The following is a 60,948-nucleotide window of genomic DNA, read 5'->3' on the forward strand; positions in this document are numbered from 1 at the left end:
ACAGAACAACACCACACTGAACAGCACAACACCAGACTGAACAGCACAACACCAGACAGAACAGCACAACACCAGACAGAACAGAACAACACCAGACAGAACAGAACAACACCAGACTGAACAGCACAACACCAGACTGAACAGCACAACACCAGACAGAACAGAACAACACCAGACTGAACAGCACAACACCAGACAGAACAGCACAACACCAGACTGAACAGCACAACACCAGACTGAACAGAACAACACCACACTGAACAGCACAACACCAGACTGAACAGCACAACACCAGACAGAACAGAACAACACCACACTGAACAGCACAACACCAGACAGAACAGAACAACACCACACTGAACAGCACAACACCAGACTGAGCAGAACAACACCAGACTGAACAGCACAACACCAGACTGAACAGAACAACACCAGACTGAACAGCACAACACCAGACAGAGCAGAACAACACCAGACTGAACAGAACAACACCACACTGAACAGCACAACACCAGACTGAACAGCACAACACCAGACAGAACAGAACAACACCAGACTGAACAGCACAACACCAGACTGAACAGCACAACACCAGACAGAACAGAACAACACTACACTGAACAGAACAACACCACACTGAACAGCACAACACCAGACTGAACAGCACAACACCAGACTGAACAGAACAACACCACACTGAACAGAACAACACCACACTGAACAGCACAACACCAGACTGAACAGCACAACACCAGACTGAACAGCACAACACCAGACAGAACAGCACACCAGACTGAACAGAACAACACCAGACTGAACAGCACAACACCAGACAGAACAGCACAACACCAGACTGAACAGAACAACACCAGACTGAACAGAACAACACCAGACTGAACAGCACAACACCAGACTGAACAGCACAACACCACACTGAACAGCACAACACCACACTGAACAGAACAACACCACACTGAACAGCACAACACCACACTGAACAGCACAACACCAGACTGAACAGCACAACACCACTCTGAACAGCACAACACCACTCTGAACAGCACAACACCACACTGAACAGCACAACACCACACTGAACAGCACAACACCAGACTGAACAGAACAACACCACACTGAACAGCACAACACCACACTGAACAGAACAACACCACACTGAACAGCACAACACCACACTGAACAGAACAACACCACACTGAACAGCACAACACCACACTGAACAGCACAACACCAGACTGAACAGCACAACACCACTCTGAACAGCACAACACCACTCTGAACAGCACAACACCACACTGAACAGCACAACACCACACTGAACAGCACAACACCACACTGAACAGAACAACACCACACTGAACAGAACAACACCACACTGAACAGCACAACACCAGACTGAACAGCACAACACCAGACTGAACAGCACAACACCAGACTGAACAGAACAACACCACACTGAAAAGCACAACATCAGACTGAACAGCACAACACCAGACTGAACAGAACAACACCACACTGAACAGAACAACACCAGACTGAACAGCACAACACCAGACTGAACAGCACAACACCACACTGAACAGCACAACACCACACTGAACAGAACAACACCACACTGAACAGCACAACACCACACTGAACAGCACAACACCAGACTGAACAGCACAACACCACTCTGAACAGCACAACACCACTCTGAACAGCACAACACCACACTGAACAGCACAACACCACACTGAACAGCACAACACCAGACTGAACAGAACAACACCACACTGAACAGCACAACACCACACTGAACAGAACAACACCACACTGAACAGCACAACACCAGACTGAACAGCACAACACCAGACTGAACAGCACAACACCACACTGAACAGCACAACACCACACTGAACAGAACAACACCACACTGAACAGCACAACACCACACTGAACAGCACAACACCAGACTGAACAGCACAACACCACTCTGAACAGCACAACACCACTCTGAACAGCACAACACCACACTGAACAGCACAACACCACACTGAACAGCACAACACCACACTGAACAGCACAACACCAGACTGAACAGAACAACACCACACTGAACAGCACAACACCACACTGAACAGAACAACACCAGACTGAACAGCACAACACCAGACTGAACAGCACAACACCAGACTGAACAGCACAACACCAGACAATAGAGTTGTTAATGGAGTGTAAATGAGGGTCAATAGAGCAGGAGAGAGGAGAGAAACTTCTACTATGGATACAATACATTTTTTGTTGTGTTTTTTTGTTGTTTTTTTTGTCTTAGTTTATGTGTGTGAATGTGGTGTGTTTCTATACATTTCTGTGCTGGCGTTGGTTTATGTGCATGCGTGTGTATTTGTGTGATGATGTGTGACACACTCCAGATGAAAATTCTCAGAGCCTCTCAGATCCACACAACAGCCAATGAAGAATCAGTGACTTTTATTGGTGTAGAATAAAAGGATGGGATGAAAGAGTCAAAGCCTAAAAGAGAGAAAGAAGGGATTCAGAGGGAGGGGCAAAGGAGTGCAGGACAAGGGCTCTATCCATCACGGCCGTGGAGGAGAGGAGACGCATTCCACCTCTCAGAGCAGGAGGATACACTCACTCAAGCCACAATGGAGGGGGAGGCTGGGAGAGACTGGGAGGGGCGTCCATCAATACTCAACCTCACCCATGGACTCTCTGTCCACACAGTCTCAATTCAGCTCCCAGTCCAATTCACTGCCCTCTGTGGGCATGACAAATGTACATTTCTGATGCCAAAAGCATTCATACCCACAACTTAGCAAAAACAAAATCACACTGCACTAGCTCATGGTTTACACTCTAGGTTGTTGGTTTCAGTGTCACTCATGTCTTCTCCAGGTTTTACATGTTTTTTATGTCTTCAGTCTGTTCCTGTGTTGGTGTCATTATTTTGGAGGTCTCTCTCTCCCTCTCTCTCTCTCTTTCTCTCTCTCTCGGCTCTCTCTCATTCTCTCTCTTTTTCTCTCTCTCTTTCTCTCTCTCTCTCTTTTTCTCTCTCTCTCTCTCTTTTTCTCTCTCTCTCTCTCTCTCTCTTTTCTCTCTCTCTCTCTCTCTCTCTCTCTCTCTCTCTCTCTCTCTCTCTCTCTCTCTCTCTCTCTCTCTCTCTCTCTCTCTCTCTCCCTCTCTTTCTGTCTGTCTGTCTGTCTGTCTGTCTCTCTTTCTCTCTCTCTTTTTTTCTCTCTCTCTCTATCTCTTGCTCTCTTTCTCTCTCTCTTTCTCCCCACCCCAGTCAGTCAAAGTAGGCAGTGAGGAGCAGAGGGTGATAGGATGGTTCGGAGGTGGGGGGGGGGGGGGGGGGGGGGGGGGTTAGTGGGGATTGGAGGGCGGAGGGAGCAGGTGATGGCTTTCTGGAGTGCACCCTTTCACATCTCTCTCTTTCTCTGTCTGAGCAGCGTGAAGAGGTGGGAGAGATGAGGGGCCTCCTCCTCACGCCCCCAGGGGCTGCACCTGCCAGGGGTGAGGGCAGTGAGTGTGAACTCTGACATTGTACCCTCCGGGCTTGCTCATTTGATGCCCATACACAGGTAATATACGTATACAAACGCACACTGTTACACACACATGTTGCGTCCCTATCATCCAAACAAGCACATATTTTGTGTACACTTCACACACACACATTTCACACACAACTCAGCATGCTTACTGATGTGAAATTAATCATTTGAATTGTTTGGAAATGTATACATTTTCAGAATTGTATTTAGTGTTAAGGAATTAGGACTTGTTGAGCTCTTGTTTGTTATCTAGCGCTGTTTTGTGATTTACTTTTAGTTCTGTTTTGGGTTGGTTACATTCTGTACAGATGACCTGTCTCGTGGCTGTGTATAGTTCTAAATGTAGTGCTGAGAAGTCCCGTACCTGAGAGTTCTGCTCCATAATGTAGGGTTTGGCCCTGTACTGGTTTGTGTCATCTTGGAGTGGTTCTGTTTGGGTATCTTCCAATTCATCTTATTTGTCTGTGGTCCATCATGGGAGTGGCATCCCAAAGAGTAGGTCTCATTTATTAAAGTAATCTGTGCACAGGCTGTCATAACGGTTCTGGCAGCTCTTGTTATGTTTGACAAACTGGCAACAAATTAGTATTATTCAGTGTGCGGAGGTCCGTTTGGGTTCTGTCAGGACTCAGATCAGTGCGAAGGTCGGTGTCAGTGGACCCCTGGCCCGGGCTAGCTGAAAGCCAGTGTATTGGTTTCTATGGTAATGGAGGAGTAGTAACCCCCCACTCAGCAGCGTCCCGCCGCGTGTCGCCTCCTCAATAGAGCGCATCTGCAGAAAACTGGGGACCCTCTGAAATGGGCAGTGACCCGTCCCCAGCAGCCACAAAAAAAGCAACACATTTTATACCCCAGAACCACAGAGTTGGGCTTTTTCTCAGCGCTTACGTCATAACTCAGAGACAAAAAGCTGGGACAGAGCCCTGCACTGTCAAATGCAGAGAGAGGGAGAGAGAGGACTGGAGGAGGGGGGGGGGGTGGTCACCCCGATCATTAGGGTGGGGGGAGAAGTCAGATGCAGGAATGAATGAGAGAAAAAAAATCAAACGAAAACTTAAACAAAAGCTGGCTCCAAAACACAATGACGGCCATAGAGATTTGGTAAGAAAAGGGGATATTGGGTTATGAAAATGAATCAGGGGGCTATTCTTACTCACGTCCCCAAATGTCTTATTCATTACCCTGAAAGTGTCGATCTCGCCTTGGCAACAGCTCACTCATTTCAGGACTGGGTACAGTTTTACATTTTCATCAGAATTTACACTGAATTGAGCAACTCAACCTTCACCACAGCATTTCCACACAACATATGTTCTGCTATAGCACCACTTCAGAAATAAAATTGCCAACAAAAAATATGCTCCTGCCTCTAAAATAGTACTGTTTTTACCATTATAGTGCAAAGTAACAATGCAATTCACTAAACACAGCTCATCTATTCTAAAACACTGCTCCAAAATACTTGGAAAAGTACTGAATTTAAAACAATGCTAACATTAATATTGCATTTTCTCCATCACAATATTTTCTCTTAAACTAATAAAAAATTATACTAACTGTTAAAAGGAGAATGATGGGAGAGAGGGAAAACTTCAGGGGGTGGGAAATTAACAGGATATAAGAGATGATGGAGCCATCCAAGCAGCAATGCAATCCTGAGAGCTTAATTATACAATCCCATTATTGCAATTAAACCACTTTAGTTTGAGTAAGAAATGGAAATAAACAAGTCAATAGAAATACAATAGTAATGTTGACAGTTTGCAGGCAGTGTGGCAGCTTCCCACCCTCCCCAACCCCTCTTCTATTCTCCTCCTCCCTCCCATGGCTCAGTCGTCAATCCCAGGGGGGATCCAATTAATTAAATTAAGCGAATACACAAGTACTGTGGGACTCTATCAAATAGCCTATGGTTTACTTGTTCAAGTATATCTGAAACTAGTTAGCTAGTTCACTAAGAATACATGTTTCTTCAAAATATTTAGAATTTCAACCTGTATCCTCAACTTCCAGCTTTCATCATAGGACAATGCTGTGTGATTGGAAATTGATTTCAGATAGCATCGCAATCTTTGAAAAGTGCTTGAAGTTTAACCAAATTTCTCCCTCCTTCCTATACGGTCTATTCTTCTTTTCAAGCACATCTCCCCACCCCTCCCTCCCGCTTTCTCCCGCTTTCTCTCCAAGAGCCAATGTAGCCAGCTCACAGAGAGACATGAGAGGAGCTGAAAGAGGGACGATGAGAGAGCGAGATGGCTACAATGAAGGAGGGGAAGAAAAGAATGAAGGGAGGGAACTAGGGAGGAACAGAAAAGTAAAACGATTAAAAGGAGGGAGGAGTAGAGAGAGACAGGCAGCACTCGTTTGGGTCATAACTCTGTGCACATGACTAGTTTCTGTGGGTTTCTTATGACTTTTTCTAAGGAGAGGGAAGGAAAGTGGTGGAGAAAGTGGTTTGCCATTCTTTCACATATTGTTGTTAGGGAGTGTTTGGGTGTGATAAAAGGACAGAAACAGAGAGCGGAACAAAGGGGGGGTACCTTGGCTGAAGGCACTGTCACTGACGTCCCCAACACTTTGAACAACTTGTCAATGGAGATGCTGAAGTGGCCGCATTCTAAGCATTCTGTCACACATTTGTGTACAAACCGTTGAAAGAGCTTGCTGACCTGCCCATCGCCCTTTATTGCAGTTCAAATGGCAAGGCGCATGCATTGTGTCTGGGAGTTCATTAAATTCATTGGTTTGACCTGTTATTTTAAAGCCGAAAAGTCTACTGAATCGGAAAAATCTGAGTCAGCCATACAAAATGGCCTGATGACCTCCATAGGGAAAAAGACCCCTTTGAGCAGCATGTCAAGGCTTTCATATGGGAATGAAAGCCAAAGGGGACATTTTAAAACATATCTATACCATAACAAATGTATTCACATCAAACGGGTATTATGTACGCAGAGTGTCGTTATCAAACGTCCATTAGCTCTATACTTCAGTATAGTTTGATGGGCATTTCGTCAAAATGCCTTAAGGCCTAGTGCAGTCAAAAACTTGATTTTCCTGTGTTTTATACTGTATGCATTTCCACACTATGAGGTTGGAATAATACTGTGAACTCATGAAAATGATGATAATGCCCTTTTAGTGTAAGAGTTGTTTGAAAAGACCACCTGAAATTTCAGCCTGTTTTGGTGGGATGGAAATTTGGCCTGCTTGGTGAAATCACCAGGCCGTAAATGAGTAAATAGACCAATAAGCAAGAGCGTTCCAAACCTCTCTGCCAATAACAGTTAGTTTTCAGTTTTCCCCTCCCCACTCAGACCACTTCCAGACAGACCTAGCTAAATACTTGCTTGAGAAATTGCTCAAGTAACAAAAGTTTATTTCAAAAACAGGGGGCAGGCAAATGACAGGTCAAGGGCAGGCAGAGGTCAGTAATCCAGAGAAGAGTCCGAAAGGTACAGAACGGCAGGCAGGCTCAGGGTCAGGGCAGACAGAGGTCAGTAATCCAGGACAGTGTCACAAGGTACAGAACGGCAGGCAGGCTCAGGGTCAGGGCAGGCAGAGGTCAGTAATCCAGGACAGTGTCACAAGGTACAGAACGGCAGGCAGGCTCAGGGCAGGCAGAGGTCAGTAATCCAGGACAGTGTCACAAGGTACAGAACGGCAGGCAGGTTCAGGGTCAGGGCAGACAGAGGTCAGTAATCCAGGACAGTGTCACAAGGTACAGAACGGCAGGCAGGCTCAGGGTCAGTGCAGGCAGAGGTCAGTAATCCAGGACAGTGTCACAAGGTACAGAACGGCAGGCAGGCTCAGGGTCAGGGCAGACAGAGGTCAGTAATCCAGGACAGTGTCACAAGGTACAGAACGGCAGGCAGGCTCAGGGCAGGCAGAGGTCAGTAATCCAGGACAGTGTCACAAGGTACGGAACGGCAGGCAGGCTCAGGGTCAGGGCAAACAGAGGTCAGTAATCCAGGACAGTGTCACAAGGTACAGAACGGCAGGCAGGCTCAGGGTCAGGGCAGACAGAGGTCAGTAATCCAGGACAGTGTCACAAGGTACAGAACGGCAGGCAGGCTCAGGGCAAACAGAGGTCAGTAATCCAGGACAGTGTCACAAGGTACGGAACGGCAGGCAGGCTCAGGGTCAGGGCAGACAGAGGTCAGTAATCCAGGACAGTGTCACAAGGTACGGAACGGCAGGCAGGCTCAGGGTCAGGGCAGACAGAGGTCAGTAATCCAGGACAGTGTCACAAGGTACGGAACGGCAGGCAGGCTCAGGGTCAGGGCAAACAGAGGTCAGTAATCCAGGACAGTGTCACAAGGTACAGAACGGCAGGCAGGCTCAGGGTCAGGGCAGACAGAGGTCAGTAATCCAGGACAGTGTCACAAGGTACAGAACGGCAGGCAGGCTCAGGGTCAGTGCAGGCAGAGGTCAGTAATCCAGGACAGTGTCACAAGGTACAGAACGGCAGGCAGGCTCAGGGCAAACAGAGGTCAGTAATCCAGGACAGTGTCACAAGGTACGGAACGGCAGGCAGGCTCAGGGTCAGGGCAGACAGAGGTCAGTAATCCAGGACAGTGTCACAAGGTACAGAACGGCAGGCAGGCTCAGGGCAAACAGAGGTCAGTAATCCAGGACAGTGTCACAAGGTACAGAACGGCAGGCAGGCTCAGGGTCAGGGCAGACAGAGGTCAGTAATCCAGGACAGTGTCACAAGGTACAGAACGGCAGGCAGGCTCAGGGTCAGGGCAGACAGAGGTCAGTAATCCAGGACAGTGTCACAAGGTACAGAACGGCAGGCAGGCTCAGGGTCAGGGCAGACAGAGGTCAGTAATCCAGGACAGTGTCACAAGGTACAGAACGGCAGGCAGGCTCAGGGCAAACAGAGGTCAGTAATCCAGGACAGTGTCACAAGGTACAGAACGGCAGGCAGGCTCAGGGCAGACAGAGGTCAGTAATCCAGGACAGTGTCACAAGGTACAGAACGGCAGGCAGGCTCAGGGTCAGGGCAGACAGAGGTCAGTAATCCAGGACAGTGTCACAAGGTACAGAACGGCAGGCAGGCTCAGGGTCAGGGCAGGCAGAGGTCAGTAATCCAGGGCAGTGTCACAAGGTACAGAACGGCAGGCAGGCTCAGGGTCAGGGCAGAAAGAGGTCAGTAATCCAGGACAGTGTCACAAGGTACAGAACGGCAGGCAGGCTCAGGGTCAGGGCAGACAGAGGTCAGTAATCCAGGACAGTGTCACAAGGTACGGAACGGCAGGCAGGCTCAGGGCAGACAGAGGTCAGTAATCCAGGACAGTGTCACAAGGTACAGAACGGCAGGCAGGCTGAGGGTCAGGGCAGACAGAGGTCAGTAATCCAGGACAGTGTCACAAGGTACAGAACGGCAGGCAGGCTCAGGGTCAGGGCAGACAGAGGTCAGTAATCCAGGACAGTGTCACAAGGTACAGAACGGCAGGCAGGCTCAGGGTCAGGGCAGACAGAGGTCAGTAATCCAGGACAGTGTCACAAGGTACAGAACGGCAGGCAGGCTCAGGGTCAGGGCAGACAGAGGTCAGTAATCCAGGACAGTGTCACAAGGTACAGAACGGCAGGCAGGCTCAGGGTCAGGGCAGACAGAGGTCAGTAATCCAGGACAGTGTCACAAGGTACAGAACGGCAGGCAGGCTCAGGGTCAGGGCAGACAGAGGTCAGTAATCCAGGACAGTGTCACAAGGTACAGAACGGCAGGCAGGCTCAGGGCAGACAGAGGTCAGTAATCCAGGACAGTGTCACAAGGTACAGAACGGCAGGCAGGCTCAGGGTCAGGGCAGACAGAGGTCAGTAATCCAGGACAGTGTCACAAGGTACAGAACGGCAGGCAGGCTCAGGGTCAGGGCAGGCAGAGGTCAGTAATCCAGGGCAGTGTCACAAGGTACAGAACGGCAGGCAGGCTCAGGGTCAGGGCAGAAAGAGGTCAGTAATCCAGGACAGTGTCACAAGGTACAGAACGGCAGGCAGGCTCAGGGTCAGGGCAGACAGAGGTCAGTAATCCAGGACAGTGTCACAAGGTACGGAACGGCAGGCAGGCTCAGGGCAGACAGAGGTCAGTAATCCAGGACAGTGTCACAAGGTACAGAACGGCAGGCAGGCTGAGGGTCAGGGCAGACAGAGGTCAGTAATCCAGGACAGTGTCACAAGGTACAGAACGGCAGGCAGGCTCAGGGTCAGGGCAGACAGAGGTCAGTAATCCAGGACAGTGTCACAAGGTACAGAACGGCAGGCAGGCTCAGGGTCAGGGCAGACAGAGGTCAGTAATCCAGGACAGTGTCACAAGGTACAGAACGGCAGGCAGGCTCAGGGTCAGGGCAGACAGAGGTCAGTAATCCAGGACAGTGTCACAAGGTACAGAACGGCAGGCAGGCTCAGGGTCAGGGCAGACAGAGGTCAGTAATCCAGGACAGTGTCACAAGGTACAGAACGGCAGGCAGGCTCAGGGTCAGGGCAGACAGAGGTCAGTAATCCAGGACAGTGTCACAAGGTACAGAACGGCAGGCAGGCTCAGGGTCAGGGCAGACAGAGGTCAGTAATCCAGGACAGTGTCACAAGGTACAGAACGGCAGGCAGGCTCAGGGTCAGGGCAGACAGAGGTCAGTAATCCAGGACAGTGTCACAAGGTACAGAACGGCAGGCAGGCTCAGGGTCAGGGCAGACAGAGGTCAGTAATCCAGGACAGTGTCACAAGGTACAGAACGGCAGGCAGGCTCAGGGCAGGCAGAACGGTCAAAACAGGGACTAGAGCAAAAACAGGAGTACAGGAAAAATGCTGGTAGGCTTGACAAGACAAACTGGCAACAGATGTACAGAGAACACAGGTATAAATACACAGGGGATAATGGGGCAAATGGGCGACACCTGGATGGGGGGGGGGAGACAAGCACAAAGACAGGTGAAAGAGATCAGGGTGTGACAGTATTAAAAAGGGTCTGACCTCAGCAAGGACAAGATGCTGAATTTGTTCAATCTTCTGTGTACTAATTGGTTCCTACAGTGCACAAATTAGTTCTCTGCTATTTGACCATAGGAAAAACAGCTACTCTGTAGATACTGCAATACGGGTTTGATTTAATTGAGCACTGTTGACTATTGTTGAATACTATTATTCTCTTATATTGGTTTATGAATGCATGTAAAGCAATTTATTGATATATTCATTGATTGGGCATTATGAAATGGTATAGGGCTGTTATGATTAGTCATAATGATATCACATGATTTTAAAAGTATTCAGTTCACCTGACTTTAGGGACATTAGCAAGTTTGGTAGGCTACTAACAACCATCAGCACCATTCATTTACAGAGCGCAGTTTTGGAGAAGCCCAGTTACTGTGACTCAACAGCCACATGGAATTTGACTATGGTAATGATTGTGACTGCAGATGTGGTGGTAATACGGTCACCATAACAGCCCTCTTCAGGTGACTTTCACTCTTGCTGTAGATTTACAACCCACCTCCTCACACTGCATCGTAAATATTTGATGATACTTCCCATACATAGCTAACTTATGGTAGGCACTAAACCCATACTTTACCTTTTAATTTTTCACATTCCTTGGATGATTGCACTTTACTGTCAATCGCTCTGAATAATAGTGTCTGCTAAATGACCCAAATATAAATGTAAATGCAAGAAAATGTGTTTATCTATGTTCAAGTTCATCTTGATAACTCGTATTGCTACCAAATGGAGCAAGACACACACACACACACACACAGACACACACACACACGCACACTTAAGGATTCATTAGTCCCCATGGTGTGCTGTACATATTGCACTACTCAGCTGGTAGTTGGGTTAGCAGTGTTGTCTGTTGGACTGGTGGCTCTGCTGAGCATATGAATGATAATCAGGCCTTTGTGTGCCTACCCATAGTGGTGCAGCAGGACCTGCAGTCTGTGCAGTCGCCTCAGGGGAAGATTAGGAGGGGCAGCCGGCCCTCTGTGTCACATCGACAGTCACAGCGCCCGTCCGGCTCGGCCAAACCCCACTGGGACCCTAAATCCTGTTACACTGTCAGCTAAGACCATCCCTCCTACTAGAGATGTGTGGCTGTAAAATGTGTGTACATATTAAGTACGGGGGCGGAGTGTCTCAAAACGATGAATAATTCATACTAGAATAAAAGGAGATATTGACTACATCCCCATGAACAGAGTGCCCTCTTTATTTTATCAAATGGGAGATCATTAGACTCACACACAAACCCATGAAAATATCATTTTCTGGTGGCACAACGGGGTGCTGGCCAATATCATCATCATCATCATGCATTAACAATATTCAACTGGTATCATGATTATTGTTTATTGGAATATTTGATTAATGGTTTGGCTATTTTCAGTTGTTGCTTTTTCAGTTGTATGGTTTGTGACATCACACTATTGGATACTTATTAGTGGATTAGATTAAATGTTTATCAGATTCTTATTCTATTTGTGGTTTGACTTGAGTGAGTAATCTATTTGTTGTTGTACTTGTAGATGTTCACTGCTTTTGTTTCTAGTTTCACAATATATGTCATTGATTCATCTTATATGAATGTTAGGCTGCAGCCTACTTTATGAAATGAGGACTTCATAACAGTGTCTAGAGTATCTATGAGTATGCTGTTTCGCACAGACAGGGAGCTGCAGAGTAGCTGTTTGATTTGTTTCAGTAACAAAGTCATTATACTGGATGAGATTTCTTGCACTTCTGGCCTGCGCCTCCAGAGGGCCATGTTTTCTGAGGTCAAAGCTATTTGTCGGTCTCCAGTTGGGATTACAAATGAGGATGAGCCTCCCTAAATAGCGACCCCCAGCACCCCTATATTCCTACCCACGGGATGACAGCTATGACCGTTATTTTGAAAACGATTTCCTTTGATAATATATTTAAGCAATGAGCCGACTCTAAACGCCAACCAGCCAAGCAAATGTCACTGTTCTAATAGTGACCAGATAATTCAATGTAACCCTCCACCTGTTGAAACAGCACCAATTCCAGACCAATTTTATTGTGCCTTGTGAGATCATACCCCAACAAACTCTGAGCCTCTAATGTTTTACATTTTTGTTGCGAAAATAAGGAAATGCGTTTAATGAATTAATTGTTACATTAATACAACATTATTAACCCATTTTGTAATTCAAATTTAGAATACAGCATATAATTGAAAGGGGATGTGGTGGGTCAAGGGACTGGAGCGAGATTGGCCTATTAGTTAATGGAAGACGCCTGGCATACGGCGTCCAAGAGAATGAAAGGCCTAAACCCACTCTGTTGCAGATAACAGGCTCTTGTCCGCATGAATCTGTACCTACAGCTTGTTTAAGGGTTTAATTGCTCCTAATTTGTGCGGTAAATACCTGCTATTATGGCGCGGCAAAGTTGCGACCAAATTATACCCTTAATGTAAGTCGAGTGGTATTTTCCGCGGAGCAGAGTCCCTGGTCATTTTACAGGAGATAAAACAAATAGGTTTGTATGCTGCATATGGGCGGGCTTGCTTCTAGACTGAAAAGCCATTATGTGAGCAGCTCGGTTCTGAACTGAAAAGCATGAGCGGTGAGCAGACAGGTAATTGTCACGCTTGTCAACGACCACCAGAGACACCAACATTTTACTCTGCAACGTCGCAGCCAGAAAGGTGTCCAGTGTGCTATGTGGTCATGCACACATGAGAAGTTGTGGATTTTTTTGCACCTTGCAAAATTAACAGACTCTAATAATAAGATTTAATTTATACACAGCCCATTGCAACATATTTCCTTAGCCTAAGAGTTAGTATTGTCATTCGTGGGAAAGATTCCTTGCCCATGGGAATTAGAAAGTTCTTGACATCCTGCCGTAGCGCACTTGTTGCAGAAAGCACACTAGCAACCTGGGTAGAAAGCATGCATGTAAAATATAAGATTTTAGATATAATAAATTTGGAAACTCCAGTCGTAGCCCAAACTGGTGACAAAACCTTATAGGCCTATTCATGTTATGGTTTTATCCAGTTGCTATCTGATATATGTTTATAAGCATTATAACCAATTACCCATCTTATTTTCTCTCTCTTCCTCTGAGAAAGCACTGTTTGAATTTTGAAAGAATATTTACATTTGCGTCGTCTAAGTTTCTAATGTGAATAAAATAGGGAAGCTTTTTAGGGACAATTCAAAAACAAAAAATAAAAGAAACGCAATACGGCTGGGAGGAATATAAACGACATTTCACTGTTTACTCAAACATTAATGGTTCCCATCCCTTTGAAGGTGTTGTTTAGAAGACCTAAAGTGAAAGAAAATGTTTTCCTATTACTTAATTCAATCAGAGCGAGGCGGGGGCTTTCACGCGCACGCATTTGGCCTCTCTGTGACAGAGTCGCCTTTGTGTGCGTCTATCCGCCGCTGTCACACACTTTAATTCGAGTCTCTTTCTCTTGCATTGAAAACACTCCACAATGACATTCAATAAGGGCCGGCGAGTGAAAACCTGGTTATTTTTATATATTCTTTCCCGGACTCGGCGGGGGCCCGGGCACAGGAATTAATCACTGGTTTGAACCGCATTGCCTTCAGGCTGTGACTTGTCCTTTCTGTGTCTAGAAATGATACATTGGCCTCAAAATGGACAAGTACATTCACACGTTTTAAATTAAACACTTATTTGTTTGCAGATAATCCTACCTTTAGCAGCAATCAATAATATATATATATATATATATATATATATATAATATATAGCCTATATTTTCACTTGTATAGACATAAAGGTCCTAATATGTCCTATAGGGCTATATGTCATGTGTTCACAAATATTACGACATACTTGCAAGTTCAACATAGAAGCCTTAACGATGCCAATTAAGGAAGGTCCTCTCCAGCATAAATTAGAACAAAATGCAAACGTTTTATTGTATTTCGAGACTACGAGGCTATTGTGTGTCCTGCATCTTTTGTGTGGCATGCATATGTGCTTGGATTCCAGAAAATATTAACTTACAGCTTATTTAACGTAAACATTACAGAGCAAATACCACTCAACTCCCCAACTGTTACTCATGATTGATCAAGTTAAACACATTCTCTGTTATGTTATGCGGAAAGTGTAGGCTTAGTTGGATAAGTGCTGATGGTGTTCCATAAATGAGTAGATTTTCTGAAAACAGACAGACCAGTAGAAATGGCTACCCCAGTACATTGGCTAAATGTTTATTTCTCAAATTATAGATATTAAAACGTAGTATAATAAATAAGAGCGAAGCTAACATGTAGAAGGGGTAGTGCCGCCTCTTGCGGCGTGGGTGGGGCTGACAAGAATAGACCACATTATGCAGTTCATTTAGTTAACAAGTGAAATAATGGGGAAGCGTGCAGTGTGAATGCCAAGAGAAAAGGCACAAAACCCTATTGAGAGCTCTTAGACGCTCACGGCGTAACCGTCACATGGCCGGACCGGGACTACAACTATTTAAAGAGCGTCAGTGTCCTTTCAGCACCACTCCGCTGTCCACCCGCCAAGCAAGCAGTTCAGAACGAAACAACGCGCTGACTGAAAAAGTTTACCAAGTACTGAGCAGCAAGTTTGCAAAGATGCCGAGGTCCTTTCTTGTGGATTCCTTGATTTTGAGGGAGGCAAATGATAAAGGGAGGGAAAACAATCCACCTTTATTTCCTTACGCTATGCACCCGTCTCACCCACTCCATGGGCTGTCCGCAGGCTCTTGCCACTCACGGAAGGCTGGCTTGCTATGCTTCTGTCCGCTATGCGTATCCCAGCTCCACCCGTCCCCACCGACCTTGCCACTCCTCAAGGCATCCTTCCCTACCTTCGGCTCCCAGTACTGCCATTCTGCACTATCGAGGCACCACACGTCCTCCACCGGCGTCAACCTCAACCACGGTCCGGGGATATATCAAGCAACCTATTCGGTTCCAGACCCACGACAGTTCCACTGCATCTCCATCGGTGAGTAAACGTATTGAATACACAATTGATACTTTTACACAGAATGAGCTTCATCAGCTGAATGAACATTTATTCCGGTGTTTTATTTAGCATTTTGGATAACTTAATTAAATGTGTATATTTCTTTGCTTTTACAGAAAACAACAACAGCCAACTTCAGAGCAGCAAGCGCATGCGCACAGCCTTTACCAGCACGCAACTTTTGGAGTTGGAGAGAGAGTTCACTTCCAACATGTACCTCTCCAGACTTCGACGCATTGAGATCGCCACATATCTAAACCTGTCAGAGAAGCAGGTCAAGATCTGGTTCCAGAACCGCAGAGTCAAACACAAGAAGGAGGGGAAGAGCGGCGCGCACAGATCCGGCTCCCACAGTTGCAAGTGCTCGTCCCTGTCATCTGCACGGTGCTCGGAGGAGGAAGAGGACATGCCCATGTCTCCTTCCTCATCAGGGAAAGAGGATGATGGAGACCTGTCCGTCTCTCCCTGAACTTCCCATGATCTTCCCCGATCCTCAACAGAGACAATTGGTCCTCATAGCACCTGTGGAATTCTGAATGCAGCCAAAAAGTCGACTGTTCTTATCGTGTTCAGTCACCTGTACATAGGAAGAGAATAAAATATATAAACAGGGAATTTCTCTGGAATGTTGTATAATTGTATACATGTTGTTCGTTTTATATGTAGTTTTTTTCTGATAACGGTCCATTCGTTGTTGCCAATGGATTATATTACAGCTAGACAGGTCGATATTGGTTTTATGATATACCCAAATGAATAGCAACATTTGTTAGTATTATTTTTGTAAAACAATAGCTGTATTTTGTGTAATGGTGAATACTGGCTAGCTTTAAGCACATTATTTGGATGGAAATGTGATGGAGAATTTTTTTCTCTCACAATGTCACATCACTAATAGCCTATCAAACTGTTATTATATCTTCAGTGTATTTGAAAATATTTATTTATTTAAAAATGTGAATACTTAAATAAAGAATATTTCTTAGTGATATACTCATGACTCTGTGTAAAATTGTTTACACTTGCGCACCACTGGGAGCGCAAACACAGACACTGGGAGCGCAAACACAGACACTGGGAGCGCAAACACAGGCACTGGGAGCACAAACACAGACACTGGGAGCGCAAACACAGACACTGGGAGCGCAAACACAGACACTGGGAGCACAAACACAGACACTGGGAGCGCAAACACAGACACTAGGAGCGCAAACACAGACACTGGGAGCGCAAACACAGACACTGGGAGCGCAAACACAGACACTGGGAGCACAAACACAGACACTGGGAGCGCAAACACAGACACTGGGAGCGCAAACACAGACACTGGGAGCGCAAACACAGACACTGGGAGCACAAACACAGACACTGGGAGCGCAAACACAGACACTAGGAGCGCAAACACAGACACTGGGAGCGCAAACACAGACACTGGGAGCACAAACACAGACACTGGGAGCGCAAACACAGACACTAGGAGCGCAAACACAGACACTGGGAGCGCAAACACAGACACTGGGAGCGCAAACACAGACACTGGGAGCGCAAACACAGACACTGGGAGCGCAAACACAGACACTGGGAGCGCAAACACAGACACTGGGAGCGCAAACACAGATACTAGGAGCGCAAACACAGACACTGGATTCGCACAGACAGAGCCGTTGCGCACTGACTTCATTCGTACTATCAACGGCACAGCACCGTGTGGAAACGTTAACAGGATATTAACTTAAGACATCATTAATAAAATACAATGAAAAACGACTCACCGTGGATATGTTAAGTTCAAAATATGTTACCAACTACTTTATGCAGAGTTGGATATGGCATTTGGGTCAGTTTACTGGTGATACTGTGCAACCTTCAGAATGCGTGTTGTGTTTGTGATGTCCATTCCACATTTATTTGTGTGTGCATGTTCACATAGCCTATACATCAAGTCTATACATTATCCTATACATTCATTTATGAATCCAAAGGAGATGGTATATATCAGATATCTCATGTGCATCATTTACGCGCACGGTCTGTTTACTTTCAAGAGTGGACAGAAGAGAAAAAGCGGGCAGCTGAAACGTTTTTCTGTCCAAGGAAAAATCTAGGCACTTTTCCGTAGGTAGTACTGAGTATTACGCACAAAGACACTTGGTAATGCATGCTTTTCCTTGCCACATGAAAATGGTGCAGCTCTAAATTTTAGATGCCCGTTTGAAGCCAGTTATTGTGCTAAAGTGTTTCAAAAGAACGGTTCCCCTCTCTCAAGAAAAGTGTTTCAAAAGAAAGGTTCCCCTCTCTCAAGACAAGTGCTATGGGGACGGTAATCTCTGTCAAGAAGTCTTAACAGCCAGACATTCATGCTTTCCCTGGGGAGAGCTCTCAAAGCCCGCGTTAGCATGCAGGGGCCCTCGGAGCTCCACATTGCGGCTCTCACTCTTGTCATATCAGAAATCCGCTTCATCCCAATGTCCTGATCCGTCTCGTGCCAGGGAGTTAATAACCACTACGGGGTGTATTAACGAGTGAATGAAAGTGAGCAAATGAATACATTCATCACTGTGTCGGCTATTTAAATAAACAGACAAAAACAAAGGCTCATATGCTATCCATATCATTCCTGTTGATCTGTAATTCTGTTGGTGACGTCGTTGATCTCCAAGGTTGTTTTTATTTCTGAACTCAATTCTGAAGACAACTACAGGCTATATCTATGCCTATGTGTTAGGCTACATTCTTCATTCTAGAAATACATTCAAATGTACTTCAATGTAATGTCTTTTAATTGGAATGATTAGACCATTTTCAAATATAGCTAGCCTATACTCCACGTTGCTGCTCAAATTAAGGGACAAACAACCCAAAGCATAGGTTGTTTTGGAAAGGCCCTTCAATTAGTAGCCTATCTGTCAAAAAGCAATCATGATGGAAAAAACACTTAATATAGAGAGAACGCATATCAAGTATGAACACATTTCTCAAAGGTTCGTAGTTTGGGAGACTATTGGGTGACAACGGGACCAAGACTGTAAATAAGCCTGCCATGTAGCCTACTCGCGCTACATGCTCTCCTTGTTCATTACTGGCTTCTCAAAACTATATTACATTTATTAAAATAGGATTTAAATGCTATTTACTTATCTGGAAACGTATCATCAGCCCTCGGTGACAACAAAGACTCTTCTAGGACTGCACATTTACTACATTATTCACGTTATTGTGCCTTTGGGCGAGAAGTTGCACTTGTAAACTTTGATTTAATTGTTCACTTAAACATTTTAACAAAACTCCAATATTTGCATTTGTTAAGATATGGGATTAGACCATTTTGTTAATTGCACCATAGAGACCCATTTTGCTCACTGCGTCCTCTGTAAAGCGCCCTTTATCCATTCAATAGCCCGGGGGTATGCGCCCTGGGGGACTTTATAAGCCCGGTGCTCCAAATGCTACATTTATTTATTCTTAATTTTGTGCTGATCAATTCATTGAAGCAAAAAGGCTACAGTGTCTTTTTAAGAGAAGAAAAGCGAATTGTTGACGTGACATTGACGGGGCTGCTGAGAGCGCTACCCGACGCTCGAGGGCCGCTTGAGTCAACAGGCGCCCATCTAGCAGACTTTCCCTTGTCTTTATTCCAACAAATTTTTCATTTACGGCTTTTCTTAGACATGTCTCTTATCTATCAGATTAAAAGAGCAGCTTGTAACAAATCAGTCTGCCCGATTTACAAGAGCATTATGCGCGGAGTCGCGGACAAAGGGAGCAAGCCGTCAGTACCTGAGTCTGGTAGACGGTGCGGCGCTGCAGCTGATTCGATGGTTTGAAAATGCGCACGAAACAAAATACTTGAATCCTGAAAAAGAGCCTTTGTACGTTTCTTTAGAAATCAAGCAATTCTACATGACAAAGGACAATTAATAAGCCGTCTTTTCACGACCAGCAGCTGGTTTCCACGTCAAGGAAAGTTGGAAAAAATTCAGACTGAATGCGCGCAAAAGCCCTTTGCGCGCAGACAGCTACCCAAGGTGACCCATTTGGCACAGTTAAAATAACCAAGCCGAAGCAAAAGCGAGGGAACTGTCAAAAACATTTAAGCTGGGATATCTTGAAATTGCAAATCCCTTTATGTGGAGGGACGCTGCCGATGTGGGTTAGTCTTACAATGGAGGTGGTTAAGTTGGAGAGGCTTTGGAAACGGACACGTGGCTTCTCAATGAGCGCTCCTTTGGACTCGCGTGGCTCGCAGCGGCACTACACATTCAGATCAAGTTTAAACATTATATTTAATAAAATAAACATATAAATACTATGTAACATAATTTTCCTAACACATTTGAAGATATTATATATATTTTTATCTTAAACAAAACATGTTATTTACATGGAATTGTAAAGGGAAACCATAGACACATTGTCTTCTTTTTATCCTCAGCCTTGTAGACAATTGTTGTGAATAACTGGATCTATGCTGCATCTTTACCACTTCCTTTCTAAAAAGGAGCTACATGTTTTCTTGCCTTTTACACCAACAAAATATTTAGTGAATCATTTGTTGTTTTCTCCTCAAGCAATGGAGCACTTATTTGAACAATGGTGCAGTTGGATATGAGAAAGCATCCATGTGAAAAAAATCTTAGCCTACTGCAAAAGTTACAATTTTGATAGGCTGTTATAACAGTTATCTAATTCCATCTTACTTTGTCCTAATATATTTAAAACCAATTACATTAAGACATATTCAGACGTGTAAGCGAATATATTTCTTTATATAGCCTGCTTTAGATAAAACAGCAAGTGAGATTCATGGGAGACAGGATAAATAGTATTTCACTAGGGCTGTTATATGGTATGTTTTTGTTAGTTTTTAAGCGATTTGCACCGGGCTGTGGTAATGATGGTTTCTGTGCCAGTAATTCAAGCTGTGGGAAGCCGGGTTCAGATTGCAACTGTGTAATGAGATCTTTTTCCATTTCGCTAATTGTTGTTTAAAATGCCTCGTGGGTATAGGGGGCCGTTGGTTGGGGCCATCTACAAAGCAGGGTCAGCAGCTATGTTCTGATTGTGGCGACGCACCCAGTCAGGTGATCGATCCCGACAGGGCAGTAGTCATCGATCATGACCTTGTAAACTCAATCCCATTTGACCGTCAGCCTTTCCTTGGAAGTTATAGCCACAAGCCCAATAGCCTTTAACTAAGGATAAACACCCTATTTCCACAATCACAGAGAAGTGTGCGTGTGTGTGTGTGTGTGTGTGTCTGTGCGAGAAATGACACAATACTTTTCCTTTAATAATATCCTGGTTATAATTCTCTGTTAGCATCTTTCAACAACATCAGAGCATCAGGTCCTGGACCAACAGGCTCTGAGACAGCTTCAACATGCAGCCCCCAGCATGTCACCCTGCATCCCACCTCCGGCTTGCTTCTGAAGCTAACCAGGGTTGATCCTGGTCAGTCCCTGGATGGGAGACGAGATGCTGCTGGGAGTGGTGTAGGAGGGCCAGTAGGAAGCACCCTTCCCTCTAGTCTTAAAAAATATATCCTGGGACAGTGTAGGGTGCCATCTTTTGTTAAACGGGTATCCTGACTCTCTGTGGTCACTAAAGATCCCATGGCAGTATCATAAGAGTAGGTGTGTTAACCCCGGTGTCCTGGCTAAATTCCCGATCTGGCCCTCATACCTTCACGGTCACATAATCATCCCCAGTTTACAATTGGCTCATTCATCCCCTCTCCCCTGTAACTATTCCCCAGGTAGTTGCTGAAAATGAGAATGTATTCTCAATCAACTTACCTGGTAAAACATTTCTGCCATCAGACTCCTGAACAGCTAACCTTAGCTGTCTACTTGCTCAGACCTACACCTAGAGACTCTCCAGTGCTTAGGGCTCCTAGTTGATTTTTTTTAGGAACTCAGTCAGGGTCTCAACTTGCTATTGAGTGTAAGAATAGTAGAATAGACAAGGCGCAATTTCGAAATTTGACAGTCACTCAATTAGCCATGTAAACTAACCATTTTTAGATTTGTAGTTAGTCTAGCCAGCTATCTAAACTTGTAATCATGGCCGAAAACAGACTGGCACGTTCCCTGGGGCCCTGACCTCAAGGGGGCCGCCATTTTCATTCAGATATCATATTAACATGGAATAGGCTGCCATGGCAAAATGTGTAGACATGTAGGTCATTAGCTTTAAAACTGAAAAAATGTATCTCCACCGCATGGCAAAATGTGTAGAATTGCAGGTTCTCTCCGCTGTCAAGAGGGAGGACACTAAAAGATTTTGCCAAGAGGTGGGGGGAGCCCCCAACCAAATCTTGCTTAGGGCCCCCAAAAGCTTAGGGCTTGCCCTGCTCTCTCTCTCACACACACAGACACATACACACATACATACACATAGGCTACACACACACACACACACACACACACACACACACACACACACACACACACACACACACACACACACACACACACACACACACACAGTCAATGCTGGTGTTCTATTATATACTAGTTATTTAACTGTGCGACCATGACACTTTCCATTTTATATTTGTAAATACAGTTATACTTGACATAGCACATTCATAATCTATACTGTATATATTATTGTGTATATATCAGTTTATTACTTGCATACTACCTTGTAATTCCTTGACTTTTTTATTATTGATATTGATTACTGTACTGCAATGTTGAGGGGGATAGCACGTAACTCAGCACTGCAACTTTTATACATTCTGTAAACTGTGTACGTGACGAATAGCATTATATTTTATTTAGTTGGCCAAGCATTAAATAGTGAAATCAGTTAATGTATGTATTTAATACGTTTAAATCTTCAAAATGTCGTTCTACTGTTGTTCAGTGTACGGAACGAGAATCTGCAGCTATTTGAGTCTGCACCTGCAATGTCAAGGGTCGTGAAATAATGAACTGCGCTGACTTGGAACTGAGCTTTCAAGTGTTAACCTTTGTAAGCGATATAAAGAGACACGAGAACAATACCACCGGGGTGCAAAAAGAATGTTTCGCTCCTGTTTCCGCCCGCATGTACCTTGAGAGAAGGCCACGCCGAAACATTTTCAACATTTATCTTTTTGGTAGAATTTTGCACAGCTAAACAATTCTCACTACCTCTGCTATTGATATCTTTGACCGGATGAAGCGCGCTTGGCTGCTGTCAAATGGGCTTGTTTCGCCTGTTCACATTTAAATATGAGAATTAGTCATGAGGCTTGACACAAGCTGCAGAAGAAGTTAAATTGTTGGAATCTTTTCACCGTGGAGAAGGGGGGTTACTGCATTCATTTTGAATGTATTGTCGAGGTGAGAGACCTCCAATTTTCAGTCTTTTACCGGGATGTCATAACAAGAAAGTGATCTGGGAACGAGAACGCGCGCATGCAGCCAAGGAATGATAGCTACCACAAGAGAATAGGCTAACTTAGCTTCCCATGATCTTGTTGCAGTTACTCACTCATCAACCTTTTGTGGTCTACCTAAAACTTTCCAGCCTATGATACCTAACCTGACATATAGCCTAAAACATGATATGGATCGAATTTGTGACATTTTAGAATTTTGTGAAATGACCAAATGTTGATATGCAAATCTTTTGAAGAAATGCATACGAAATAAGAGATAGCCCTGCTGCCGCTGGATGGCGCTATTATTCAATGACAAACGATTTAAGGAATAATACCGCCATCTGGCGGCGGTAGCAGGGCTAGAGAATGGAAAGATAAGAGACAATGTGGAGAACGGGTAGATTGTGACAAGCAACAAGCCTTTATTTAATCACAATACATGACATTTGATAACCTACACATTAACAGTAGCCTGGACCCACGACAAATACTAATGGCAAAACACAGACATTGCTGGATTATAACATTTACCTTTTGCCATTCCACAAACGCACAAGTCTCTGGGTCTCAGCTCATCGTCATTGTAGGCCGACATTTTCCTAACTTCTTATTGCTCAAATAGTACAGAAATCGTGCTGCTCAGAGACTGGATGGAGTAGGAGCATCATCTAGTGGCGATATGTAGGTAGACTTTCTTTTAAATACAAATGGTTAAGGCTGAAACAAGGGAGTAAAAATGTGTGTATGTATATACACATGTACATATACAGTACAAGTCAAAAGTTTAAACAAACGTACTCATTCAAGGGTTTTCCTTTATTTTTACTATTTTCTACATTATATAATAATAGTGGAGACATCAAAACTATGAAATAACACATATGGAATCATGTAGTAACCAAAAAAGTGTTAAACAAATCAAAATATATTTTATATTTGAGATTCTTCAAAGTAGTCACCCTTTGCCTTGATGATAGCTTTGCACACTCTTGGCAGAGTGGTGGCAAGGAATAAGTTATCTCTAAATATTTTTTTAACTAAAAGCACCGTATTTGTACCAAAACACTTACTAAACCCTAAACCTCAACTAAATCTTGTAATAAATAATGTGGAAATTGAGCAAGTTGAGATCACTAAACTGCTTGGAGTAACACTAGATTGTAAACTGTCATGGTCAAATCATATTGATGCAGTAGTAGCTAAGATGGGGAGAAGTCTGTCTATAATAAAGTGATGCGCTGCCTTCTTAACAATACTATCAACAAGGCAGGTCCTACAGGCCCTAGTTTTGTTGCACCTGGACTACTGTTCAGTCATGTGGTCAGGTGCCACAAAAAAGGACTTAGGAAAATTGCAATTGGCTCAGAACAGGGCAGCATGGCTGGCCCTTAGATGTACACAGAGAGCTAATATTAATAATATGCATGTCAGTCTCTCCTGCCTGAAAGTGGAGGAGAGATCGACTTCATCACTACTTTTATTTATGAGAGGTATTGACAAGTTGAATGCACCGAGCTGTCTGTCTAAACTACTGGCACACAGCTCGGACACCCATGCATACCCCACAAGACATGCCACAAGAGGTCTCTACAGTCCCCAGAACAGACTATGGGAGGTGCACAGTACTACATAGAGCCATGACTACATGGAACTCTATTCCACATCAAGTAACTGACGCAAGTAGTAAAATTAGTTTTTAAAAACAGATTAAAAAAACACCTTATGGAACAGTGGTGACTGTGAAGCAACACAAACATTTGCACAGACACATGCACACACACACACACACACACACACACACACACACACACACACACACACACACACACACACACACACACACACACGATAACATAAGCACTATACATACACATGGATTTAGTACTGTAGATATGTGGTAGTGGTGGAGTAGGGGCCTGAGGGCACACAGTGTGTTGTGAAATCTGTGAATGTATTGTAATGTTTAAAAACTGGATAAACTGCCTTAATTTTGCTGGACCCCAGGAAGAGTAGCTAATGGGGATCCATAATAAATACACATACAAATACAACCAGCTTCATGAGGTAGTCACCTGGAATACATTTCAATTAACAGGTGTGCCTTGTAAAAAGTTAATTTGTGGAATTTCTTCCCTTCTTAATGAGTCTGAGCCAATCAGTTGAGTTGTGACAAGGTAGGGGTGGTATACAGAAGATAGCCCTATTTGGTAAAAGACCAGGTCCATATTATCGCAAGAACATCTCAAATAAGCAAAGAGAAACGACAATCTATCATTACGTTAAGACATGAATGTCAGTCAATGCGGAACATTTCAAGAACTTTGAAAGTTTCTTAAAGTGCAGTCGCAAAAAACATCCAGCACAATGATGAAACTACTGATGATGAAGTGCTGCATCAGATGACCTGGCCTCAACAATCATCTGAGCTCAACCCAATTGATATGGTTTGGACCGCAGATTGAAGGAAAAGCAGCCAACAAGTGCTCAGCATATGTGGGAACTCCTTCAAGACCGTTGGAAAAGCATTTCAGGTGAAGCTGGTTGAGAGAATGCCAAGAGTGTGCAAAGCTGTCATCAAGGCAAAGGGTGGCTACTTTGAAGAATCTCAAATATAAAATATATTTAGATTTGTTTAACACTTTTTGGTTACTACATGATTCCATATGTGCTATTTCATAGTTTTGTTGTCTTCACTATTATTCTACAATGTAGAAAATAGTACAAATAAAGCAAAACCTTTGAATGAGTAGCTGTGTCCAAACGTTTGACTGGTGTATATATAATTTAAAAAATGTTACCTCAAATGCGTAATTGCAGTAGAAATGTAGGCCTATTGTAGTATAAGTTATGCTTTAAGAATGGCCTAGGCCTAACACTAATGATATTCAAGATACATTTCACTACAAATTGATAACCTATCATGTTAGCTTCACAACTAACATCCACATTTTCAGTTGTCTGTTCAAGTAAGATGCAATAAAGAAACGGTAGTCTATACCAGGGTTTCCCAAACTCGGTCCTGGGGCCCATCCTGAGTGCATGTTTTGGTTTTTGCCCGAGCACTACCCAGCTGATTCAAATAACCAACTCATCATCAAGCTGTGATTATTTGAATCAGCTGTGTAGTGCTAGGGTAAAAACCAAACCGTGCACCCAGGGGGGCCCCCAGGACCGAGTTTGGGAAACCCTGGTCTATACTACCTATACTGCCTAGGATGTTTGGACTTCAATCGGATTCACATCTGAAGACTAATAATATTGACTGTGGTGGTCTACATCTGTGCTCACTGGCCATATGTTGTGGGATTCATTTGACTGTCCTCAGTGTAGTTTTACTGAGTTGTGTCTATAACTTTTTTAAAGAGAGTTGCCCAAAACGGCAGACAGCACTAAGTCTCTGTAGGTCTCAATCCATTATCTTTAAGACCTTTCACAACTCTGCCCCTTATCTGTCAGAAAAATATATATTAGGAAACTGAATCTGTAGTGATCGACGCCCAAAGGATCTGCTGATGATTGGTATACCTTTTACAGGTAACTTAATTAGATCTATGAGATTAGTCAAGTTTTTTATTTTGCTACTCTCAGTGAAACACAGAAAGAGACTGCACGCCTGGAAGATTACCGGTGGAAAACAAAACAGATAATGCCGCTCAATTTTGCAGCAGAAGCACCATACTTTGGGGGTAGTTTGGGAGCCTGTCTAGAAAACCCAGCGATGGGTAAACAGATTGAACACAGGTGTACCGGTCAGAGGTGTGGACTCGAGTCACATGACTTGAACTCGAGTCAGACTCGAGTCACAAATATGATGACTTGCAACTCGACTTTGATTTTAACACCAGTGACTCGTGACTTAACTTGGACTTGAGCCTTTTGACTCGACCTGACTTGATATCCTCCCCAAGCCGAAATATAAAAAATGATGCTATTAAAAAAAGTGTGCAGCGCATCAACTCTTCATTTAACTTCTTAAGGCTGAAATCCCGCTAACGGGATATATATGTGCAGGGCCGAAGTGCAGGGCGCCAAATTCAAACAACAGAAATCTCATAATTAAAATTCCTCAAATATACAAGTATTTTACACCATTTTAAAGATAAACTTGTTGTTAATCCCACCACAGTGTTCGATTTCAAAAAGGCTTTACGACGAAAGCACACCAAACGATTATGTTAGGTCAGCAACTAGTCACAGAAAAACAGCCATTATTCCAGCCAAAGAGAGGAGTCACAAAAAGCAGAAATAGAGATAAAATTAATCACTAACCTTTGATGATCTTCATCAGATGACACTCATAGGACTTCATGTTACACAATACATGTATATTTTGTTCGATAAAGTTCATATTTATATCCAAATATCTCAGTTTACATTGGCGCATTATGGTCAGTAATGTTTTGCTTCCAAAATATCCAGTGATTTTGCAGAGAGCCCATTCAATTAACAGAAATACTCATCATAAATGTTGATGAAAATACAAGTGTTATACATGGAATTATAGATCCACTTCTCCTTAATGCAACCACTGTGTCAGATTTCAAAACAACTTTACGGAAAAAGCACACCATGCAATAATCTGAGTACGGCGGTGCCCGCCATGTTGTGGAGTCAACAGAAGTCAGAAATAGCATTATAAATATTCACTTACCTTTGATGATCTTCATCAGAATGCACTCCCAGGAATCCCAGTTCCACAATAAATGTTTGTTTTGTTCGATAAAGTCCGTAATTTATGTCCAAATACCTCCTTTTTGTTCCCGCGTTTCGTACACAAATCCAAACTCATGAGGCGCGAGCACTAGGTTCAGACGAAAAGTCAAAAAGTTCCGCTACAGTTTGTAGAAACATGTCAAACGATGTATAGAATCATCTTTAGGATGTTTTTAACATAAATCTTCAATAATGTTTCAACCGGAGAATTCCTTTGTCTTTAGAAATGCAATGGAACGCAGCTAACTCTCACGGGGGAGCGCAAGACTGAGCTCATGGCACTCTGCCAGACACCTGGTTGAAATAGCTCTCATTCCCTCTTCCTTCACAGTAGAAGCCTGAAACAAGGTTTTAAAGAATTTTGACATCTAATGGAAGCCTTGGGAAGTGCAATCGGACCAAATTTACACTGTATCTTGGATAGGCAAAGAGTTGAAAAACTACAAACCTCAGATTTCCCACTTCCTGGTTGGATTTTTTTCTCAGGTTTTTGCCTGCCATATGAGTTCTGTTATACTCACAGACATCATTCAAACAGTTTTAGAAACTTCAGAGTGTTTTCTATCCAAATCCACAATATTATGCATAGCTTCTGGACCTGAGTAGCAGGCAGTTTACTCTGGGCACCTTATTTATCCAAGCTACTCAATACTGTCCCCCAGCCATAAGAAGTTAACGGATTACAGTTTGAATCGGACTGCAGCCAATCAAATTGTGCCAGCTGAGAAAAAGTTGTGCGTCGCAGTGCAGAGGAACGTCGGCGGGTGAATTCAGATCGAGCCCTTGGAGAGATGATACCCAAAATTATTATTTTCAGATATAAAGACGACGCTGTATCAACAAAAAATGGATTGCAACTTGCAAAACATGCGGGAAGAAAATTACAGACGGAGGCGCAACAATTTCCAACTATGTTCGACATTTGAAGCTGCACAAAGAACGGTAAGTTGTGGCTAATATAGCTGACAGCTATATAATTTATAACTTTGCTAGTGTAGCATGTAGGCTAACGTAACGTTAAACCAATGAGCCTCCACACAGTCAGTCAGTGCGGGAACGTGATCATTGCACCCAAGATTGAGCTACAACTGGCTAGGCAGTTGGTAGCCTAAATCCTGCCTGATGTTACTGCTGTTCCTAAAACCATTGACATACGTTAGCCTACTGTAACCACACACAGAGTGTGTGTGTGTGTGTTAAGGTTGGGCGATTGTGTACAAACCTACATCACCCGATTGTGCCCCATAGCGATCCTCGGTAGTCAATCAATATTGGGGGGGGGGGGGGGGGGGGGGGGGGGGGGGTCTTTCTCATGGCTACCCATGTATTTCCATGGAAATGTAACATTTATTTGAAAAGTAATAAATATATAGATATTTTTATAAGCATTCATGATTTGCGTAAATGTAATATACTAACTATTACTCTTGTTAAAAATATGAAATGGTATTACATTTGGTGAAGAGCACATTATGACTTGTTTAGGAGTCGAAACTCAAAGTTTAGGACTTGAGACTTGACTTGATACTTGCCTGTCTTGACTTGGGACTTGACTTGGGACTTGAGTGCTAAGACCTGAGACTTACTTGTGACTTATAAAACAATGACTTGGTCCCACCTCTGGTACCAGAGTACCATTTATCCCTTCCCTACATACTCTAAGGAATGCAACTAATAATAATTTTACTAGACATACCAGTATGGTCAGATATATGGAACAGACTCAATTGTATACGACTAATATACAGACTGTCCGTATGTGGACCCCCCTTTAAATTAGTGGATTCGGCTATTTCAGCCACACACATTGCTGACAGGTGTATAAAATCGAGCACACCGCCATGCAATCTCCATAGACAAACAATGGCAGTAGAACGGCCTTACTGAAGAGCTCAGTGATCTTTAACGTGGCACCATCACAGGATGCCACGGTCAACTGTAAGTGCTGTTATTCTGAAGTGGAAACATCTAGGAGCAACAACGGCTCAGCCGCAAAGTGGTAAGCCACACAAGCTCACAGAAGGGGATCCCCGAGTGCTGAAGCGCGTAGTGCTTAAAAATGTCTGTCTTCGGTTGCAACACTCACTACTGAGTTCCAAACTGCCTCTGGAAGCAACGTCAGCACAAGAACTGTTCGTCAGGATCTTCATGAAATGGGTTTCCATGGCCGAGTAGCTGCACACAAGCCTAAGATCACCATGCGCAATGCCAAGAGTCGGCTGGGATGGGATGGTGTAAAGCTCGCCGCTATTGGACTCCGCAGCAGTGGAAACACGTTCTCTGGAGTGATGAATCACGCTTCATCATCTGGCAGTCCAGGCCGACAAATCTGGGTTTGGCGGATGCCAGGAGAATGCTACCTGACCCAATGCATAGTGCCAACTGTACATTTTGGTGTAGGAGGAATAATCATTTTCATTCCTTGGGCTAGACCCCTTAGTTCCAGTGAAGGGAAATATATATTTTTTTTACTTTTCCATTTCATGGTATCCAATTGGTAGTTACAGTCGCTGCAACTCCCATACGGACTCGGGAGAGGCAAAGGTCGAGAGCCCTGCGTCCTCTGAAGCACAACCCAGCCACACAGCACTGCTTCTTGACACAATGCCCACTTAACCCGGAAGTCAGCCGCACCAATGTGTTGGAGGAAACACTGTACACCTGGCAACCAGGTGCCCGGCCCGCCACAGGAGTCACTAGTGCGCGATGGGACAAGAACATCCCTGCCGGCCAAACCCTCCCCTAACCCGGACGACGCTGGACCAATTGTGCGCCGCCCCACGGGTCTCCCAGTCGCGGCCGGCTGCGACAGAGCCTGGGCGCGAACCCAGGATCTCTGGTGGCACAGCTAGCGCTGCGATGCAGTGCCCTAGACCACTGCGCCACCCGGGAGGCCTTTTGCTTGACATCATGGGAAAATCTAAATAAATCAGCCAAGACCTCAGAAAAGTAATTGTAGACCTCCACCAAGTCTGGTTCATTCTTGGGAGCAATTTCCAAATGCCTGAAGGTACCACGTTCATCTGTACAAACAATAGTACACAAGTATAAACACCATGAGACCACGCAGCCGTCATACCGCTCAGGAACGAGACGCATTCTGTCTCCTAGAGATGAACGTACATTGTTGCGAAAAGTGTAAATCAATCCCAGAACAACAGCAAATTACCTTGTGAAGATGCTGGAGAAAACAGGTAGAAAAGTATCTATATCCACAGTAAAACGAGTCTTATATCGACATAACCTGAAAGGCCACACAGCAAGGAAGAAGCCACTGCTCCAAAACCGCCATAAAAAAGCCAGACTACGGTTTCCAACTGCACATGGGGACAAAGATCGTACTTTTTGTCCTCTGGTCTGATGAAACAAAAATAGAACTGTTTGGCCATAACGATCATCGTTATGTTTGGAGGGAAAAGGGTGAGGCTTGCAAGCCAAAGAACACCCTCCCAACCATGAAGCATGGGGGTGGCAGCATCATGTTGTGGGGATGCTTTACTGCAGGAGGGACTGGTGCAATTCACAAAATAGATGGCATCATGAGGAGGAAAATTATGTGGATATATTGGAGCAACATCTCAAGACATCAGTCAGGAAGTTAAAGCTTAAAGCTTGGCCACAAATGGGTCTTCCAAATGGACAATGACCCCAAGTATACTTCCAAAGTTGTGTTAAAATGGCTTAAGGACAACAAAGTCAAGGTATTGGAGTGGCCATCACAAAGCCCTGACCTCAATCCTATAGAAAATGTTTGGGCAGAACTGAAAAAGTGTGTACGAGCAAGGAGGCCTACAAACCTGACTCAGTTACACCATCTCTGTAAGGGGGGATGGGCCAAAATTCACCCAACTTATTGTGGGAAGCTTGATGAAGGCTACTCGAAACATTTGACCCAAGTTAAACAAGTTTAAGGCAATGCTACCAAATACTAATTGAGTGTATGTAAACTTTTGACCCACTAGGAATGTGATGAAAGAAATAAAAGCTGAAATAAATAATTCTCTCTACTATTATTCTGACATTTCACATTCTTAAAATAAAGTGGTGATCCTAACTAACCTAAGACAGGGAATTTTTACTAGGATTAAATGTATTGTGAAAATTGAATTGTGAAAATCGAATTGTGAAAATCTGAGTTTAAATGTATTTGGCGAATGTGTATGTAAACTTCCGACTTCAACTGTATTTATGCATCCAACAACAAACAAAACAACAAGAATTTGAAGAAGAGATTAACAGAGTCTAGGTGTATTTCAGGATATCAAACTCATCTTAGGTGGAGATTTTAATTCTGTATCTAATGTGATGATTGACAGATATCCCCATCCTAACAGATCCAGCATTGTTTAATAATCTATTTATTGGTCTTGGAGATCTAAATATCCTGGTAAAAAGGACTTCACTTGGAGTAACAAGGACATGTTTTTGTCACCAAAGACCCATATAGTACCCACCACTGCGACCTGTATGCTCTCGTTGGCTGGCCCTCGCTTCATACTCGTCGCCAAACCCACTGGCTCCAGGTCATCTACAAGTCTCTGCTAGGTAAAGTCCTGCCTTATCTCGGCTCACTGGTCACCATAGCAGCACCCACCGTAGCACGCGCTCCAGCAGGTATGATCACCCCCAAAGCCAATTCTTTCTTTGGCCGCCTCTCCTTCCAGTTCTCTGCTGCCAATGAATGGAACGAACAGCAAAAAATCTCTGAAGCTGGAGACTCTTACCTCCCTCACTAGCTTTAAGTACCAGCTGTCAGAGCAGCTCACAGATCACTGCACCTGTACATAGCTCATCTGTAAATAGCCCATCCAATCTACCTCATCCCCATACTGTATTTATTTATTTATTTATCTTGCTCCTTTGCACCCCAGTATCTCAACTTGCACATTCATCTTCTCCACATCCTACCATTCCAGTGTATAATTGCTATATTGTAACTAATTTGCCACCATAGCCTATTTATTGCCTTATCTCTCTTATCCTACCTCATTTGCACATGCTGTATATAGATTTTTCTACTGTATTATTGATTATACGTTTGTTTATTCCATGTGTAACTCTGTGTTGTTGTATGTGTCAAACTGCTTTGCTTTACCTTGGCCAGGTCGCAGTTGCAAATGAGAACTTGTTCTCAACTAGCCTACCTGGTTAAATAAAGGTGAAATAAATAAAATTAAAATAAAATGTAAAGACAGTCAAGAATTGACTTCTGGTTGATTTCTAATTCATTATATAACACTGTAGTCAAGGTATCCATTGAACCATCAACTCTTACTGATCATAAAGTTATATCCTTATCTTTAAATATTAATGGATCTAATAAACCGAATCGGAGTTATTGGATACTCAACAGTAGGCTGTTGGAAAATGATAATTTCAAGATGAATGCCAAAGATATTATAGAAGAAAATTGGAGGAAAGCACAACTATTTGTTGGGTCTTATGGGAAATATTGGGAATTAATGAAGTGTGAAATAAGACAAACAGCCATGAAAAGAGGTAAAGAAATTGCTGAACTTAAAAGATTGAGGGAAGGTGAACTATTTTCTTTACAACTAGAAATGGACGGCATGTGTGAAGAGAGAGCAAAAGGGGCATTTGTAAGATCAAGAAGGAAATGGTTGGAGGAAGGGGAAAAAAAACATTCTGAATTTACCTCTGTTCATAAGCTTAATATAAACTCAGCAAAAAAAGAAACGTTCTCTCACTCTCAACTGCGTTTATTTTCAGCAAACATAACATGTGTAAATATTTGTATGAACATAACGAGATTCAACAACTGAGACATAAACTGAACAAGTTCCACAGACATGTGACTAACAGAAATTGAATAATGTGTCCCTGAACAAAGGGGGGGTCAAAATCAAAAGCAACAGTCAGTATCTGGTGTGGCCACCAGCTGCATTAAGTACTGCAGTGCATCTCCTCCTCATGGACTGCACCAGATGTGCCAGTTCTTGCTGTGAGATGTTACCCCACTCTTCCACCAAGGCACCTGCAAGGTCCCGGACATTTCTGGGGGGAATGGCCCTAGCCCTAGCCCTCACCCTCCGATCCAACAGGTCCCAGATGTGCTCAATGGGATTTAGATCCGGGCTCTTCGCTGGCCATGGCAGAACACTGACATTCCTGTCTTGCAGGAAATCACGCACAGAACGAGCAGTATGGCTGGTGGCATTGTCATGCTGGAGGGTCATGTCAGGATGAGCCTGCAGGAAGGGTACCACAAGAGGGAGGAGGATGTCTTCCCTGTAATGCACAGCGTTGAGATTGCCTGAAATGACAACAAGCTCAGTCCGATGATGCTGTGACACACCGCCCCAGACCATGATGGACCCTCCACCTCCAAATCGATCCTGCTCCAGAGTACAGGCCTCGGTGTAACGCTCATTCCTTCAACGATAAACGCAAATCCGACCATCCCCCCCTGGTGAGACAAAACCGCGACTCGTCAGTGAAGAGCACTTTTTGCTAGTCCTGTCTGGTCCAGCGACGGTGGGTTTGTGCCCATAGGCAACGTTGTTGCCGGTGATGTCTGGTGAGGACATGCCTTACAACAGGCCTACAAGCCCTCAGTCCAGCCTCTCTCAGCCTATTGCGGACAGTCTGAGCACTGATGAAGGGATTGTGCGTTCCTGGAGTAACTCAGGCAGTTGTTGTTGCCATCCTGTACCTGTCCCGCAGGTGTGATGTTCGGATATACCGATCCTGTGCAGGTGTTGTTACACATGGTCTGCCACTGCGAGGATGATCAGCTGTCCATCCTGTCTCCCTGTAGCGCTGTCTTAGGCGTCTCACAGTATGGACATTGCAATTTATTGCCCTGGCCACATCTGAAGTCGCCATGCCTCCTTGCAGCATGCCTGAGGCATGTTCACGCAGATGAGCAGGGACCCTGGGCATCTTTCTTTTTGTGTTTTTCAGAGTCAGTAGAAAGGCCTCTTTAGTGTCCTAAGTTTTCATAACTGTGACTTTAATTGCCTACCGTCTGTACGCTGTTAGTGTCTTAACGAGCGTTCCACAGGTGCATGTTCATTAATTGTTTATGGTTCATTGAACAAGCATGGGAAACAGTGTTTAAACCCTTTACAATGAAGATCTGTGAAGTTATTTGGATTTTTACTAATTATTTTTGAAAGACAGCGTCCTGAAAAAAGGACATTTCTTTTTTTGCTTAGTTTAGATAGCAAAGAAAATGAAAACCTCAAAGATATTTCAAAATATGTTTCAGAATTCTATGGTAATCTTTACACCAGTAATGCCTGTCCTACTAGTGTCACGTTCTGACCTTAGTTCCTTTTTTATGTCTTTGTGTTAGGTTGGTCAGGGCGTGAGTTGGGGTGGGTAGTCTATGTTCTTTTTTCTATGTTGTTGTATTTCTGTATTTGGCCTGGTATGGTTCTCAATCAGAGGCAGCTGTCGATCGTTGTCTCTGATTGAGAATCATACTTAGGTAGCCTGTTTTCCCCGTTTTGGTTGTGGGTGTTTATTTTCTGTTTAGTGTCTGTTCACCTTGCAGAACTGGTTCGGTTTCTCCTCGTTGTTATTTTGTGTAGGGTTCAGTTTTTATTAAAAATATGACGAACACTTACCACGCTGCATTTTGGTCCTCTTCTCCTTCACCAGATGAGAATCATTACAGCTAGTGACATATCTGCCTTTCTAGACTCTGTCAAAGAATATGCAAAATTCATAGATGAAGACTTCCAAATGTCTTGTGATGAATATATTTCTATTAAGGAAATAAATAAATGATCAGCAAGTTAAAAGAGAACACATCTCCAGGAAATTATGGCCTTATTAGTGAGTTCTATAAATATTTTCAGGAAGATATTGTTGAATTTATATTTAATGATTTTAAGGAGGCAATTGATTTAGGGGTCCTGCCTGTTTCTATGACACATGGCCTCATTTCTGTAATCCCCAAACAAAACAAAGATCCTATGATGTTAGAAAATTGGAGACCAATCACATTAATGACCAATGATGGAAAGCTAGTTGCATCCATCTTTGCAGAAAGACTTAAAAGGTCTTGACCAAATCATTGATGGTTTTATGAAGGGAAGACATATATGTAATAATATTCGACTAGTATTGGAGTTGATAGACTACAATGAGCACATTATGGAAGAAAGCTTTATTTTATTTGAAGACTTTTACAAGCATTATTTTCTTTTTGAGACTTCGATTTTTTTGGTTGTAAGCGTAATTGTCACGTGTGCTCCCTCTCCGGCCTCTAGGTCACCAGGCTGCTCATTATGGCACACACCTGTGCCCATCGTTACGCGCACCTGTGCGTCATCACTCACCTGGACTCCATCACTTTCCTGATTACCTTCCATATATATGTCACTCCCTTTGGTTCCTTCCCCAGGTGTTATTGTTTCAGTTTCCTGTCTGTGCGTTGTTCGTGGTTCTTGTTTTGTTTATTAAATGATGCACTCCCTGAACTTGCTTCCCGACTCCTTTTGCACTTGTTACAGTAATTAAGACACTTTACAATAATAGTAACACTTCTGTTAAATTATCCCATGGAACTTCACAGAAATTCGACATTAGATGTGGAGTTAAAAAAGGATGCCCAGTTTCTCCTTTCTTATTTTTATTGGTCACACAAGTTACGGCACTTCATATCAATAAGGATAGTTTTAGGGGTATTCAGATACAAGATAAAGAGATACAATGTTCATAATTGGCTGACGACACCAACATTTAAAAAAGAAGATAATAATGAAGTCAGGACAGCTATTGGGTGTATTAATGCCTTCTCACTTGTATCTGGTTAATCTCTGAATATTAGGAAATGTGAATTATTTGCGTTGAAAAGATGTGACTTAAATTCAGTATGTAATATCCCTGTAAAATACGTGATCACGTATATTGGTATTAAAGTTATATGTCACGCCCTGACCATAGATTGCTTTGTATGTTTCTATGTTTTGTTTGGTCAGGGTGTGATGTGGGTGGGCAATCTATGTTGTATGTCTAGGTTGTCTATTTCTGTGTTTGACCTGGTGTGGTTCCCAATCAGAGGCAGCTGTCTATCGTTGTCTCTGATTGGGAGCTATACTTAGGTAGCCTATTTTCCATTGTGTGTTGTGGGTGGTTGTTTTCTGTTTAGTGTATGTTCACCTGGCAGAACTGTTCGTTTATCGTTTTTCTTAGTATTCATTAAAAGTAATTATGAGTACTTACCACGCTGCACCTTGGTCTTCTCCTTCTCATCGATACGACGATCGTTACATTATACCTCCCTTGCATTGGATGTTCCTCTAACTACAATGCTTGATACTAAATTATTTAACTTCATATGGAGGAATAAACCTCATTATTTAAGAAAAGCGGTAATATGTAGCACCCAACGTTAGGGAGGGTTGAATGCTCTGAATTTTAAAACCTAATCTTTATAATATAATCTTTAAGATCAAATGGATACAAAACGATTCAAGAAATTATGATTGCATTTAGAATATAATCCCTAATTTAATTTTCCAACAGATTGGTGGTCTAGAATTCTTACTCAAATTAAACTTTGATGTGGGTAAGATCCCTTTTAATAAGCTTGCTAACTTTCATAAACAAGTACTTCTAACTTGGAACCTGATGTATTTTCCCCCACATAGATATACAATCTGGAATAATAAATACATAAAATACATGTTTTTCCAGAACTGGTTTGACAACAGCATTATCTGGGTTGAACAATTATTGAATAATGATGGACAACTATATGATTATCCAAAATTCATGAGAACACACAATGTTACATTCACTCCTGAGGAGTTTCAAATAATTGTTAGAGCTGTCCCTAGAGGTGCTATTCTTCGTTTAGGAGAATATAACAATACTCCAAGTGCAACTGTTGAGGATTTTGTAACCTCAATACATCTAGAAGGAATTTATATTTTAAACTATAAATGTAATAACATGTATATAAGAAAACTGTCAAGATGGTACTATTCCCTCTGCTAAATAGTACTGGAATAAAGCACTAGGACAATTGAACTGGAACAAAGTCTTGTTGTCTGGCAAATATTGACCAAGGTAAAGACAGTTTCAAGTTATATATTCGACGGATATTCGTGCTTTCAAACCTCAATAGCTTTTTAACCACTTGAGCCACAGATTCCAAATAAGTGTCACGATGTTGGAAAAATTGCGCACATCATTGCACAGGTCTTATTTTCACGATTTGGACATTAATTTACTTTCCAAAGCTAATAAACATGTGAAAATGTGAGCAGCATTTTCTATTCCTAGTTGAATTAGTTAGGGAGCGTAAACTAGGTACAAACTTTTTTTACATTTGAATGTCAATAGCTCCTTGGTCATGTGACCTACTTGACTCAAACAAGGTTCAGAATGTCCACTGAATACTCTTCTATATTGCACACCCTTTAGTTTGTCCATTTTCATCTCACTCAATTTTACATGAATTTGTCAAACATTCAAATTTCAATAGCTCCTTGGGCATGGGAAAAAACTGACTTCAAACAAGGTTCAGAATGTACACTCAGTAGGCCTACACATTGCACACCCTTTAGTTTGTCCATTTTCATCTCACTCAATTTTACATGAATTTGTCAAACATTCAAATTTCAATAGCTCCTTGGGCATGTGAAAAACTGACTTCAAACAAGGTTCAGAATGTACACTGAGTAGGCCTACACATTGCACACCCTTTAGTTTGTCCCTTTTCATCTCACTCAATTTTACATGAATTTGTCAAACTTTCAAATTTCAATAGCTCCTTGGTCATGTGACCTACTGACTTCAAAATTCATGTAAAAACGTGTGAGATGAAAATGGACAAACTAAAGGGTGTGCAATGTGTAGGCCCACTGAGGGTACATTCTGAACCTTGTTTGAAGTCAGTAGGTCACATGACCAAGGAACTACTGAAATTTGAACGTTTGAAAAATTCATGTAAAAACGTGTGAGATGAAAATGGACAAACTAAAGGGTGTGCAATATATAGGCCCACTTAGGGTACATTCTGAACCTTGTTTGAAGTCAGTAGGTCATATGACCAAAGAGCTATTGAAATTCAAAATTGTAAATAAATAATTTAAAATAGTGTGAGATTTAAATCGACAAAATAAAAGTGTGTGCAATGTGTGTCTATGCCATCGGGTTAGCTACAACCAGTTTTGAACGTTTTAGGAGTAATGGTTAAAGAGCTATTGAAATTTGAAAAATTAGATTTGTCACTATGTTGATGGTCCCTAACTGCTGTTGGTGGACGTAAGGAAAACTACAGGCAAATATCCGTCGAATATCCAACTTGAAACTGTCTTTACCTCGGTCAAATACCGTAAATCTAATAAGGTGAAGTATCATACAAACTCATTCATAGAATCTACCCTGTAAAGACCTTTATTATACACAGATTCAAAATAGCTATTGATAACAAATGCGTATTTTGTGGTTGTGACCCAGAAACTCTTGACCATTTATTTTGAGACTGTTCTTATGTCAGAAGAGTTTGGAGTGAGTTGGAAGACTTTATTTGAAAAGAAACGACTATTAATTTTAATTTGAGAGACCCTGATATTATGTTTTATTTTGATCCAAATTATATGGACCCTGATTTAACTTTCATTTGTTAATTTGTTTATTTTTCATGGAAGATTATTTAGCCATAAAATGAAGTGGGCAGAGAACAAACCCCTCTTCACATTATTTAAGATAGAATTGAAATATTATTTTGAAATTATCAGTAAATGTAAAAAACAAAAAGCAATACGGACCATAAAACTTTTTGACAAATTAAAAATTTATTTTCATATGTAATACCCCTGTCTGTTAGGTTAATGTACTCTTGTTTGTATATTTCTGTATCTGTATTTGTATTTGTTTTGTTCATCCAGCGCAGGGGTTGGTAGGACCCGGAACTGGAAGGCTGGCTGGCTAGCTAATCAGTCGGTGTCATTCAAATACACCAGCTAGTTCAATAAGGTCGGATCCTTGTCAGATTGGCGATGGCGTATATTTTAGTAAGGCGTTTCAGCAGGGTTTTCCAATTAAATGTCCAAAGACAAGATATTATGTTTTCGGGTGAGTACTAGCTAAAAGTGTTTAATTCATGTCCCAACTATTAAACTTTGCGTAATGCAGACTTACTTCCATAAAAACAATAACGTCAGGGGGTGTGTCGCTACACCATAATAGGAAATTAACGATACAATGAGTTAACTAGCTAGCTAATTAACCAATAGCTAAATCCTTAACGAAAAACGTCTACTGGCTAGGTAACTAGACAGATTTTCAAACGAATGTTCTTTCTACGAAATCAATGCTTCAAAAACCAAGTCGGTTAGCGTTAGTTGCGTTAACGTTAGTTAGATAACTAGCTAACGTTAACTAACTGTAACGCTAGCCCAGCCAAGCAAGGCCAACTAGCCCAGCTAGCGAACTACAGTAGTTGGCTAATTTGATATAATGTATGGCTTGGCTATATCGTCTTTTGCTGCACAACCCTAAATAGATAGCTAACTAGGTAGTTACGGGAAAGTAACGTTACCCTGTTAACGCGAACCTGGAGCTAACTCGCCGACAGTTATTTGTCAGTATTGGCTAACTAATGAGGGTTAACCAACTACGTAATATCTACATCAGTCAGAACAGAGCATGATTGGTCAGAGGTGTCGAACAAATCCAAATTGGAGCCACAAACAAAACCGTTGTAAATAACCCCTGCGCCACATGGCTATCATTGTAATCTCATGAAATCATGTATTGCATGATTGACCTAGCTAATGGGTTGGGGAAGCATGTAATGTTTCTGTTTTACAGGAGTGAGACATAAGTCTACAGTGCATTATGCTACACGCCCAGACCAGCCGAAACTGGCTTATAGAAAAGTGAAGGGGAAGAGCCCAGGGGTAGTGTTCTTGCCGGGGTTTGCCTCAAACATGGGTGGGAAGAAAGCAGAAGCCCTTGAGGAGTTCTGCCAGTCACTAGGCCACTCTTACCTACGGTAAGTTAGCTATAGTATTTTCAGTGATTAAAAAAAAAAAGTTGCATGCATGCCAGTATGTCAGTTCTTCAATTAGTCAGGAAAACCAATCTTTGCAGATCTATGTGGTCTTTCCAGGTTTGACTATACAGGCTGTGGGTCTTCTGAAGGTGAAATAGTAGATGGCACTGTTGGCACTTGGAAGAGGGATGTTCTATATGTATTGGACGAGCTTGTGGAGGGGCCACAAGTAAGTAGTTCATTTCCGTTTCTATGATGAGACTAATTCTAATCAGCCAGTGTAATCCAAAGTATTGTTAGCTGAAATAGACCTGCACAGACTCATGTATAATAGTGTATAACCATTTGGGATGGTAGTTGATGTAAAACTGTTACAGATTTCAGTGTGAATTGTCCACTGAGTTAATAATAAACCTCTGGAGGATTTTAGGGTTAATATACCTCGACTTGGCCTGCAGTTGTATAATAAGCCTTTGGATCCTCCGGCATGCGTAATTGACACTAGAGATATCAGTGCTGTCATTTAGAAGATCATTTCTGATCTAGCTAATTGTTCTGATGTTGCAGATTCTGGTTGGCTCCAGTATGGGCGGCTGGCTGATGTGCCTGGCAGCTATAGCTCGTCCAGAAAGAACTGCGGCCATGGTTGGCATCTCTACAGCAGCTGACCACTTTGTAACGGTCTACAATACACTTCCTATTGAGGTGAGTCAGCATTCAGAATAAACCATCTTGAGTTTTCAATAACCTTAACAGGCTCTGTATACAGACCAATGCACATTTCCCCTAATGACAGACGCTTGATTAAATGAGTCATATCAATACACTGAAGGTGGTTCAAAGGAAAGGGACATGCGTTTAATCTTGAAATTGCAAGAACAACATTTGGATGGAATTACAATTGAAACATCTATACTAAGCACATTTTTTAAATGGCTGCCATCTTAGATAATGTCTTTACCCCCAAAATAAAATGGTATCATTTTGTCATTGTAGGTGAGGAAGGAGATTGAAGAGAAGGGGCAGTGGGTGGTTCCTACCAAACACAATGAGGAGGGCTCCATCACGTTCACCACAGAGTTCCTGAAGGAGGCAGAGCAGCACTGCGTTCTGCAGAGCCCCATTCCAGTGACTTGCCCGGTGAGGCTCATCCATGGGATGAAGGACCAGGATGTGCCTTGGCACGTCTCCATGCAGCTAGCTGAGCGTGTGCTTAGCAACGACGTTGACGTCATCTTGCGCAAGCATGGCCAGCACCGCATGGCAGAAAAGGAGGACATCAAGCTCATAGTCTACACCATCGATGACCTCATAGACAAGCTGACCACGTTGGTTTGAGTGGCCAAATCAGGACAATGCTGTGGGTGACTCCTACCACCCCGACCCCAACTTTTCCGCACTCAGGCCGTTCGGTTCCCAATGCGTTACAGTATCGAAGGTGCTATTGTACCAAGCACACACTGTGAAGAAAATGAACTCTTGTGTTTTCTCCCGGCTCTCTCCATGCCTTTTTATTAGGATTTGTATTTACCATTGCCATGACACTTTGTTCCCACGACTACCAAACTTCTTGGGCCTGCTGTGAACAGTTTTGATTTATTCCCACAATGTGGTCTGATATTCCGTTAAACCTTCAATGAGTAGGGATCACTCCTATTACAGTAGCCCATCAGGTACAGATGCATTATGTCCATTTGTGAGACATTTATTTTATCCACTGTCAATTTTATTCAAACAAGTGTGATGTGCCTTATATTTATGCATGTGCCCTTAAAGACCAATAGGAGGCAGCAAATATCAGCACAGTATTTTAGGCACTTCACTATGTATTTCTATTATTATGAAACCCCATTAGCTGCTGCAGCTTCTCATCCTGGTGTCCAGCTGGAACAATCAGTTGAAAAAGGACTTTACTCAACTGTAATGTTTGATTCTAATGCTGATGTCCATGCGTTGCCCATTTCTTATGCTGTCTGTATTTGCTGTTTGGTTCCATTGCTGACACAACATATCTATGTTTGTATTGCTTTGTCCATGCCATTTAATTTTGCACACAAGGTCAGAACAGAATATTGACTGCATGACAACTCATGTAGAACTGAGCATTGTGTTATATTAAAATGTATTTTAACATTTTAGTGTAGAATATATATTATGGTGTGATTTTAGTGCAGTCCAGAATGATAACTTTTTAAAAATGTAATTTCAACTGTCACTCTGGGTAACTTTTCAATGTTGGCCCAGTTCATTTTGGTTTTGTTGCAAGTATTGCCCATTCCAAAATGACAGATTTCAAATAATGATTGAACAGTAGCATGAGATGGCCTGGTATGTTTGACTGGCCTAAGAAGCACAGGTAATTAAGTGAAAAGCATTGCCGTGTAGGCAGCTCATGTTTTAGTATAGTCAACTTTCTGATTTAATTGGATAAAATGCCATGTGTGGCTACTATGTCATACAGTGATGGTAAGCTGTCATTAGTGTAATGTGATCCCAGATACACTGCCTAGTACATTGTCAGCTAAAAGTGGTTAGGACTTGATGTCGTTGGTTTCCAACATGCACTACATGACCGAAAGTATGTGGACACCTGGTTGTCGAACATCTCATTCAAAAATCATGGACATTAATTCATGCTGAAACAGGAAGGGCCTTTTCCCAAACTGCCAGTGGTGAAGTGTGATTCATCACTCCAGAGAACACGTTTCCACTGCTCCAGAGTCCAATGGCGGCGAGCTTTACACCACTCTAGCCGACGCTTGGCATTGCACATGGTGATCTTAGGCTTGTATGCGGCTGCTCGGCCATAGAAACCCATTTCACGAAGCTCCCGACTAACAGTTCTTCTGCTGATGTTGCTTCCAGAGGCAGTTTGGAACTCGTTAATGAGTATTGCAACCGAGGACAGATTATTTTTATGCGCTTCAGCACTTGGCGGTCCTATTCTGTAAACTTGTGTGGCCTACCAATTCGCAGCTGAGCCATTGTTGCTCCTAGACATTTCCACTTCACAATAACATCACCTGCAGTTGACCGGGGCAGCTCTACCAGGGAAGAAATTTGACGAACTGACTTGTAAAGGTGGCTTCCTATGACGGTGCCACGTTGAAAGTCACTGAGCTCTTCAGTAAGGCCATTCTACTGCCAACGTTTGTTTATGGAGATTGCATGGCTGTGTGCACAATTTTTATGTACCTGTCTGCAACGGTTGTGGCTGAAATAGCCGAATCCACAAATTTGAAGTGGTGTCCTCATACACTATATATACAAAAGTATCACAATCTCTATCCGAAATGTTTCATCTTGTGAACTAAGTTTGTTTTCGACATGTTCTATATCACAGTTAAATGTTTCTAGGTGATAGTACTATGTTGCAGAATTGATGGGCTAGCTCACTGTACAGTGATGCTAACAATGCATCTGAAGCTGACGCCGATAAGCAAAGTACCAGAACTTATGGATGAACATTTTAGGATGGGCCTAACACATTCGTTTGCACATTTTCACTTGTTTATTTCTCTCATACTGTACATCAGATAGGCCTCTTTTTTTTCTTTTTTAAATGAGCCATTTCCAAACATGTATAGTGTCTTGTTTCTGATATATATTATACATACACACTGCTTTCCTTAAATTGGTCAATATTGAGCTTTTATTAAGAATGAGATATGCTTGTCCTTTACAGTAAATAAACCTAAATATTTGTTAAGTCGGAGTGGAAACCAAGTGTCTGTACAAGGTCTCTACTATGTGATCCTCAGTGCTAGACTTGTTTTTAAGAGCTTGAAAGCACCAGCCCAGCCAGACGACTTTGTGTGAAAGGCCTATTTCTATATCTGAGCTCTGGCACAGAAACAGGTTGCTAACTTGCAAGCTTGCTGGTATTCATTCCTTAGGGCTTTCTGCATTCCCTGTGAAAGAGAGTTCTGTTCCCTTCACATCCGTTTGTGAGATTCCAGGCCAGAGACTCTCACATGCCACAGAGCAACAGTTCACGTCTCCAGCTTCAGGTAAATCTAACTTATTTCTGCTACCTTTTCCAGAACTCCCTTAAATACCTTTAACAGGTTGATGGTTGAAAGCTATGAGATGTTGCAGCAGTGGTATATTTTTCCAGATGCATAATCAAGCTGTCTGATTTATTAAGGTTTGTGGGGCAATGTAGGCATATTATGTTAGTGTCATATATTGTCAAAATACATTTTGTTTTGGTCATTTACACAACTGGATTAAGATTTTATTTTTTCAGGTCAGAAGCAATCTCAAAATAAGATGTTTTATCAATTACTAAACAGAAATGTGCAATACCAATATTTTTTAACACCAGTTTTTGCTGCTTCATTCCTAAAGGAAGAGGAAGCTACGTGATTCATCAGACTGATGAGATCATCAGGATACTGGGATCCCAACCAGAACCAGTGGGCTTACACTGTTCAAGAACAGGTGCCTCCACATCTACCATTGTATTGTGTGTATAGATTTTCATTGTATTATGTGAATGGATTTTGTATTGCCTTTGACCAGTCCAAGCTTTCCACCTGTGTAAATATGTATGGGTGTATGTTTGCATTGCCATGATATATTGCTCTCTTTACCCAAGGCCAATGAGCACTGGACACAACTCCGAAAAGATGCCAAGTATTACATGGATATGGGACACCTGATGTTCGACCACTCTAAGGCTACTTAAGTCGCCCATAGATAACCGTAACGAGACCCCAAACATGTCCTATTTAGAACACGCCTTACACATTCATATAATGTGTAACTCTGCTGTTGGCATGCGTTTTTAAATAGTCAGATTGCATTTATGTCTTCCAGGGAAAACAACAGGCTCTTCTTTATGGAGATGCTGGGTAATGCTTGTACTCACCTTGACAGGTGGACAGTAGATGTGTTGTGGAGATGCTGAGCAGGCACAGTGTTATGGACAGTAGCATCACCTCCGTGAGGGTGGATGAATACAATCACTGCGCTAAATGTGCTTTCTCTACCGCGCTGTCCTTGACGTAAGAGTGTAAGGCTTGCAGAATGCATTTACTGTATGTAGCCTATTGTCCTGTTTATTCTGTCAAAATAAACATTTAAAGGAAAATGCAATTTTTTCGTATGTATGTTTAGTTTCTCCATGGACGTTTTTCATATAGCATAAGCTACTGTATTTCTGTGACATGCATTTAAGTAAGTATATGAATATAAACTATTTTATAGGAATTATAAACATGTGGTTTCGTCGAGATGAAGGCAAATATGCCTTGATTCGAATGACTTTTGAATCAAACAGTATCTTAAATAATCCCTCCTTTCTATGCCTGTGATATGTGGTTGTCCCACCTAGCTATCTTAAGATGAATGCACTAACTGTAAGTCTTTCTGGATAAGAGCGTCTGCTAAATGACTAAAATGTAAACGTACAACAAACATATCAATGTTTTGATCAACATAGAGAAAGCACATAGACATAAACCATGGTAGTAAAATTAACTGGTAAAGATTATATACCAATCATGCAAATTGAATCATTGATGGCCTACAATATATTAATGAAATAAATTATTGAAGGGTAATGTAGTCCTAAAACCATTCCTGGACATTTTCACTGGATGTTGTGACGTTTCTCCCGTTTGGCCATGAATTCATTCCTTAAATCCCCTGTCAGAGGCGCTGAGGCATCACTTAACTCGCGTGGCTCTGAATGCTGTGGCGAGTCCGAGAACGGTTGCTGAGTAGGGATGCTGAGCTTGGTACTGCACCCCTCAAAGATGTACAGTTTGAACAGCATGTGACTGCAGAGCGGGACTAACGACCAGGACCAGAGCGAAGCGGACCATACATTCATTTAAAATTAGTAAGTAAACGAATGAAATGGAAAAATAATGTGCTGAGACGAATGACATTCCGAATGGGCCTAGATGTATTGCGCACGCTATAATAAATTAATCAATTTTGCTTGCACTTGCAGTATTTTCCCTTAGCGGGAGTGTATCCAGACCGTTTTGCCTAAGTTATTTCCATAGCTCGAATGTCCGAGAGGAACTTTATTTTGGGGAGGATCCATTTGCCTTTTGCCTATCTATGCAAGTGCATTATGGCGTTTCATAAATCCTGCCTTGGATATGCTCTCCAGTGGCGCGCATCACGGGACCACTACGTATATTACATTTCTATCATATTTTCCTCGAATTTGTTTTCGAGAGAAGTATCACTCACACGGTTAAATTATACATTTCTCAATATGAAACTAGAGGTGTCCGAATATGAAGAAAATTGCTGAACTTTACAACTACGTTATCTGCATCTCCTTGAAGTCAGAGGCTTACGCATGCCCGCATCTAGCTATATATAGCCTACATATGACATCAGAAATGAAAGCGCAGGGCGGGATTCTGTGTGAGCTGCATAGAGTACATTATTTATAAATACAAAGACTACACAGGTAGCAGTGAAATTTACACAGGCAGCCCAATTCTGATATTTTACCCGATTGTTGGCAAAGGAGCTGATCTGATTGGTCAACAGACCAATTAGTGGGAAAAAACATCAGAATTGGGTTGTCTGTGTGTGTAAACACAGCCATAGTGTATGGTTCCAGCAGCATAGGCCTACACATCTGACACATCCTCAAACTAGATGGCAGTTCAATTGTTATGTATTGGCCCATAATAATTGATTAAATTGAACCCTTTCCTTGCAGTCCCTGTTGGAAGGTCTCTAACTCTGGCAGCCATGGCTAACAGAGGACCCAGCTACGGACTGAGTAGGGAGGTTCAGGAGAAGATAGACCAGAAGTATATTCTGGACCTGGAGGCCAGACTGGTGGACTGGATCATCTTGCAGGTTGGGGGGAACATAGAGCGACCAGAGCCTGGGAGACTGAACTTCCAGAGCTGGCTCAAAGATGGAACAGTGAGTCTCTGAGCCAAAGTCTGATTGACGTAGGGCAGCAGGTAGCCTAGAGAGGAAGGCACATAGCGCTAATTGCTCCTGCAAGTCACTATGGATAAAAGTGTCTGCTAAAGGACTAAAATGTAAACATAACCTCATGCCTTTACTGTATTCTAAACCTAACTCTTAAAGATGCAGTCTGGGATCTTTTGCACAACAAATTTGTTACATATTGTACAAATTGGATTCTTAACATGTCATACAAACTGCAACAAAAAAACTTTTTTTTGCGGGGGGGGGGGGGGGGTGTAACATATCATATGAAATGGATGAGTAGTGCAGAAAAAACAGAGACCCATTTTGACTCGTGAGCACCACTTTCAAAACTACTGGCTGAAATTATACACAAATTATGGAGCAACACTTTAAAACACACATATACAGATAATCTCAGATTCTAATCCACAATGGTCATAATGTGCCATATTTGATAGCCTTAGGTATTATGGGGTTTCTCCTCCAAGCAACCAACCACTGCCACCCCTGATGAGGCTGGGTGGGTGTAGGCCAGTTGTATCCTGTCATTACAACATTTCATATCTCGTTACAGATTCTTTGTAGGCTCATTAACAGCCTATATCCCCCTGGTCAAGAGCCCATAAAGAAGATCCCAGAGACAAAAATGGTCTTCAAGCAGATGGAAAAGATCTCCCAGTTCCTGCATGCAGCTGAAGCTTATGGGCTGATCACTGGGGACCTTTTCCAGACTGTGGACCTGTGGGAAGGTACAGCTCTCCTAATACAGTGGTGATTCCACTCCAGCATAAACTCACATGCAGCAAACTGTTAGTTGTTATGTTAGATAACTTCAGGTATGTAAATATATCGGTTCAATATAATATAACTTTCTGGAATGGATTACTTTGTCAAATCATACATTTTCTTCTACAAAAACAAATTTGCATTATAACCAATGAGGACCAACTAAAGCCAAATATGATATTGAAATATCTGTCTGGTATTTTGTGTGACTACAGGGAAGGATATGGCTGCCGTGCAAAGGACCTTGTCGGCTCTAGGCAGTATGGCACTCACAAAGGATGATGGTCAATATCGTGGTGAACCTGATTGGTTTCATAAGTAAGAAACTAATCATCTGTAATGAGTTCTACAAAACAGCAAAAATGATTTGTCAATTTCTTTAGTACATACCACTCTAAAATTAACTATTTACAATGAGTCGCATTACCTAACCCCCACTACCTCTGATGTTTGTTCATGCATCCATGTTATTACTCTAGGTGTAGGCCTTCCTATCTGACATAAATTTGAATCTCTCTTGTACAAACATCTATCACTGCAGGTAACTGACCAGTTGTGTCTCTCCTGTGCTTTCAGGAAAGCTCAGGGAAACCGGCGGGAGTTTTCTGAAGAGCAGCTGCGTCAAGGCCGTAGTCTGATTGGCATGCAGATGGGCGGCAACTCAGGGGCGTCTCAGTCTGGCATGACAGGGTACGGCATGCCACGCCAGATAATGTAAAAATGTCACTTTGCTCCCCTATACGGATCCAAAGTTGCTCTCTCATTAGCTCAGGGGCAGCGTGAAGTTTCCCTGATGATCTCTCTATAGGGGCCCTAGATGTCACTTCATACTGAAAATCTGAGCGCTCTAATGAAGCATTACAGACATCCTTCAAAAAAACCTTTTATGCGCAGTGGCTCTACAGCTGCATTTACACAGGTAGCCCAACTGATATTTTTTCCACTAATTGGTATTTTGACCAATCACAGATCTTTTTCCAGAGATGATCCAATTGGTCAAAAGACCAATTAGTGGGGGGGGAAAAAGATAAGAATTGGGCTGCCTGTGTAAACAGCCTTCACTCACGGTCAGGTATGTCATTTCGATCAGTGCGGATATATGTTGTCTGTGCATCAGACTGGTGTTCCAAGGTTTCTGTCAACACAGTTGTGACACGACAGCATGGAACTGTGCCATTGTCCAAGACATTTTTGGTTATTTAGAAAAGTCATTGTAATGATAGTCACAATAGTATTACATTACAGTATTCTTTATTCAGGTAATTTACAGCACGACTAGTCTTATTTTTTACTACAGTGTGGAATGTGAACGCTATACAGCAATTTTCTTTCACATAACGTTGTTGCATGCTAATATTCAGTGTTTTTTCTGGTTTAATTTATATTACTTAATGTACACAGATGTACGAGTACTGTGTGAAATGTATCATGTTATGGAATATATTTACAGAATTTCCCCCCAATTGGTTTCAAAATCATCTAGGCCTGTATGGATTAAATCCTTCATGATAGTTTGGACTGAACAATCTCCCCCATTTGTCCTTTCCTCAAGCGAATTGCTGCTCCTTGCGACAGGGTAGGTGAATCTTAGCCAGCTCTACTGTCACAGTCAAGCACCAGATGGTTCTTTGTCTGGGTTATGGCAAATTCTGTAGTTCCAGCCAATCCTGTGCACATGTCCTGGTCATTGATGACAGTTAACCATTGAAAAACATTAACAATAGACCTGTCAAATAAGGTTCAGAGTAAATGTTAGCCATAACAGAAGTTACAAATTTAATTCCAGAAGTCAAAGAATACATCAAGCAAACATTTTTGTTTATTCAATAAGAGGAAACTATATCCAGGTACTATTATTAACCACATAATGGGACTACATTTTGTAATAGGCTGCATTAATTAATTTCAAATGGATAACAATGCTGTCAACAGTAACAGAAAATACTGGAATGTTAAAACTGGACAGAAACGTTTATACTAAAAACGGCCAATCTTCCTCTGGGAAGACTACAGGTGGACAGCAACCCTCTCAATCAGCTACGGGCTGTTTATCTTCATCCATCTTTCTCTGAAAAGAAAATCAGTGGGATATTCAAATGGGGGTATTAACTCAATACCAAGAACACCAGCTAAAACAGATCCCCTAAAAAGTCTCATATCTTTCCATTTGGTCAAGATTCCACAAGCATAGGTAAAAATCAACAAGGTTTCCCTATGAAGGTGATGATTATTCAAGATATTTATTGTTAAGAATTAACATTTGACAGTGAAACCTGAAGAATGTTAAGAATGTATTGTGGGCTCCAAGGTCAACTACATTTCCTTACCAATACACCACAAAGTAAGAAGTGACTTGTTACAGTTGAAAATTACCTTCAGGTTTAGGTAATGTTCCTCACTGCTACAGTGGACTGAGTTGGCTGTTTTCTCATTAGTGTAGAAGATGTTGCACAGCTTGCAGAAGAATCCGGTCCTTGGCACCAGATAGTCTAATCCTGCAAATAAAAGGACAGAAAAAAACTTTACTGATATCCCCATCACCCCTGATCATAAAAAAAGACAGCCAAACTGAAACAGAAGTCAGTATCTCTAGTCTCTTACCAACAGGGTTGTCAGGTTGATAAGGACCCAGAGGCTCCTGTTGCTTCTTCTTCTTCTCTCCCTCTGGGACAGCTTCCACACCACTGGTCTCCTCACCCTCAGGGTCCACACAGACCCCCTCACTATCAGACACAGGTCGCTGGACATCCTGGCCATACAACCACAATCATGTCTATCACATATTCATTCTATTCAGCCTGAGATTGCGAGACCAACACCAATAACTAATTTCACTATTCTCTGTGAAGCGTATTAAGTGATTACATCTTGACTAACTGGGCAACTATAAAAGTAATGTTCACAGAAATGCCTAAATACCTAAATATTTCAGCAAGCATTTCACTAAACAAGGTAATCTCTCACCTCATTTAAATTGGGGAAACAAAATAATAGCAAATAACCTTCTCTTTCACCACTGGAGAGTGGCTTTTGGCTGACTGGCCATTAGTCTCATCTCCATGGCGATCTCTTGTTCTTCTGTTGTTCTGACTGGCCAACCACAGCTCATACTTGACTGGAGGCTTCCTGTATCCAGAGAACAGAATACAATGTCAACCCAGTACTAGAACTCACAGTCCAGTTTAAGCATATAACACAATATTATTGTATCTGAGATTACTTCATTCTTCCAATTGATATCAATCAACTGAACTAGCAGTGGACGTTGGCTGGATAGGATATCAGCATTCTTCAAATTCAACTAACTAATTTCCATCATCTACTCTGCTGCACACTTCCACTGTATATTCTTAGGGGTTATTGAAAATTACTTACCAGGATATCAGTGAGTCTCCCTTTTTGCACAAACTGACCCTTATCAGGGTGCCGTAAAATCTGGGAGGACGTTGGAAGCACTTCTTCACCATTTTCTGAGCGGCTTCCACACTCTCAAACTGGATATAACACTGGAGAGGTGAAGGAAGAAAAAAGTGATTCCTTTACCAATAGAAAAACACATTAAGTCCTCCCTAAAAAAATGGGCTAAAAAATGGGCTGGTGAAACCTTACCTTTCTATGAACCCAGTTCAAATGGTAGCCAGTGATTTTCCCAAAAGGTTGGGCAAGCCGTAACAGAGAGACGTCCGAGTACTTCTGCCGTGGAAGCAAACAAATGTAGATGGATCTCCCACTGGGACTCTACAATGACAGAAACAAAGTCACATTACACATAATACTAATCTTTGTGTTACAAATATTGACTATATGCTAGGTGTGTAGCTTAGCTTATTTCAATTCATTCATCAAATGCATAACGTGCAAACGCATAGGTACTACACCAAACCAACCTCCAACTTTTTCTGTGAATAGCACATTCTAATATCGACAGGTTTCCCCAACAACTGTCCTTTGCCTTTGTAGAATTTCACCAACTTATGCGCTTCATCTGTAGTATCAAGCTCTAACCATCCCTGCAAATATATAAAAAGCACAACGGCATACAAACTATGATAACATTAATTCCATCCCATAAACAAACTAGATAACTGATCCCCAAATAACATATGGGCAAGCAACATAATTATGAACCTACCTCCTGTCTGAAGAAGGATATGGTACGGTTTACAACTTTCACGTTTGCTCGCTCTGCCAGTTTCAAGATGGCCACCTCTACGTCTCTATAGCCCTTTCTGATTGGGCTAATATGGACAACTTTTCCATCCTGTAGAAAACAGTTTTACTGAGCAACATACTAGCAATAATGTTGGATAAAACAACACTTTTGACACATTCCAACTACACGTTTCTAAATGAAACATGTAGTCTAGTGAACCATGTAAAATACCAACCCATGAAGAATCCTTTGACTCTGCAAATAAAAAGAAACGTAATTTGTATAAATTATGATCTGCAGATTGTCTTTAATTTGTTATCCACACGGGCAGAACAGTAATAATTATGTCCTTTGCTGCCAAGTAAGAATGTTTTTCCTCATTCATTGCTTACCCATTGACGCATCCTCTCCAATATCGTTGTCGAGTTCATCCAATGTAACAAAATCATCCATGTTATCAGGGAAATCCATGTCATCCATATCGTCCTGTTGGAATAAGTACAGAACATCAATAAGTTAAATAATTAAGAGTGTTTCAAGTTCCAAAGTGCTGCAACAGAACCACATCGAATCTCATGACAAATATTTGTGAGGTTGTTATGGGAAACTGTCAAAAGCTGCTCAAACACTGAAGATATAAGTATGCAAAACTGTATTCAATGATCTTGAACTATGATGAAGATCCATGTCTCTTAAAGCTAGGACGTGAATCCTGTGGCTGCACTATAACAAAACGATAGACAGCTTCAATCATATTAAAACCTGTTGGTCAGATCAACATGTTGATCAAACCAGTTAAGGCTGAACAGCTACTCATCCATACATTTAAAATGTCTGGCTGACTGGCTGTGCTTCAACGCTGTGTCACTTGAACTCAGTCCTACTATGGGAGCTTTCATAGGTAAGCACCTGTTTTGGATTACTACTGACAGGCTATGTTTTCTAGAACTTGTACAGAGATGATTCGATCACCTTTGATATTCAACAATGGAAGGTAAAGAGAAACCCTTCAGAGCTGATCTCCATCATTTAACTGATGGAATAAATAAACCATGAGCATGTCATTAAGCCTACATAGAGATAAGCCATGTCATTAAGCCTACATAGAGATAGATAAGCCATGTCATTAAGCCTACATAGAGATAAGCCATGTCATTAAGCCTACATAGAGATAAGCCATGTCATTAAGCCTACATAGAGATAAGCCATGTCATTAAGCCTAGATAGAGATAAGCCATGTCATTAAGCCTAGATAGATATAAGCCATGTCATTAAGCCTACATAGAGATAAGCCATGTCATTAAGCCTAGATACATTGCATGTTATGCTACCAAGCAAACTCAGTATTCCAACAATCCATGACTGAAACCGGGCATTGCCGACATGAGTCACAGAAAACATCTCGACTGTTTGTCTGCGTTGACGAGGTTCAATCTGAGCTTCAATCACAAGTGTCAGATCGATTTGATTTGCCACTGGTACCATTTCAGTGGTTCTACGCATAAGATGCCCACATCTGTTTCAACTGATCAATGGAGGATCTCAACCAAACTACATTCACTGGAATGCACACAGAACTTCAACCAAGCTGCTTTAAGAACCCATTGCTGGGAACCAACATCTTGTTTACTCGACAAAAACGTATGTTCAATTCTGCGAACAATGCCTTTGTTGGTTCAGGTCACACATATGAATGACAATAATTCCTTACACCATGTTCGTGAAAGCTCTCCTGTTCCATCATGTCCTCCATTGAGACGTCAGCATCACACAGAGCTGGATCATCGGCAGCCTTTAGGTCAGAATCCTCCAAGGTATTGTCTGCCAACAATTCTGTGCTTTCAGGTTCCCCCTTATCTTTAGAGTCAGCCACCAGAGAGGCACTTTTGGAAGGAGCAGAGTCGTTAGGATCAACACCAGCTCCAAACTTATCTAACGAGCTTTGGTCATCTTCAACCTGGACACTCTCTTTGTCTGGATCTTTGTTTTCCAAATTAATGTCCTCCCCCTTTCTCTCATTCTTGACCACCTCCTCGATCTTTTCCTTGATCTCCTCGTCCTTGATGTCCTGCTTTACCTCTTCCTTAACCTCCTCTGAGGAGCTTTGTTGACCTTTTCCTTGTTCCACCACTTTCTCAGCAGGTTGTTTGCCTGTACTGGGTCCCTCTTTGTTTGTGGAGTTTGAGTTCTTGCTGGTCTCCTCGCTCTTCTGTCTGCTGCTTTGGCTTTTACTGGAATCTGCTCTTCTGGATGTGGTGGAGTCAGGACTTTCTCTACAAGGCAAAAACCATTGAGGTAAACTTCCCTGACACAAACTTCCCGACGAGGCCCACAGGAAAATTGGTCTGGCCGCCATTGCCCCAGGTGGACTCTTACTTACCTCAGACGCTTCAGTGACGATGACAAGCTGACTTTGACACTCTTTCCATTGATCTTGAGGGGGTTGGAGTGGTAGTACTTCACCATAATGTCAGCATCCTTCCAATCTACCATCTCAATCAGGGCCTGCAGATGGATAAGGAAGAATGTGTAAGAGAAAGCTAGAGGTGGTGATTAATAATGGCGGTGTGTGTTGATTAATCTACTCCAGTCATACAATTCCATGCTATTCGGAATTTAAAATAGATACACTGCATTGTTCCATTGTTTTAATAATGTTTTTCTATTTGAAAGAGAAAATTTGATTGATCACAAGCAATATGGAATTGATTCAATTCCATATTGCTCAAACCTTACCTGATCACTTAAAAATGACGAATGTCTCACATCCCCAAACATCTTGGCAAGATCGAGAATCTCAGATTCTCTTTCTTTCCCAGGAGATACGCGGGAAAAACAAACTACTGTATTGCTAACTTGTTTGTTGGGGCGTTTTCCTGGTGGTTCATCCGACCTTGGCGTCTATAGGAAAAAACAAGCTCATGCTGGGATATCTGTGATTAAGAAAACAGAATCTCAAAATTTTAAGAGGCAGGTGCACTTACATAAATACTGCACACTACAGGTGACAGGTACAGAGTCAAACCATTTCCCTTCACAATAGCTTTGCTTTCACTGTAGTGATCCACCATATTGACTGCCTCTTTGTGCGAACCCAACTCCACAAAGCCCTGGAACAAAAAAACAACAATGAATCCGCCAATAGACAAACTACACAACATAAAATGTTTTAAAAAAAGAGAGAACGTTAAGAGTTGAGTGTTTAAACTTGAGGTTCTTATCAATTTGTGTAACTTACCTTGCAGGGGAACACCAGATGTTTTACAACTGTGCCGAATGGCTTAGCCAAAGTCACCAAGTCTTCAACAGCAACAGACCCACGGGGATATTTAGCGACCACCACCTTTGTGCCAGCCTGGTGCAAAAGATAAGATCACACATTCAAGCATGCATTTTATTTTTATTTAACCTTTATTTATTTAGCATGTAGATTTAAGCAAATAAACTACATTATAAGAAGTGAATGGGAAAAATGCTCTATTTATTAGACAACACAATGACACAGAAGGGGCATTACCTTGGGCTTCAAATGGTGTCTTTCTGGTGCAGACCAGACTTCACCTAAAGATGAAAACATGAAAAAAAGTTTACATTTTCAAGTGGTTTGCCATTGGGCCTTATTTGGTCTGGATCAAACTTGACATTAGGATAGGACATGAGGTTATCACCTCCTACGCGGTCTGAGCTATGTTGTCTCTTGTAAGGCATAGCAGGACGTGGCGCTCTTCTGGGCGGTGAATTAGCATCTCTACTTGGGATGGAAATTGGTCTGGAAGATAACATAAACAGTGCTAAGAAAGAACAGGATGGCTAATTGTTTTACATCATGACATGCTTGTTTTCACCATGAAGCTTTATTTCATGGCCCTCACATTTTCTTCCCTTGGACATCTTGTTTTTCCCAATCTGGATATCTGTAAAAAAAAAAAAAAAAGTAAAAAAAAAAAAGACAAAAACAATTCTAATTAGAATAAAACCAGGTAATAGGAAATACCTCTGCTGATTGATTTTGTGATCTGCCTCGGTTTATTTTCTAAATGTTTTACTTTGCATTGAAACACTTACAGACGCAAGAGTTCTCGACAGCCCTCTGCATGGCGTAATCCATTGAGATGATCCTTCCATTGCTGTGAAAAAAGCAAACTCATATTAAACAAAAATGAATGTCATTATGAAAGGTTGAGTGTTCTGATTAAAAGCATACACTTGTAGACACACTGCAACAGCAAGAGTATTGAAATATAACAAAGCTTACCTTAGTAGAATTCAACATACAGAAGCATAGCGAGCATGTGTGTGGGTAAATATTGGGCACAACTCCTTGAAAATCTTCCAATTGATAGGAAGAAGGTTGGCTGTCTGATGTTTTTTCCGTTGAGGGCCTAGTGTGGTGGGAATCTTTTCTTGCCTCGGCCTGCTCTGGTCGCACCTCCACTTTCTTATAGTCAGTGTCACTATGGCTGCTTGACTGGCGACGGAATGCAGGGGGACTGTCCCGTCTGCCGCGGTCTTTAACATCTGTATCCTCTTCCTGTCCGTCTCTCTTTGGGGAGGGCTCTCCCTGCTCCTCTTGCTTGGCTCGACTGGCCTTCAGTTGCATTATCAGATAAGGCAGTGTCTCCACACTGATCTCGTTCTCTGGAATCTTGGCCAGAGCATCCACGTCTTCTGGAGAGAGCCCCAGAGTGGCATATAAATTCATAGCGCTCAACGCTCCATCACCAGATCCTTTGCGTGCAGAACTTTGACCCTCACTGCCCTCCATCCTCAAATTTCCAGGGCACAAAGAAGTGTATTCTGAAATGGGAGAATAGTTTCGATTCAGCAATTTCAACAGATGGCTAAAGTAATGAGTGTAACTGTGACGAATGTGGGCGGAGTGCACTTCCGACTACATCAAGTCACTGTCAGCCGATACAAAGAAACAGGTTGTATTTGACTAAAGTTTTATTTAAAAAGTATGGATTTCAGTAGCAGACTAAACTACACAATTTAAGATGAAGTTGAGCGGTGAAGTTAAATCCGCTTTGTGTTTTGTTTCCTTGCCACTATATATCAATATTTGTATCATCCCGGCCCTAACAACCGCAATTTTCAGCGCCGAATGAATAGCCCCCATTTAGACAGGACATTGTCCTGGGTGCTGAAATACGCTGTTTCTTTAGGAAAACAGCCATAATGTTGCAAACAAACATGCTGTCATCCAGTCACATGTATTTATTTTACAAACTATAGCACACCATAGTTTACATACAGCAGGTTTTTTAAGGTCCAAAGAGTTTGGTCTGCCTGCTTCATGTTATCATTTTTGCCATGGAAAAAATATTGCGATACTGGTATCATCTCGGCCGTAGTAGTTTTTTATAAAAACTTCATAGCTCCAGTCCGTCCACACTAGTTGCCGCTTAACTCCATCATCCTAAATCGTGGAGTTGAGTCACCTGGGATTTCAGTAGTGATGGGAAACTGAGGCTTTCTGAAGGCTTTAGCGCCTTCACCAAATTGGTAACAGAGAAACTGAGCTTTGTGCAGAAAAACAGAGCTTCATTATTTGTTCACAATACACATTAGTGACATCTGCTGGTCAGCAATAGCAGCGTGTGATTACCAGAAAGAGGTATTTTTTTCTCCATTGTTTCATTCTAACACGCAGCAGTAAGTGTTTGGCTTTAGTAGCCTGTTATCAGTTGGAATACCAGGTTTGCATCTTACATCATGCTTCCCTTTTTTGCCTTCAAGTTGACTATTTTTGAAAAACTAAATCTACGGCATTATTTATGACGCTTAAGACAGACGCTTATACTATAATAAATAAAACCAATTATTTGAACAGGGCAGAAAGAAACATTTTCAAAATAGTGTGCCAACAAGATTCAAACTCATACACTCACGTCCCTGAATGTTCCATAGCCCTTCCTCTACCTGCTAAACTACCTGTCAGGTAAAAGTTTATGTTTACAATCCTAACTATATTTCTAAGTACGGTGTCCAGTAGAGGTCGATGTTTGAAAACAGCTTGGAATCGAAAAAAGCACCGGAACCAGGTAGAAATCAGTTGGATCTCTCAACTCATGGTTTGAAAAAGCACGTGATCAAACGAAGTTTCGGACGCCATTGATGACGTTCTTCTGATAAAGTGATACACGCATAGGCACACTACTTCGCCTTCTTTGTTTTTAGAATATTGGTTCCGAAATAATATCCTATTGGTGAGCCAACTGGTAAATGCAGAGGGTCTTTTACTCAGTTATAAGGAATTCTTATCACTTTACAAGGTCCCTGTAACACCTAAAGATTTTGCAATTGTTTTAGACGCCATTCCCTCAGGTGTTGCTCTGTTATTCAGGAACGTGTCAAGACCTGACCCTCAGAGCCTACCTTCTATTGACTCATCAGTAGGAAAGATTTGTTTCTCTTTTGGTCCATTCAACAACAGAGCGATACAAACCTTGTTTCAGCAGGATGTTATATCTATCTATACCTTATGTCATGCCTTATTGGAATGGATTTATTGATAATATCTGTTGGAAAAAAGTTTGGATGTTGCCACACACATACCTACTTGTTAACAAAATTAAGGAAGTTTCCTTTAAAATTATTCATAAATATTATCCTGCCAACCACTATGAAGAAGTTTAAGGAAAACATCAACTCAAATTGCTCCTTTTGTAATGACCACCCAGAAACAGTGTTGCATCTTTTTTGGCATTGTATTCATGTAAGAAAACTGTGCCAAGACATCAGTAGATTTATAATTGAACACATTTATGAAGATTTTACAGTATTGTGGAGAGATGTACTGCTTGGACTCTTTACATACGATAAAAATAAGATGAAACATTTTTATGTAATTTCATTATTCTTTTGGCCAAATTTCATATACACAAATGTAAATTTACTAACAAAAAAACACATTTTCTTACCCTACAAAAAGAAATTGAAATGTATTTTAAGACAGTTAAATACTCTACTAACAAAAAAAGCTGTTAGAATTGTAAGTGTATGTATGTCCCTTAATTAAGGTCCTTGTGTAATTGTAATGTGATATTGTACCCCCTAGCTCGATTGTCCATTATATATAATCGATATATACTTGTGTTCCCTTATTTACTTTCTGTTTTGATTTGTTGTTAATAAAAATAAAATAAAAAGTCCACCCCCCCCAAAAAATGTAGAACGTGTTTTGTTTAAAGGCACACTACTTCGCGATTTCGACGCATGCCTAGCCGCCGGAATCAAACGTAACTAGGCACACTACTTCGCGATTTCGACGCATGCCTAGCCGCCGGAGCACCGGTATCAAACGTAACTAGGCACACTGCAAAGGTTTAAGTGTTACAGTTTTACAATTATCGGCTGACAGCGACTCTATGTAGTCGGAAGTTCAGTCCGCAAAGTAGTCTCCGTTCATCTCCATTGATTTCACGTACATCGTGGATTTAAGAAAAAGCTCGGCTAGTTGCTGGTTGGGTAAAAGGTATAGGCCCAGATTGAGACTCCTTAGCACTGACTGAATGCCTACCATCTTCAATTCATTCCATGGTTAGCTTGATAGTCTTCATTTGCTATGAGCAATTTGATGTCCCTTGCTGAAAAACATACGTTTCCCAGAATATTGTTGCAAGCTAGATAAATACATTCAATGGTGGAGAGGCCTTAAACACAAGAGCTTTGTTGTTAACGTTAGCTACGCATCTTTAACTCTGCAAAACGAAGCTCAATATCGTCTTATCCCCCTGATAAAAATATTAGATATCAACCAAGCGCTATGTTACTGTATTGTTAGTTACTAGCTCGCGCTGGTGTTACCAAGCTGCACGCATCACTTGGGAATGCGGCCCGCTAGCATTCAAGAAGTAGTTTACCAAAGCTTTCTAGCAAATTAAGCAATATCAGATTTTTTGGTCTGAATGTTTGAGCATGAAGATCAACTACTACATTGAATTCAAATTGTGATTGCTGTAAAACATACCTTTAAAGAAGTCCTCTTTCAGCTAGTTCGTAAAATGTTCTAGCTAGTGGCTACAGCACAGTTTAAGTCCTATAACGTTACAGTCTGGCTAATCGTTTTTTCCTGCACCACAAAGTGTGCAGGACGGTAAGCAAACGTTTTCATTGGTCAGTTTAGGATGTATGTCAACGGAGAACTTCCGCTCTGTCGTTTGGAAGGCAGAGTGGAATATTTCGTCACAAGTCAGACTCACTATTCAGAAACACAGACAAATATTGTTATTACCTTCATTCAGGATGCCCACACACTTGCGCAATCTGAACTCAGGGGTAGACATAACATAGTAAACGGAAGTCTGTAATACTTCAATAAGCATGATATGTAACGTTTCGTATGCTACAATATGCATTAAATTGTGGATGTCCATCATCCATTTCGTATGATAGTGTAACGACCCTGGGTTTATAAACGCGGATATCGACTCTGTCGCA

The 60,948-nt window shown here is 42.1% G+C and overlaps 4 protein-coding genes across 6 annotated transcripts; 3 read left to right on the plus strand and 1 right to left on the minus strand.

The window, feature by feature from the left end:
* The first annotated feature begins 15,185 nt into the window (after positions 1–15,185).
* Positions 15,186–16,051, plus strand: LOC120020965 (GS homeobox 1-like). Its single transcript, XM_038964632.1, has 2 exons — positions 15,186–15,561; positions 15,699–16,051. The coding sequence occupies exons 1-2, from the start codon at positions 15,186–15,188 to the stop codon at positions 16,049–16,051; spliced, it is 729 nt and encodes a 242-aa protein (XP_038820560.1).
* Positions 16,052–39,648: 23,597 nt separating this feature from the next.
* On the plus strand, positions 39,649–43,410 carry LOC120021392 (palmitoyl-protein thioesterase ABHD10, mitochondrial-like). The gene is made up of 5 exons (XM_038965147.1): positions 39,649–39,724; positions 40,463–40,646; positions 40,764–40,875; positions 41,214–41,351; positions 41,643–43,410. The coding sequence occupies exons 1-5, from the start codon at positions 39,649–39,651 to the stop codon at positions 41,982–41,984; spliced, it is 852 nt and encodes a 283-aa protein (XP_038821075.1). The 3' UTR covers positions 41,985–43,410.
* Positions 43,411–47,372: 3,962 nt separating this feature from the next.
* LOC120021785 (transgelin-3-like) lies at positions 47,373–49,071 on the plus strand. Its single transcript, XM_038965637.1, has 4 exons — positions 47,373–47,552; positions 48,142–48,316; positions 48,569–48,671; positions 48,930–49,071. The coding sequence occupies exons 1-4, from the start codon at positions 47,373–47,375 to the stop codon at positions 49,069–49,071; spliced, it is 600 nt and encodes a 199-aa protein (XP_038821565.1).
* A 1,034-nt stretch (positions 49,072–50,105) lies between these two features.
* On the minus strand, positions 50,106–60,589 carry LOC120021518 (matrin-3-like). 3 transcript variants are annotated; one of them, XM_038965305.1, is made up of 21 exons: positions 60,479–60,589; positions 56,762–57,303; positions 56,572–56,633; positions 56,379–56,420; positions 56,175–56,275; positions 56,024–56,067; positions 55,745–55,861; positions 55,491–55,616; positions 55,243–55,407; positions 54,887–55,011; positions 54,218–54,779; positions 52,899–52,992; positions 52,742–52,761; positions 52,486–52,614; positions 52,241–52,363; positions 51,963–52,091; positions 51,729–51,859; positions 51,356–51,479; positions 50,955–51,102; positions 50,727–50,848; positions 50,106–50,421 (listed from the first exon to the last, which is right to left on the minus strand). In XM_038965305.1, exons 2-21 carry the CDS (start codon positions 57,269–57,271, stop codon positions 50,383–50,385), a joined length of 2,913 nt encoding a protein of 970 aa, XP_038821233.1. In that variant the 5' UTR covers positions 57,272–57,303; positions 60,479–60,589; the 3' UTR covers positions 50,106–50,382. The 3 variants fall into 3 exon arrangements, with proteins under 3 accessions (XP_038821233.1, XP_038821234.1, XP_038821235.1); XM_038965306.1 differs by lacking the exon at positions 52,241–52,363; XM_038965307.1 differs by lacking the exons at positions 50,106–50,421; positions 50,727–50,848 and having other exon boundaries at positions 50,997–51,102; positions 51,318–51,479.
* Positions 60,590–60,948: the final 359 nt, after the last annotated feature.

This window comes from Salvelinus namaycush, chromosome 26 (genome assembly GCF_016432855.1).
Source record: "Salvelinus namaycush isolate Seneca chromosome 26, SaNama_1.0, whole genome shotgun sequence".
Lineage (NCBI taxonomy): Eukaryota > Metazoa > Chordata > Actinopteri > Salmoniformes > Salmonidae > Salvelinus > Salvelinus namaycush.

Excerpts from the sequence above, each read along its gene's own strand:
- LOC120020965 (XM_038964632.1), top strand. The coding sequence starts at position 15,186 with ATGCCGAGGTCCTTTCTTGTGGATTCCTTGATTTTGAGGGAGGCAAAT. Across the intron at positions 15,562-15,698 it reads GTTCCACTGCATCTCCATCG|AAAACAACAACAGCCAACTT; the intron begins GTGAGTAAACGT and ends TTGCTTTTACAG.
- LOC120021392 (XM_038965147.1), top strand. The coding sequence starts at position 39,649 with ATGGCGTATATTTTAGTAAGGCGTTTCAGCAGGGTTTTCCAATTAAAT. Across the intron at positions 40,647-40,763 it reads CTAGGCCACTCTTACCTACG|GTTTGACTATACAGGCTGTG; the intron begins GTAAGTTAGCTA and ends TGGTCTTTCCAG. Across the intron at positions 41,352-41,642 it reads ACAATACACTTCCTATTGAG|GTGAGGAAGGAGATTGAAGA; the intron begins GTGAGTCAGCAT and ends TTGTCATTGTAG.
- LOC120021785 (XM_038965637.1), top strand. The coding sequence starts at position 47,373 with ATGGCTAACAGAGGACCCAGCTACGGACTGAGTAGGGAGGTTCAGGAG. Across the intron at positions 47,553-48,141 it reads GCTGGCTCAAAGATGGAACA|ATTCTTTGTAGGCTCATTAA; the intron begins GTGAGTCTCTGA and ends ATCTCGTTACAG. Across the intron at positions 48,672-48,929 it reads GAACCTGATTGGTTTCATAA|GAAAGCTCAGGGAAACCGGC; the intron begins GTAAGAAACTAA and ends CTGTGCTTTCAG.
- LOC120021518 (XM_038965305.1), bottom strand. The coding sequence starts at position 57,271 with ATGGAGGGCAGTGAGGGTCAAAGTTCTGCACGCAAAGGATCTGGTGAT. Across the intron at positions 55,617-55,744 it reads ATCTGGTGTTCCCCTGCAAG|GGCTTTGTGGAGTTGGGTTC; the intron begins GTAAGTTACACA and ends TTTTTGTTCCAG. Across the intron at positions 55,012-55,242 it reads CGTCATTTTTAAGTGATCAG|GCCCTGATTGAGATGGTAGA; the intron begins GTAAGGTTTGAG and ends ATCCATCTGCAG.